Source organism: Miscanthus floridulus, chromosome 5 (genome assembly GCF_019320115.1).
Source record: "Miscanthus floridulus cultivar M001 chromosome 5, ASM1932011v1, whole genome shotgun sequence".
Lineage (NCBI taxonomy): Eukaryota > Viridiplantae > Streptophyta > Magnoliopsida > Poales > Poaceae > Miscanthus > Miscanthus floridulus.
In genome coordinates this window covers 127795720-127867808 of record NC_089584.1, presented here as the reverse complement: position 1 = coordinate 127867808, position 72089 = coordinate 127795720, and the positions used below count along the sequence as shown (strand labels likewise).

General features: G+C 43.3%; 2 protein-coding genes across 3 annotated transcripts; both read left to right on the top strand.

The window, feature by feature from the left end:
* Positions 1 to 27924: 27924 nt before the first annotated feature.
* LOC136450723 (uncharacterized) lies at positions 27925 to 33568 on the top strand. 2 transcript variants are annotated; one of them, XM_066451309.1, is made up of 3 exons: positions 27925 to 28389; positions 28501 to 28632; positions 32214 to 33568. In XM_066451309.1, exons 1-3 carry the CDS (start codon positions 28016 to 28018, stop codon positions 32779 to 32781), a joined length of 1074 nt encoding a protein of 357 aa, XP_066307406.1. In that variant the 5' UTR covers positions 27925 to 28015; the 3' UTR covers positions 32782 to 33568. The 2 variants fall into 2 exon arrangements, with proteins under 2 accessions (XP_066307406.1, XP_066307405.1); XM_066451308.1 differs by having other exon boundaries at positions 28495 to 28632.
* Positions 33569 to 36580: 3012 nt separating this feature from the next.
* LOC136450718 (ATP-dependent zinc metalloprotease FTSH 3, mitochondrial-like) lies at positions 36581 to 41666 on the top strand. The gene is made up of 8 exons (XM_066451301.1): positions 36581 to 36836; positions 36921 to 37143; positions 37234 to 37308; positions 37814 to 37944; positions 38804 to 39283; positions 39492 to 40259; positions 40724 to 40951; positions 41036 to 41666. The coding sequence occupies exons 1-8, from the start codon at positions 36771 to 36773 to the stop codon at positions 41486 to 41488; spliced, it is 2424 nt and encodes an 807-aa protein (XP_066307398.1). The 5' UTR covers positions 36581 to 36770; the 3' UTR covers positions 41489 to 41666.
* The last annotated feature ends 30423 nt before the right edge of the window (positions 41667 to 72089 follow it).

Below are 72089 nucleotides of genomic sequence, written 5' to 3'. Positions count from 1 at the left end.
AACAAAAGGGCACCGTCCATTAAGGCGAAGAACAGACTCAACAATATATGCATCAATCAAATCTAGCAAAAAAATCAACCACGCACACATCTAGTCCTAGAAATTTCAACATCATGTGGGTGACTGTTAATATCTACAGCCAAGCAGTGGCTGAGGAATAGAGCAATGCAAAGCACTCAAAAATCATAGGGGGAATGGAGAGGAGACAGGCACACGTACCTCACCTCTCCCTCGGTGGCGGGTTGCGATGGCCTCTCACTAGCGGCCATGAAGAGGAGGGCATGCACCGAGCGAGGATGAGATCCTCATCGTCTCTCCCTCGGCGGTGGTAGGTGCGGGTCATTCTCCTTCTCGGTGGACAAGTAGATATGGCGATGATCATCGATCTTGAAGGGGAACATGACGTCTAAGAGGGGGGAGGTGAATTAGGCAACTTAAAATTCCAATTATAAACTATGGCCTCTAATTCCAACCTTAGCAAAACCTATGCAAAAGATAAACTATCTAGATGTGCAACTATGGTTTTGCTAGTGTGTTGCTATCTCTACCGCAAAGGAAGTAAAGTAAACAATGTAAATGTGGAAGCTAAAGAGCAAGGTAGAGATATACAAACTCCTGTTGATGACTCCGGTATTTTTATCGAGGTATCAAGAAGCACGCAAGCTTCCCCGTAGTCCTCGTTGGAGCCCCTCATAAGAAATCCCTCACAATGGCCAAGCTCTCGGTCGGGTAACTCATGGATAGCCTCAGGCCTTCCCTACACGCAAGTGGGTCTCCAACGTGCCTTTTGGCAAGCCTCTCCTGAATGCTCCCTGCCGTCTTCGCTATCAAGCTTCTGGCTGAAACACCACGGGCCTTGTTCCCTCTAGTACATGGTGGTGGCCACACCACAAATGCGGTTGGTATGATCTTGCAAGACTACAAGCCCCTCTGATGTACAACAATGGTACGTGCAAGCACCGAGTGGTAAGAGGTATGCAAACCTCACTAAACACTAGGCCTAAACCTAGAGCAAGCGCATAAGCGGTGGTCTAATCAACCTAAGCACTTCGCAAAGCACCTACGCTAATCACCTAATGAATCACTAAGCACTATGCAAGTGAAGATCATTAAAATGGTGTATCAACACCCTTGGTATGTTTCCTCATCTCCACTCGTCTCAAATGGCCGATTGGGGTCTATTTATAAGCCCCATAGAGAAAGTAGCCATTGGGGATGAAATCATGCTTTTCTGCTACTGATCGGACATTGCTTTAGTACTAACTAGACATGTCTAATCGTCATGACTGTTAGAGCCATGATCAACTGATCAGACACTGCTGATGTCCGAACACATGTCACCGGACATGTTCGATCGCAATTTCGTCGCTCTAGAACCTCTCTGTACTCGATCGAACGCTATAGTCCTACGTCCGATCGATTAGCCGCCAACGTCCGATCAGCGCTGAGTGTATTGCTAGGATGATGAACAGTGTCATCGGTGCATTCGGTCACTTTACTATTCAGCGTCCGTTCGCTGCTACTGACACCTGCTGTTGTCGAGCCTCTTGATCGGAGCGTCCGATCACTATGCTGCCAGCATCCAGTCACTGCATCCGGTCACCTCTGTGAGCTCGTTTCTTTATGATCTTACATCTGGCTTGGTTCCTATCTTCGTGGTTGGACTATGCTTGATATCTTGGGTCTTCTCTTGTGCTTCTAGGGTCTTGCTTATGGTGTTGATCATCAGATCATCACGTTGCCTTCGTTCATGTCATGTCTTGCACCGTATTGGACTACAAAATAATCACTGCAAATTCATTAGTCCAATTTTGTTGTGTTGGTCATCAAACACCAAAATCCAAAGTAAATGGGCCTAGGGTCTATTTTCCTTACAATCTCCCCCTTTTTGGTGATTGATGATAACACGACCAAAGCAAGCAAATAATAATAATAATTTGGAATTTAAAAACTATCAACTTGCTAGGATGCAAGGCAAAGGGCAAGGTTATATGATGCTAAAAGATACCACTTGTAAGACTAAAAGATACTAATTGAAGATACCAATTGTAAAGCTAAAAGGTACCAATGTAAATATCTTTTGAAAACTTATCTTGCCCTTGCAAATATCTCCATGTGGCATTATGGATTTAAGCCTTGCTTTTCGGTCCTACAAATTCTCCCCATTGCATAGACTAATCCATAATCCATTATCCTCCCTTTCTTAGACCATTACCACTTATAGACCATTGCCACTTGTAAATTATTATGATCTTGCTTTTGGTCTTACAAATCAATGCTTGCTTTTGGTCCTCTAAATTCTTCTCCTTTGGAATCAAACACCGAAAAGGAAGACATTAGTAGCACAAGGGAGGGTCAAAGTTTGTGATCCTTTGTGTGTGGAGTGGAATAGGTCACAAAATTTGACTCTCACATTACATAGACTAAGCTCCCCCTAAATATATGCATACATATGATGGAGAATGAAGTTTATGCATAATTGGCAAATTAATGCTCAAGAGAGTTTAATATGTCTAATGCATGGAGAAAGCATATAAATACCTGTTTACACCAAAATTTGGGAGAAGAACGTGGGAACTCGAAGCTTCCAAGATTATGTCAATCAAGGAATCAATTGCATAAGGATTGATATCAGCTGATTCAGGTGCGACGCTGGAATTGGCTCTCTTCGAATGACATCAGCAGATAACAACAATGAGCTACGGTTGGCGTCAGGAAATACATATCGGACTCTACAAAAAGGGAAAGATTAGGGTTCAAGTTATCTTAAGTTAGGAATGTTTTCTTTTATACCAAAAATTGTAATGAGTCGTACTTGAATAGGATTCATGTTTATGCTCTGGGTATAAATATTGGACCCCGGCTATTGTAAAGGACATCCAATCAATCAAATACAATTTACTTTTTTTGGCTCCATGCCAACCCTTAGGAGTAGGAGTAGTGTAGATCTCGGTGAGTTCTTTAACAAGTAGGGCTGCATTGGTCCGGCCGCCCTCTGGCTTTTCCGTAAGTACCATCATGGCTTATACTTCTGTTTGTATGGCTACATCAGTTAAGTTCGACCTCCACTGCGAACTCTAGTATAAGCTAGTTATCGACTCTTGTCTAGTTCAAGTACGGCTGCATCGATCTGGTCGACCTTCACTGCACGAATTAGATTAATGTCAAGTTATCGACTCTACCTAAGGGTGGCGTCCTTCAGGTAGATTCATTAAGTTACTGATCTTACTGATGTTCTTATTGTTATTAGTTTGCAGCCACATCAATCTGCCTAGTCGAGATCGATTTAGATCAGCCTCATATCCTTTTAGTCCGTCGTTTGCTTTGTCACAACACAATGTTTCTTACTTTGAGTGATGGGTTATGTTTCATTGGCTGTTGTATTTTGATCTTGATCATGCATAGTACGTGGTTAAGGCATGCGTGATCTTGAAGAGGTTTGTTGGTTAGTTAAATATGGTCTATAGTTTGCTATTATGGCTATAATGATCTGATCGATCCCCATTGATGGCACTATAGATTGGAGGATGCTAGTTAGTAGGTTTGTTCTCAATTAGGCGTGACCTTAACTGTTTGCTATGCTTGCATCGGCTAAACAGCCGATCGCCTATGCTTTAACGCATATAGTGTGTCTCCATGATTCTATTAAATGTAAATAGATCTGTTTACTTTAAAGGTTTGATTTGTTGTCTTTATCACGGCTGCATCGATCCGATCAAACCCCACTGTTAGAGATAGTAGGTTACATCTGATGAGTTCATAGGTTTATCCACATGAAATAGTTGATGGTTCACACGTTGTAGTCCCTTTTCACCTGAATTGGCTATTTCAGCCGATCCGCTTTGAGCTTTCACATATATAGCGTGTCTTTTGGAAAGCTTGTCGATGTGTAGATGATTTTATGGATTCTAAGGTTTTAGTTTGTTATTATCATCATAGATGTCATCGATCCGGTCAAACCTTACTGTTGATGGTAATATTTTAGATTTAGAGCGTTTGTAGATCCATTTGTACTAGACAGTCAATTTGTTTGCATGTTATATCCTTTCTCGATTAGATTCATTGGCTCAATGATTCACACTGGTAATATCCACCTAGCTGATGATTTCACTTACATCTACGGGCATTGTACTTATCAACATAAAATCAATCACGATCCATAAGCTTTACTATCTGTAATAGCCAATTTCTATGCGTATTGGCTATTTAGATGATTTTCTTATCTGGCTGCTCCCGAAGCGGCACACTTGGAACTGTCTAGGCAAAGACCGGTATGTTCCTCCTTTAATTATTGATAAACTTTCTCTCCTTATCAATTGTGGGTTAAATTGACTAGCACGCCTCAGGAGGAATTCATAGGATTAGTTAACCCTGCGTTGAAGCCAAGCAGATCTCTAGGCTCATCCTAAGTAGATCCTTCCAGCTTGCTGTGTCGACATTTTTGGGCCCACACATGTTTTGGCATGCTCGGTGGGACCCCACAATCATCATGGTGACTTACAACAACAATGACATCCTTATGGTGTCTTATGAAGACCTACCTAATAAAGATAAAGATGTCATCAGCAAAGCTATAGAAGGATTTTAGAACAAGTGTTTGTTATCCTACACTAAGACACGTGACAATAAAATTGACCAGAAATATCCACTACCGAGAGTTCTGTTGCATGGGTAGACAGATATAGATGAAGCTGAAGACAGACGTTTCTTCATAGAGGCTGTAAATAAGTCTGTTCATGATGCCATGTTGAACCATAATAAAGTTTTCTTGAACACATTCTACAACACCATGAAAGAGGTGTTTCACGGATATCTAATTGATCAGGTTGGGCTAGCTTATTACAACATTCCACATTTGTCAACTCAGGGGACTAATCAAGCCAGTAATAGCTATCAAGAAGTAGCACCTGCTTGTAATGATGATGTCCAGGTAGTTTAGAGCTCATTTGAGCAGATTCAAGGTACCACCACCAATCAGATACAGTATAATCCTTGATCGTCAGTGTAGCATGTGCAACAGCCAACGGGATAAGGTCAGAACCAGATGGTTAATTTTGGCACATCAGGCCAAATACCATCGTCGGCTAAAAAATAGCACCATAAGTTCAAAAGATTCATAGGGATATAGATCCTAATATCTATAACCAGAGACTTCAAGCAGCAAACCAGCAAAGGAGCCAGCAGATAGAGATTCCACAAGGATATCATTATGGTATAGATTACAACACCCATAGATGGGTCAGCAATTCAAAGAAATTCAAATTCAAATGCTGATGAGTTGTTGCTTAGAGTGACCGAGATGATGAAGAATCAGTCCGGTTTGAAGCCAAAAGGGTAGACCTTTTCGTACAAATGCCCATATCTAAAGTGGTATAATTTGGTCGCTCTTCCTGTAAATTACTGCCTTACAGAGTTTGCTAAGTTCACTAGCCAAGATAGCACAAGCACAATAGAACATGTCAGTCGGTATCTTACACAGCTAGGCGAAGCATTCATTGAAGAGGCCCATCGAGTTTGTTTCTTCTCCTTGTCTCTGTTAGGACCAGCCTTTACTTGGTTTTCATCGCTGCCAGTTAACTCCATTGCTAATTGGCCTAACTTAGAAAAAAAGTTTCATACATATTTTTACACTAGGACAGGAGAGAAAAAAGATTACTGATTTGACAACTATAAGGCAGAGACATAATGAATCGGGCATCAAGTTCCTTCAAAGGTTCCGAGAGACCAGGAATTTGTGCTTCTCATTGAACTTAACTGATGATTAGTTTGCCGCTTTACCCATTCAAGGAATGTTGCCAACATGGAGAGAGAAGCTGCTAGGACAAGAGTTTGATAGTTTAGGTCAGTTGGCCCAATGAGTGGCAATGCTCAATAGCTAATTTTAGAACATGCACAGAGATACCTAATTCCAGAAGAATGCAATTGCTGAAACCTATAATCCATATTCGGTTGATGACGGCTATGAAGATGATGAAGAAGAAGAGGTTGCCGTGGCTGAATGGAATTGGGGTAAGAAGACAGTAATGGTGCCAAATCCTTGGGGAAGAGGAGTCAAAGAGAGCTATGACTTTGACATCACAAAATCGGATAAGCTCTTCGATTTCTTGATTGAGAAGGGACAGATCAAGTTGCCCGACAATCATGTTATGTTGCCTCCCGATCAGTTGAAGAATAAGAAGTTCTACAAATTTCACAATGCCACTTCTCATTCTACTAATGAGTGTAGAGTTTTCTGACAACATATACAGAGGGTTATTCAGCAAGGAAGGCTCAAATTTGATATGCCTCGAAAGCTAAAAGTTGATGATAATCCTTTCCCAAGAGATCAGAACATGGTTAATGCTAGGTTGCTCAAAGGAAAGACTAAAGTCCTAATGAAAGGATCAAGATGACCAAGAGGGGGGTGAATTGGGCTGATTCTAAAATTCTTTACAATAATAAAACCCTACGGTTAGCCCACTTCACCTCTTGCGCCTAGAAAGTGTTTCTATTGTTCTACCGCATAAAAGTTTAGCAATCTATGTTCCAATCCTACTCTAGAATGTCAATTCTATGAATATAAAGATAAGAATTGAATTGCTCAAAGTAAAGAGAGAAGGAGGAATGCGGCGATATTTTGCTAAGGTATCAGATAGTCGCTACTCCCCACTAGTCCTCGTTGGAGCACCCGTGCAAGGGTGTAGCTCCCCCTTGATCCATGTAAGGATCAAGTGCTCTCTACAGGTTGATTCTTCAACACTCCATCGCGGTGAATCACCCACAACTACTCACAACTTGAGTTGGGTCATCCACAAGCTCCGCCGGATGATCACCAAGCTCCCAATCACCACCAAGTCATCTAGGTGATGGCGATCACTAAGAGTAACAAGCATGAACTCTCACTTGACCACGACAAGCCTAATGAGAAGGGTGGATGCACACTTTGCTACTCTTGCTTTCACTAATGAGGCTTCTCTCTTGGATTCTTAAATCTCAATCACCTCACTAGGAACTTGCTCTTTTTGGCACTCTCAAAGGTGTTTCTCAGCTGTTGGAATGAACAAAAGTGATCCCTTGAGTGAATAGTGGAAGTATTTATAACCCTTCATTCAAAACGAACTGTTATGTACCACCGCGGGGTGACCGGACGCTCCGGTCAAGGTGACCGGATGCTCTGGTCAGTTCTCCCCACCTACAAGCAGTTAAGTTGTGATCAAACACTGAGCAGCATCCGGTCAGCACTGACCAGACACGTCTGGTCACAAAAATTGCCCTCTGGAACCTTATTAATGTTGACCGGACTCTGGCACCCAATGTTTGATCACATTGCTACTCAGCGTCCAGTCAGTAGCCGAAACATGACCATCGTGCAGTCAGCACTGACTGGACGCATCTGATCAGGATTCTCACTCTTTAGGACCTTACTAGAGTTGACCGAACTCTGGCACCTAGCGTTCGGTCACATTTCACTTAGCGTTCGGTCACATCCAGACGACTTCACCTTGATCAAATGAATTGACTGGACTCTATGCCAATGTCCGGTCACACCAGAACCAGCGTCCGGTCAATATTTGACCCTCTATTCACTTCTAACTCGCAATCATATGTGAATAAAGTTTGCTCCAATTGATCTAAGGGCTTTTTAGGAGCTACCTAGTGCTAGATTTAACAAGTGACCACACCTAATCCACTAGACTCACCTAGGTCAAGCTACCCATCCATTCCCCCTTTAATAGTACGGCAAAAGGAAAAATAAAGTCTTAAACTACTCTAAGTGTCTCTTCAACACCAAACGACACTTAGAACTAGTCCATCCTTAACCTTGTCTTCCATCCTTTGAAAATCAAAATGATTTACATCGTAGGGGCATGACCACCATGATTGCCCAATCAATTGTCATTACCATGACCTAACTTAATTGCATCTGTAAAACATATGTTAGTCATAGTAATCTCGTATTGTCATTAACCACCGAAATCCAACTAGGGGCCTAGATGCTTTCACCTAACATCAACTAGATCAAGAGAAACTAGAACAGTCGATCCCAAAATGCAAATATCGGCTGATGAATACAGAGAGATTAGAAGGCGTCGTGACCAACAAAAGAGCTGATATGAGCAGGGAGAGACTTCAAGGGATGGGGCGATAAGGCCGCATGTTACATCTCAAATATTGTTGAAAAAATGGCAGCGATAGAAGGAAAGGGATTATCAGCGTTGGTTAGAAGAGTAGGAATACCAGCATCAACAAGAAAAAGAGAGGTGTGAAAGAAAGCAAGCTGAATCACATTGGAATTTTCCTTTCTTTAGACATTGCTAGAACGAAGGTTTAAAATTATCTACCAAAAATAACTGCCCGGAGTGCAGCGAGCAATATTAGGAGTTTAGGCAATCTTAAGCCAACCACCAGTCTATCCATGCTAGAGATGAGTATCATAATAAAAATATGGACCGACACTGAAAAAATAAAAGTGTTCATGATCGGCTTGGAAAGCGAGTTATTGATCAAAATTGGGCTAATTATGATGAAGAAAGTAATGCAGAAGAGTATATTTGGCAGGAAGGTCAATGGTGGCCAGGAGGTTTGACAAGAAGCCAGAAAAGAAGGGTGCAACGCCTAAGAAACAAAGAGCTAGAACAGGCTCAGGCATCTGGTAGACCTCAGGTGTGGCTGCTAAACAAACAGCCGATAGGAGGCAATCATAGGCTAACATTCAAATGGCTTTTCTATTACCATTAGAATTTAGAGCTCCAGCGAATCAAGAAGTTTATTCAAATTTTGATAAATCAGAGTATGAAGAGATAGTTGCTAAATTGATAGTTATACAACAGGCTATATTTGATAAGCTAATCAAACATCAGTACTTAAAGGCTCTGTATGTAAAAGGTTTTGTTGATGGAAAGCCGATGAGCAAGATGTTGGTGGATGGAGGTGCTTCTATCAATCTTATGTCTTACACCATTTTTCATAAACTTGGCAAGGGGCTAGGAGATTTGATTGAGACCGACATGATGCTTAAGGATTTTGGGGGTAATGCATCTAAGACCAGGGGGCAATAAACGTCGAATTGGCATTTGAAAGTAAAACTTTGCTCACCACATTCTTCATCATTGATGGAAAAAGGTCATATAGTTTACTCCTTGGTCATGATTGGATTCATATAAACTGTTGTGTGCCATCAACCATGCATCAATGTTTGATTCAATGGCATGGAGATGATGTCGAGCTGGTTCGCGCTGATGAATCTATGCGTATCGCAACAACCGATCCAGTATATTGGGAGCTAGAAGACTTTGAGTGTTTTTCTAGCAAGCTATGGGAAGGAGGCTTCATTAAGATCAGTAATAAAAGCCTACAGCCAATCCAAGCAATCGGCTCTAAGAGTTTGTTTTAATGGATAATCATGGCTTTGCATCGGCCGGAGGATTAAGGGAGATAGACATTGGTCCTGGAGATAGGACTAGGCCGACGTATGTGAGTGCTAGGCCAAATCCTGAGTATAAGCCAGAGTTGATAGATTTATTAAAAGAAATATAAAGATTGTTCTGCTTAATGAGATGCTTGCCCTAGATTGGTCGATTGTTTAATATTTGGTCTAAAGAGTTAAGGTGCAGCTTGTCAATAAGCGATCGATAAAAAATATTTGAAGGAATATTATTCTAGCATTTGGATCAACACTTGACAACCGATTAGTTCAGTCATTGGCTCTAATAGCCGGTACCAGAAGGGTATCGCCTTTAGTTCAAAATTACCCCAAAAGGAAGAAAAGCCGATACGAGATGTATCGCCTATAGAGCAAAAACAAATGCAAGAAAAATCATGACACTGCAAGAAGTACATAGATACAATCATAGAAAGATGGAAGATTTCATTCATTGATCACTTTGCCCTAAATACAAATTAATCAAAGACATTATTTATTACATCCTGAGCGGATGTGATGTCCACGATAGCCTCTGCTGCATCGACGAACTCCACGATCAAGTCCTCATGCTCCTCAGGGCCATCGCCCATCAGGAAACTGGTCTCCATGGTATAGAGCTCATACCTAGTCTAGACCTACACCACGGCCAGCACCACCGATGCGCCATGATGAACGCCATGAAGGGCGATCTCCTAGACACGAGCCAAAACATCATGAAGGTGGGCATTGATGAGGGGTCCAGAGCATTGATGACATCTGTGGCCTCGTTCGCCGCTAGTTGGAGGGACTCCAACTGCACCATCAGGGGCTAGCGATCATAGAAATAGGAGAGTTATCAATATAAAGACAATGGAAATCAGAATAAAGGTATTCCTAGAATTTATCTTACCCGCCACCATGGCGTCGGACTCGGCCAGCCGCGCCTAAGCGGCGCTGGCCTCTTCTTTGGCGGTGTGAAGGGCGGCTTGAGAGACCCTAAGGCGGATCTCAAGCTGGCCATTTTCCCAAGTTGCCTCGAAATAATGCTCCTAGGCTACCCTCCACTCTCAAAGGAAACATCGAGCGTCGTCGCCATTGTAAGAGTCAGAGGAATCCGATGATGAGGCCGGTGCAGAAGATGCAGCATCAGAGGGCTCGCCAGCCCTAGGAAGAGGATGAATACTATCATTCAAGATGAACCTATAAATAAGTTAGAAAAGTTCATCGCCATGAACAGAAGATATTGATCTCACCTCATACGTCGAAGGCGCTAGTTCACCAGCATGTCCTCTAGAATCTCCTCCGCCGCATGTTTGCCTCGGTTGTCCTCGCTGGCCATGAAGTTGATTGGATCTACAAGAGGGGGAAGAAGGCTGCTACAGATATTGCGAGGGCAGAGAAGTGCAAAGGAACATGAGCGGTTGTGAATGTAGATGTGTTCGAGGCCAGAGCCCTCGGCTAGTATTTGAAGCCACAGAGCAAGGAGGTGGACGCCTCAAGACGTGCAAAAGGCAACCGCAATTAATAGAAGGTGAAGTGCCACCTCACTAATGCCAAAGAGAATATGGCATTTGGTGACTAAGGATAGAAGATCGAGGGGTCCTCTTAATAAAGGCCGTGTTTTTAGACTTAATCGGATTAAGGTTAGAAGTCTAGAATCAACTATTTTCAAATTGGCTCTTTAGCCGAAACAAGAAACACAATAAGGCGATAGAAAATATGGTTATCATTGATTCCACAAAAGTTACATATTGGTATACATATTACAAGTCTAGAGCATCCTGGATTGTTTTCAATACTTCTAGCCGGATAGCATTGACTTCTATGATTTGTTGCTTATCTTCTTTGGCTGATCCAAGAATATCCTCAAGGTTGCTATAGATAACCATGCCTTCTCTGACCTTGGTCAATAGTCCTTGTTTCTTGTGCTTAATGGCATCAGGTATTTGAGCCAGATTGGACTTGTGGCAATCAATGACAGCCTTCACATTCTACAGTTCCTTCTCAAGTTCTGCATGCCTGGCTTCTAGTTGGGTCAGCTCTAGATCGATTCTGAGAGAGGAGTTCTTTAAATTATCGATCAGATGTGTTAGCTCTTTGGCCTCTTGCATGTTGGAGTTCTTCTTGGCCAGTAAAGCTTCATGATTAGACAGACTCCTCTGAGCCTTTTTCACCTTTGGAGCTTGATCTTTGATGATAGACAAAGATGACAAGACCTTGGTAAGAACCGAGGATGAATTATCCTTAAAGGCCAAGGAAACTCTTTGCATTAAATCCGCATCTTGGACTAAATTGGCTATATTCTTCTTAAGCATTGGCAATATATCCCTTAGCCGATTTCTAGTCTCTTCTGATAGAGCTTCTTTAGAAGAGACGGCTGATGAGCTAATTTCATCTTCATCCAAATACTCTTCAAGGTTGAAAGAATAGCTTGGAGTTGGAAGATTAAGTGCCTATATATATAAGAAAATCTTGATTAAGAGGATTGAATCAGTCTATGATAAAATAAATGGTAAAGTGGATACAACACCTTTTCTATGGTGATCTCTATGTGGGGAAAAGGAGCAGCCGATGATGCACCAATGATATCTCGTTGAACCAGCTCTAAACTCTCAACATTGATATCTACAAACATCAAGGAAGATTTTTAGTTCATGTTTGTTGCAGAGAAATAAACTAAGCATATGACTTTCTTACCATCAGTTGTGTGCTGGATTGGGGAATCGACAGTTTGAGTGTCAACAATAGCAGGATCATTTTCAATAAGGAGACTATTAGATTCTTGCTCTTGCATACATGTTTCCTCAAGAAGTATTTGACATGATAAGAAGTCGGATGAAGGATGAAAAATTGAATGAAATTAAAAGTTTTGAGAAAAATAGTTTGGCAACATCAGGGGTAAAATGGGAGAACTCACTTCTTTTACTGTCTTGGAAGCATCGGTTGTTTCAACCAAAGTTAGCTCCTCTTGAGGATCGACTGATGAAGGTCTAGTTGATGCCAAATCAAATACCTAGGACAATAGTTCCACACCCAGAGTTGATTGGGATGCAATGGTTGATAGCTATGAAGAAAGAGGATTAGAAGTTGAATATCATTTTGAGGAAAAGATTAATTGTTTACCTAGGCAGTCGATGGTCTCGATCAGCGAAGTCTTTTCCCAGTAATAGTTTTCTGGGTTGTCCCTTGGGCTGTCTTGCATTTTGAGGATTGATACATTACGATTGTAGGGGCAGCTTGAGTTTTCATCAGCTTCTTCAGTGGAGGCGCAGCTGATCCTATTCTTAAAACTAGGCATGGTGACTGATAATCTATAGGATGCCCCTCCCTGTCCAAGCTTGGGGGATCGAATTTAGTGTCCTAAAAAGGTCTGTTGAAACAGTTGGCAGGGGAAACTCATCAAATAATTTTTTTTCTAAAAAAAGGAATGGTAAGTTACCTCACTATCAGAAGCAAACTCTCCATCCAGAGCCATGCATCTAGGATGGACCAGCCCACAGAAGTGGTGGGAGTACCATGCTTGCCACGAAGAGTCAAAAAGACTAGAAGAGAAGTTGACTCTTGTCCAATCATGCAAGTAAAGAGAAGGAAGATCTGATCCTAGTTGGAAAACTCCGGAGGCTTCTATTACTTCACTAATGCCCTCATGTGGCCTCCGTATATCCTTAAAGAATAGTTTAGGAGGCAGTTGACTAAGACTAAACTAACAAGCTACAAAAGAAGGGTTGTAAAACTTATAGGTTGGAAGGTTGCCTGGAAGGAAAGAACCTATAGACATTTTGCCACTGCCATGACGAAACTCGACTAGAAGAACATAGGGCTTGATGAAAGAATTGAAGATTGTGACCACTGTTTCGTCTGAACAGCCTGATTCAAATTGAAATTTGAATAGGAATATTAGTTCATTGTTCTCATCCTCATCATAGGATAGCCAAGTCAGGGTATCTGCATCAAACCCTCTATAAAACCTTTTGAAGAGATGGCCAACATTGACAGCAATTGTTATGGCTGATGCAGCTTCATCATAACTCATGCACTGATGAGTTTTTCCTTCTTTACCTCTATATTCCTCATCAAAGTTGGAGGAAGGAAAGCTCAGGTTTATGAGATCAGGCCTTACAAGCTTGTGCATATACAGGTTCAGCCATAACTATACCAACCACTAAGGGCCACTAATAGTATGCACTAGTTCGTTCTTCAGTAACTGGGCAGCTAGCTGGTGCATCACATGATAAGTAGCTCCTAATAGATATTTTCCAAGAGAGATATCCTTGCCTACTGCCAGATGCTTTGCCATAAGTTTATGATTGTAAGTTGGACCACAAGATGACCCACAGAAGATAAATCTCTCTAACCACATGTTCAGAAAGGCCACATACTCTCTTTCGCTGACAGTTGATTTGTCTCCAATATGGTTTAGAATGTAGCTTGCCTATCCTGTGCAGTATGATATTTTGGCTAATTTCTTAGATCTAGCACTTAAGAAGTCATAAGGCTACATCGATCCTATTATTCTAAGGCCGGTCAACATATAAACATCAGCCAAAGTGATGGTCATTGGGCCATGACAAAAAATAAAAGCATTTAGGGTGTTGGACCAAAAATAAGATGCAGAGATCAGGAGTGAATCATTCCTCTCCATCCCAGACAACGAAAGTGTCAAGCATTGATTTAGATCATAAAGCTCTCAATCTCTATCCTTTTTCTTAGACACCCTATGAAATCAGTCTCTCCATCCCTTAGGCATTTTGGGCCAATTTCTGAAAGGGGGTTTTGGTGCTCCAGGAAGACAAATCCACTACAAATTGTTTGAAGGGGATTTGGTTGGTTTCTTGTCAGATGAAATCAAATGGATCAGGGTCACCCATAGGCCCAAGAAAATAGACATTCGGGGCAATAGTCGATGGAATCAAGATTTCATTTCTCATTTCCTAGAAATCAGATGAAATAAATTTGAGAAGAAGGGAAATGAAGGGTAGCAGCCGATACTTGGAGAATGGGAACTTGAAAGCATACCCCTAGGACGTGGTCGCTGGTCACCATTGTAGCCAAAATAGATTTGAATCTGAGAAAGATTGCTTGAATGAAAGCTTGATAGGGCAGAGGATTTGCTAGGGTTTAGGCTTTGGCGATGGTGGCGTTGGTTGTTAAGATTTGCTTGAGAAAGAAGGGGAAAGCAATGGGCCGAGTGAGTTGAAAGAGATACTATTGAGATATTATATAAGACTCAGACTGGAAAGTCAGGAGTCACGCGTATATCTCAGAGTAAAATGGTTGCGACATGGTAAACAGATAAATAGGAATTTTGGAATAAAATCATTTTATCCCAAAATTGGGGGCATGTGTTTACACCAAAATTTGGGAGAAGAACACGGGAACTCGAAGCTTCCAAGATTGCGTCAATCAAGGGATCGATTGCATAAGGATTGATATCAGTTGATTCAGGTACGGTGCTGGAATTGGCTCTCTTCGAATGACGTCAGCAGATAACAACAATGAGCTACGGTTGGAGTCAGGAAATACATATCGGACTCTACAAAAAGGAAAAGATTAGGGTCCAAGTTATCTTAAGTTAGGAATGTTTTCTTTTATATCAAAGATTGTAATGAGTCGTATTTGAGTAGGATTCATGTTTAGGCTCCGGGTATAAATATTGGACCCCGGCTATTGTAAAGGACATCTAATCAATCAAATACAATTTCCTTTTTTTGGCTCCATGCCAACCCTTAGGAGTAGGAGTAGTGTAGATCTTAGTGAGTTCTTCAACAAGCAGGGCTGCATTGGTCTAGCCGACCTCCGGCTTGTCTGTAAGTACCATCATGGCTTATACTTCTGTTTGTACGGCTGCATCGGTTAAGCTCGACCTCCACTGCAAACTCTAGTATAAGCTAGTTATCGACTCTTGTCTAGTTCAAATACGGCTACATCGATCCGGTTGACCTCTACTGCTTGAATTAGATTAAGGTCAAGTTATCGGCTCTAACTAAGGGTGGCGTCCTTCGGGTAGATTCATTAAGTTACCGATCTTGCTGATGTCCTTATTGTTATTAGTTTGTAGCAACATCAATTTGCCCAGTCGAGATCAATTTAGATTGACCTCATATCCTTTTAGTCTAGCGTTTGCTTTGTCACAACATGATGTTTCTTACTTTGAGCGACGAGTTATGTTTCATCAGCTATTCTATTTTGATCTTGATCATGCATAGTACGCAGTTAAGGCTTGTGTGATCTTGAAGAGGTTTGCTGGTTAGTGAAATTTAGTCTATAGTTCACTATTATGGTTGTAACGATCTGGTTGATCTCCACTAATGGCACTGTAGATTAGAGGATGCTAGTTAGTAGGTTTGTTCTCGATTAGGCATGACCTTAACTGTTTGCTATTCCTGCATCAGCTAAACAGTCAATCGCCTATGCTTTAACGCCTACAGTGTGTCTCCATGATTCTGTTAAATCTGAATAGATTTGTTTACTTTAAATGTTTGATTTGTTATCTTTATCATGGTTGCATCGATCCGGTCGAACCCCACTGTTAGAGATAGCAGGTTAGGTCTAATGAGTTCATAGGTTTATCTGTGTGAAATAGTCGATTGTTCACATGTTGTAGTCCCTTTTCACCTGAATCAGCTATTTCAGCCGATCCGCTTTGAGCTTTCACATATATAGTGTGTCTTTTGGAAAGCTTGTCGATGTGTATATGGTTTTATGGATTCTAAGGTTTTAGTTTGTTATTATCATCATAGCTACCATCGATCTGGTCAAACCTCACTGTTGATGGTAACATATTAGATTCAGAGCGTTTGTTGATCCATTTGTACTAGACAGTTGATTTGTTTGCATGTTATATCCTTTCTCGATTAGATTCATTGGCTCAATGATTCACACTGGTAATATCCACCTAGCTGATGATTTCACTTACATCTGCGGGCATTGTACTTATCAACATAAAATCAATCGTGATCCATAAGCTTTACTGTCCGTAACAGTCGATTTCTGTGCGTATCGGCTATTTAGTCGATTTTCTCGTCTGGCTGCTCCCGAAGCGGCACACTTGGAACTGTCTAGGCAAAGACCAGCATGTTCCACCTTTAATTACTGATAAACTTTCTCTCCTTGTCAATTACAGGTCAAATTGATTGGCACACCTCGGGAGGAATTCGTAGGATCGGTTAACCCTACATTGAAGCCAAGCGGATCTCTGGGCTCATCCTAAGCAGATCCTTTCAGCTTGCTATGTGTCGACATTTTTGTGCTGACAATATCAAAGTGAAATCAATATGATGATATCGGTTTAGAAATACCACATGTGAAAACCAATTTAATTTCTACCACTTGCAATAGGTGGTGGATATTTGAAGTATGATGCTTAACTCTGAGGACTCTATTTTTCTTACAATGAGACTACTACACACATGATAAGATTAAAAAAGTGTTAGTCTCAAAGCATCCAACTTGTAGAGTAACCTCCTCCTAAATTTGTGCACACAAGTATGGAATACTTGTAGGAGACATGCACATTGATTTTAGAATCAACCATACCACTTGAAAGATGACATCACATGAATGTGAGAATCATTTTCTAATGTGATATTCAGGAGAAATTATTTATAATTTAGACTTTGGCACATATTAGATGAACAATTGTAAAACAAGCTATGTGACGTGCTCCTAAACAATTTAAACCATGTAGGTTTGCTCCAAGGGTTAAGAATAAAACCGAGCAAGCCTACCATAAGATATACCTAGTGTATGCATGACAAAAGATATAAGTATGCAAATACAAACCTAGGCATGAAAAGTAACTAGATGCTTAAAGATACCACTTGTAGGAAATTTAAATATAGTTACCTAACATGGGAAGGGAAATTTGGGTCCATAGTATTCACTAACCCACTTGGCAATGACTTTGTCCATAATGATACACCCCATAAAATGCACCCATAGTTTGCCAAGTCTCCAAATTCCCCGAAGTCCATCGGACTTCTCTCTTCCCTTTTGCAATCCAAACTTTCTTGGTGCTCTACATGTTGGAAATAATCTCCTTTAGCACCCAAAAGCATTTGACCTCATTGTTGGCTTGCTTGTTCACCTTGATGGCCACCACCTTGTTATTTTTCTTCTTCTTCAACGAGTATGGTGTGGAAGCCTTCTTGTCCACCTTGTTGGCGTAGGTGTTGGAGAGCTTGCTTGTTTGATTTTTATCTTTCTTCTTTGCACCTCCCTCATTCTTCACCTTGCACTTATAGGACTTATGGCCTTCCATGTGGCACACGTAGCAAACCATGGTTTATCCTACATGAAGCTTCTTCACTCCCTTGACGGTGTTATCTTGATAAAGTTGGGCTTGCTTCGTCTTACCTTTCACTTGAGTCAAGTCCTTGGTGAGACGAGCCACTTCTTGCTTGAGTTGCTCATTCTCCTTTGCAACCTCTTGTGTGCATGTATCTACAACTTTCTCAACACAAACTTGGTTGCACAAGGGTGAGTCTAAACATAAATCATTACAAGAAGTAGAGGCATCCTTTTTAGACATGTTAAAGATAGAACTTTTCTTTTTAGGTGCCTTAGTGAGGGTTGTACCGACGGCTTCAAGATTAGCAACTTTATTAGTTAGCTCATCACAATGTTTGCACATGGTTTCTATTTTAGCAAGCAAACTTTTATAAGCATCTTGTGAGCTAGCTAACTTTTCTTTTAATTTTTCATTTTTCTTTACAAGTTGCTCATCATTGATTGTGCATGCATTTGTTGTTGCACTAGCCTCAAGTTGCTCAATTTTAGTAGATAGTTCAATATTGAGATTAGCAAATGTCTCATATTGTTCAAGCAAAGTTTTATATGTTTCTTGTGAACTATCTAGCTTTTCTTTTAATTTTTCAAGCTTCTTTTATTGACTAGTGCAGACTTTAGCATAGTTAAGATTTTGTTGCACAATTTCATCATAGGAAGACATTTTATCATCACTATCACTCTCACTAGAGGATGAGCTTTCGTTACCTCATGCCATAACACACACACGAGAAGATCTTGATGATGAGTGCTTGCGCCCTCGCCTCTTGTGATAGTCTTCTTCTTCACTTGAAGAATCATCCCATGACCTTATTGATGTGAGGGCTTTGTCCTTGCATATCTTCTTCTTTGTCTTGGGTGTGGACTTATTTGGACAAACTTCCACAAAGTGCCCCAACTCGCCGCATCCATAGCATCCTCTCTTTCTTTGCTCATTTCTTTGATTGGTGAAGATGATATCTTGAATTTGGATGGGCACACCCTTGACATTGAGCCTTTGAATCATCTTCTCCACCTTGTTGATAAGTTTGATTGATTCTTCATCAAGGTCGGAGGTGGAGGAGGAAGATTGATCATCATCACTTGAATCTTCATCATCATCATCATCATCATCATCATCTTCTTCTTTGTTATCTTCACTAAGGAGCTTGAGCTTGAGCTTGTCTCAACTTGCTTACACTTCATCTTCTTTTTCTCACTACATGTGAGAGCTTTGCCTTTGCTTGATGAGGAGGCTTCTTCTTGACCCATCTTGCATGATATTTCAAATGCCACTAACTTGCCAATGACTATGGCGAGTGTCATAGTGCTCAAGTCCTCCATGTTGTGAAGGATGGTGATGATGCTTGCATATTTCTTTTATGGTAGCACATCGATGATCTTCCTCACGATGTCTGCATCATCTAGCTTTGTTAATCCTATTGAATAAAGCTCATTGATAATTTGATTCAAACAAGAATACATATCACGAATAAGCTCATCATCATTCATTTCAAAGAAATCATAATTTTATGTAGCTAGACAATATTTTTGCTCACGGACATTAGTTGTGCCGTTATAGAGCACTTGGAGTTTTAACCAAATTTTATATGCCGTATTTAAAGTGAACACTTGGTTAAACACATCCATGCTAAATGATTCAAACAAGTAATTTTTAGCTCTAACATTGAAATGAATTTCTTTTTCTTCACTCTTTGTGGGGTTTATCGGGATTCTTAATGGGTTTCATCCCGTCACAAGTGACTCTCCAAACAACCAAATCTACCACCTCAAGATGACAAACCATTCTAGCTCTATAGTAAGGGAAGTTAGTGCCGGCAAAGTGCGGAGGCCTAGAGCTATCTATCCCAACCACTCTAAATAGTGTCGGCTCAACGGCGGTTAAGCCAAAGGCCTAAATTGAGCCAACCTGGCTCTGATACCACTTGAAGGGGACCATGACGACTAAGAGGGGGGGTGAATTAGGCAACTTAAAATTCCAATTTTAAACCATGGCCTCTAATTTCAACCTTAGCAAAACCTATGCAAAAGATAAACTATCTAGATGCGCAACTACAGTTTTGCTAGTGTGTTGCTATCTCTACCACAAAAAAGAGCAATATAAACAATGTAAATGCGAAAGCTAAAGAGTAAGGTAGAGATATGCAAACTCTCATTGATGACTCTGGTATTTTTACTGAGGTATCGAGAAGCGTGCAAGCTTCCCCCTAGTCCTCGTTGGAGACCCTCATAAGGAATCCCTTGCAAGGGCCAAGCTCCTAGTCAGGTAGCTTCATGGATAGCCTCGAGCCTTCCCCATGCGCAAGTGGGTCTCCAACGTGCCTTTCGATAAGCCTCTCCCTGATGCTCCCTGCCGTCTTCACTATCAAGCTTTCGGCCGAAACACTACGGGCCTTGTTCTCTCCAGTACACGGTGGCAGCTACATCACAAACGCAGTTGGTGTGATCTCACAAGACTACAAGCCCCTTCGATGTACAACAATGGTGTGCGCAAGCACCAAGTGGTAAGAGGTATGTAAACCTCACTAAACACTAGGCCTAACCCTAGAGCAAGCGCATAAGCAGTGGTCTAATCAACCTAAGTACTTCGCAAAAGCACCTACGCTAATCACCTAATGAATCACTAAGCACTATATAAGTGGAGATCACTAAAATGGTGTATCAACACCCTTGGTATGTTTTCTCAACTCTACACGTCTCAAATGGCCGGTTGGGGGGTCTATTTATAAGCCCTACTGAGAAAGTAGCTGTTGGAGATGAAATCCCGCTTTTTTGCTACTGACCGAATGTTGCTTTCGTCCTAACCAGACACGTCCGGTCATCCCGACCGTTAGAGCCGCGATCAACGGATCGGACGTTGCAGGCGTCCGGTCACATGTCACTGGATGCGTCCGGTCGCAATTTCGTCGCTCTAGAACCTCTCTGTACTCGATCGGACGCTACAGTCCTATGTCCGATCGATTAGCCGCCAGCGTCCGGTCAGCGCTGAGTGTGTTGCTGGGATGATGAATAGTGCCATCGGTGCGCCCGACCACTTTACTGTTCATCGTCCGGTCGCTGCTACTGACACCTGCTGTTGCTAAGCCTCTTGATCGGAGCGTCTGGTCACTGGGCTGCCAGCGTCCGGTCACCTCTGTGAGCTCGTTTCTTTGTAATCTTGTGTCCGACTTGGTTCCTATCTTCGTGCTTGGACTATGCTTGATATATTGGGTCTTCTCTTGTGTTTTCAGGGTCTTGCTTATGGTGTTGATCATCGGATCATCACGTCGCCTTCGTCCAAGTCACGTCTTGCACCTTATTGGACTACAAAATAATTACTTGCAAATTTATTAGTCCAATTTGATTGTGTTGGTCATCAAACACCAAAATCCAAAGTAAATGGGCCTAGGGTCCATTTTCCTTCCAGATCTGTTTCGCGGACTACAGGGCGAGGGCGAGGGATGGTGGCGGCGGTCGCAGGCAATTCGCGATGGCGGTGACGGGGCTGAGGGATCCGGAAGGAAGGCCAAATCACCGCATGAGTGCAAGGGGGAAGGCAGACCGTCGGAGATTGCGGTGATTGTGGTGATTGCGGGGCAAGCGGCAGGGGATCACGGTCGCAGGGGAAGTCGTGGTGACTGCAAGGTAATCGTGGTCGTAGGGGGTGAAGCGGACCGACGGAGCGACGATTGTCGCACGAAACCATAGTCTTATTTTCTTTTTTTAGGAGGACATCAATTGTGTGACTTCCGCGAGTTTCCTACTGACATCGCATGCGGGGAGGACATCGATTGCGGAAGGTCCCACCTACCCTGACCAGTTGTATCAGCAGAGCGAGGAGATGATCGCACGGGGGAGGGCAAGAAGTTGAGGTGAAGTTTTTGTCGCATCAAAACGGTGTCTCCTCTTTAGTCTTTTTAGTCATGAGAGATACATGAACGCACCTGTCAACGGCGTAATGGCTCGCACAGGTGTCCGGTGAGACACCGACGTGACGGAGTGGAACGAGCTGCTCCCTCAGTCTCTGCCTGTCCATCTCGCGGCTCGGCGGTTGACCCCTTCGCGCGCTCAAGCTGATCTCTACCCGCTGGAGGGTGTCAGCTCTAGAGGAGCCTGAACGGCTCCGGCCACATGTGAGAACACTGAGAAGAAAACGAAGAGCTGACATCTAATGAACGTCTAGACTGAGACTGCGCTGCGTGTTGCGACGCTCGCTTTCGATCCTCTGATGACGGACGAAGCAAACCCCTGACCGGTGCTATAGATCCTGAGGATATGCACGACTAGGCCTAGGCGTTCGGTTAACCGATCGATTTCGGTTCGGTTTTTCGGTTTATGACACAAATTCAGTTCTCTACAAATAGGAATCAATCGGTTCTTCGCAAATCTTGGAACCGAGCAAAATCGGTTTCGGTTAGTTCGGTTCGGTTCCGGTTCCGACCGAACTAACCGAGGATTTACACAAGCAGCAAAAAAAAGAATATAAAAAATAAGAAAAAAGATTTTAAAAAAAGCACAATGCTGAGATTTTAAAAAATGTGAGGGTGTGAGGCTGTGAGGGGGTGTCATCCACTTTTTATATCTAGTGTTAAGTTGGTATTAGACCTAGGTTGTAAGGTTTATTGGGCTTGTTTGTGAATTTCGGTTCCTTCGATTATTTCGGTTAACCGAACCTAGGAACCGAAATTTGATCAGTTAATTCGGTTCCTAAGAACTGAGAACCGAACAGCTAACCGAAATTTTCGGTTCCGGTTCTTTCGGTTTCGATTCTGGTTCTTTCGGTTCGGTTCTTGGTTATTTTTGTCCAGCCTTATGCACGGCTCTGTCAAATCGGTATGGGCATCGGGCATGCAGGATGCGATGCACCCGTGCAGCACGGTCAAGAACCAGTCTCAGATGGCCGGTGGTCAGTGGTGGAAACAAAAACCGATCCATGGACCATGGGAGTAGTGATGGAACGAGACGGCCCTGTTGCCGGGCAAGGTTAATGCTCAAAATTCGAAAGTGAAATGGCTAGCATGGTCTCCTGTCTCTCCGTCGGTGTCCGCACCGGTAACTAGTACTGAGTGCTCCAGCGGTCCAGGGTTAGCCGTGCAAATTCGGAGCAAAGCACATTTACGCAGAGCTGCGTACTGTACTACCGTGGGAGACAGTTCATTAAGCTTTTTGTTTACGTCCACAAGACAGTGTTTGCAGAGCCTGTTCGGCTCGTATTAAAGTCACTGAAACTATTTTGTTAGGCCGACTAATAAATTCAAACGCAGACTGTTCGTGGTGACTGTTTCGAACACGTCCGAGGATATACTAGGTGTTGGGGGCTTCAGGGAGCCCTCTCTTGGCGCTGTATAAAAACGACACGGACTAAATGCGCGTACTTATCAGTTAAATTGTTCATGTGATGTGTACTTATGTATCCTTCCGGCGGTTGAGCCGATGATGGGTAGAGTTATTAGGGCACAAAGACCTCACGGTCGCCCTTTTTCTGACATTCTGTTCACGCTCCACTTGGTGCTCTCTTTCTCCATATCCTGCTGGGTGGACTGCAGGAAGACAGAAATGAAGTGGGATTTGAAGTGTGCATCTCCAATTGCAGCGCGAGCTGGTGACGCTCGAGTCTCGACGCCTGTCTCCTTACCGTCCGCGGCTGTCACCGTCGCCGAAGCTGTGTTGGCACTTAAGGTCTTGGGGGTGTTTGATCATGTTACTAAAATTTAGGAGATATATCGAGAGAATGTTGTATGAAGTGTTCGGACATTAATAAAAAAATAAATTACATAATCCGTCAGTATTTCACGAAACGAATTTTTTAAACATAATTAATCCATCATTAGCACATGGTTACGGTAGCAAAACATTATCAAATCATAGACTAATTAGGCTTAAAAGATTCGTCTCTCAAATTAGTCGTAAACTATGTAATTAGTTTTATAATTAGTCTATATTTAATACTTCATGTATGTGTATAAACATCCGATGTGACAATGACTAAAATTTAGGAGTAGCAACCAAACACCATCTTAGTTAAAGCACCCTAAAGTTTAATCCCTATTATATCGAATGTTTGACACATGCGTAGAGTATTAAATATAGATTAAAAAATAACTAATTACACAGATTGTGACTACTTTGCGAGACGAATTTAGCCCATGATTTAACAATGTGGTGCTACAGTAAACATATGCTAATGAAGAATTAATTAGGCTTAATAAATTCGTCTTGCGGATTCCTAGGACTTATGTAATTTGTTTTATTATTATTATCCAAACACTCATACATGATACCTCCATATGACACATGATATCACTGATACAGAGATGGGCTTTACTCCCGGTGGGGAACCCCCTCTAGTCCCGGTTCCCCACCCGAGAGCGAGCATCCGGGACTAAAAGGAGGTCCTCCCAGCTTTAAAAAAAATAATGTCTCCCACCGCTGCGTCCTGTGAAATTCGAACCCAAGACCTCATGCATTGCCTCGCGCGTAGCTTACCACCCCACTACACAACACATCTAACAATGGATGTGATGCTTCCCTTTTGAACTAACCCATCGGGGGACCTTTAGTCCGGGTTGGTGTTACCAACCAGGACTAAAGGTTGAAGGACTTTTAGTCCCGGTTAGTGGCTCCAACCGGGAGTAAAGGTCAACCTTTAGTCCCGGTTGGTGTCTCTAACCGGGACTAAAGGTCCCCTGCCACTGTGCCGAGGCAGTAGCCATTGAGCAGGACCTTTAGTCCCGGTTGGAGACACCAACCGGGACTAAAGGTCTCTCTAGTCCCGGACGCAAAAAATGCCGGGACTAGAGCCTATTTTAGCCTCGGATGAAAGATCTGTTCTCTACTAGTGTATGACATCTAATATGACACTCTTAAACTTTATCTCTTGGATTTAAACACCACATAGTTTGTTTGAGAGATGGTCCGCGCTTCCCCGGCGTTTTCCTGCAGGGTTGGTTGTCTGGTGAGATATGAGACGGGAACTTGGAAATGGTAGCTACGGCAGACGCGCTGACGCGCACGAGGCGGAGACTGAAACGTTTCAGGTTTCCGCGGTCCTGCTCCGAGTTCAGCACATCCACATTCTCTGGATCTCTTTCTAGATAGGAGTACTCAGAATTCAGATTACTGTGATACTGGTAATCTATTCTAGTGCCCTCTGCAGCCTGCAGGTACGGTTATCTTGTGTTGGGCTCCAATTTGTAAGATGGAGAGCACTGTAAAATCATCCTTCTGGCATAGTAGTTGAGTGTAACTTCCGTCGCCATTCATCATTAAATGACATTGTAGAGTACGTACGCACTAACCTGGCTTTTAAATGACAATTGTACAAATCATAGGTTGTCTGCAGAGAACATTGCATTTCTGCGGTGTGTGTGTCCCGCTCGTACGCATCCGTGCATTTAGTGGAGGACGACAGTGACAATTCCTTTTCGCCTAACTGTAAACTAATTAAATTATTATTAGTAAGCACTTGCCACATGTTCTCAGGAGTGAATGCACGGTGTAGCAGTGTACGGCGGCACTTATCATTTGTTAGCGATTGATTTGAGAATTTAGTAGCTTAACATAATCTATACAGTAACTGATTGATCCAGACATTACGGGGACAAAAAGGCTGGCGCACTGGTTATCCGACTTTTAAGACATGATAAATTTTAATCACCATTTACACCTCCGTCTGCACTCACATTTTTTTACACCTTCCATTGCTGTGGTGAACGAAAATTGGTCGCTTTTCAATTCTTGCATGTATATTGTATACCATGTATATATAGAAGTACAACTTTACTGAAGTCTTATTTTGTTTCTGATGCAATTATACTTCTGCAATGATCTTTCTAGCCTCGATGCTTAGTCTTTGCTGGTTGTGTTCCGGCTTAGAGATACGCTCCTCAGTTAGATGATGGTTTGTTTGCTAGTAGGCTTTATGCGGGTATTCCTAGTAGCCAGTCTCCTAGCTGTCCCTTCTTACTCTGATACTCCTGCTATCTTGTCTGGATGATGTATTTCTGTTATGTCTTCAATGGAAATGGGGGAATCCCTCGGTTCAAAAAAAAAGTACAACTTTGTCGAAGTCTCCCTTACCCGTTTTACTCTTATCCTACTTGCTCTCAAATATCATTTGGCTAAAAGTAGGATGGGCATTCTTACCGATTTCATGCACACTTCATCTTGCTTTATCACTTGATATAGGCAACGTCAATGGGACGAGAGACTAGATTGCATTGTTTGCCTTTTTATTGGGGCGGAGTTTGTATTTTTGTTTATTTGGGTTTGTTATTAATGTAGCAGGTGTGTTTTTTCTTTGAAATGGAAAGTCATTTCCATTACTCAACCAGATCCAGGTAAATCCCGGGATACAAGAATGCGGGGGCTACATACCAGCAGTGCATGCAGCATTGCTTACACACGCAAATCGGTCAGAATATAGAAGCCTATGTCGATGACGCTGTCATCAAATCGAAGAAAACCGAGGACCTAATTTGAGACCTCTTGGGAACATTCGAGAATTTTAGAAGATTCGACATGAAGCTAAATCCGACGAAGTGTACCTTTGGTGTTCCCTCAGGCAAGTTATTAGGGTACATCATCTCTACTCGAGGCACCGAGGCAAACCCGACAAACATAAAGGCCATACTCGACATGTGACCAATCCATGGCCTCAAGGACACACACAAAAGCTTACAGGATGCTTAGCCGCCTTAAGTCGCTTCATATCGAAAGTGGGCGAACGAGGGATCCCCTGTGTAATCTTCTCCGGAAATCCCCAAAGCTACAATAGACTCAGAAAGCTCAAGACGTTCTCGATAACCTCAAGAGATAGTTGTGATCCCCTACTCGCAACCAACCCCCGGCGCACGGTACATAAGTGATAAAACACCCATGATACACTAGACGTAGGGTACAGTACCTGAGTCAGTATAAATCTGTGTCACGTTTTCTACCCCTCTGATTTATTGTGTGTGATACATCTATTACTAGCCGGATGTAAAACAACAACAACATTGAGCATGGATAAAAATTTTCATGTGTATTGAAGCATCCTTTCTATTTGATGTAATTTAAACCATCTTGTGCCTTTAGGTTGAAATATATATGCCCATCATTCCTCTTAAATTTAAGTTTTTAAGTTGAACTGTTTGGTTCATGTAATTCAGGGACTGTTTATTTTAGCTTTTGCTAGTCAGGAGTCAAAGATTGAAACAAGCAACCCAGCTATTGGGATGCCTTTTGAAATAAACCTAAAAGTTGGCTTGAGAAAATGGATTAAAACTCGAAAAGCTAGTTGAGAGGTTTTTCTAGCTTTTTGTTTGCTAAGTAGCTATAGATTTATTACGAAAACTAATATCAAAAAGCCATCGGCAAGGAGTTGAAAGCTTTGAAAAACAACTATTCAGTCAAAAGTCTAAATAGATATCTTGAGTTTGAATTTGTCAGGATCAATAAAATATAATAATTATAGCCAACTTCTATCGTGTTTAAAGCCCGAGGGAGCCTACATGTGAGGGAGGATGTTGAACTATAAGTGAACCGTCCATCTCTTTTTCCATAACTTTAGATTTTGGCTTTATTGATCAGCAATGCAACTTAATACATTCTCCTTTTTTCACGGTCTCATCTTAGCATGTTATTATTTATTAACAGGAGATAAAATAATCAGGCTTAAGTAAGCATAGGTCTCCCCAGGTGAGAACCCGTTTACAATATGTTCAGTGTTACACACAGAACAGTGAGTGTCGACACTAATAAATATGATCAGAATATCAAACCATATACTCTCTTCGAATTAGGGCCTGTTTTGATCTATTAGCACAAAAAAATAGCAACTAAAATTAGTACTAGTGGATCCAAATAGACCTGCTAACAAACCCGCTAATCATTAGCTAGGGGTCTGCTAAGTATTAGTTCCATTACCAGATTTGTAATTGCTAATAGGTGCTACAGTAATAGTTATATGTACCTTCAACTTATGGTATTATCCAACCACCCATTATAAGCTATTGACATGTGGATCCAAACGTCCTCCCGCTAAAAGTTAGCTAGCTAAAAAATATTAGCTATTAGCTAGCTATTTTTAGTGCTAATAAATCCAAACATGTTCTTAGTAAGCTAAATAAAATAGTTGCAATTAAGTAAAAGAAAAGAAATTACAATTAACAAAGCAGGCTGTTCGAATTAATCGTACCTGTCCCCCGCACTGCACTCCACACCCCACCACCGCAGTGCCAATTTGAAGTTTGGGACGCACCTCGTATCAGACTCAGACAGAAGAACCTCGTCATTCCAACTGCGTACGTTTCTATAAAAAAAGGTCTTCCGTCGTCCCATTACTCCGTTACCTTAGATGGGTTGTTAGTTTCCAACCGGTACCTGATGGGAGATGGGGATGGGGACTATGCGCTGCACCCTCAGCCCGGCGCCGCCGACGTGGCCGTCTGGCCCGGCGAGCTCGACGAGCAGCTCATAACCGAGCTCCTCAGCGACGACAGCTTCCTCCTCGGCGAACTGCAGCAGGTCCCCGCCGGCGACGAGCAGCACTGCTCGCGTGACACAGGCGCGTCATCTGCTCCCGCCGCGCCGTGCATCAGCGGCGGCGGCACCGCGGCCGAGCACCAGGAGCTGCTTCCGCAGCCGGAGGCGGTGAGCAGGGCCCTGTGCTCGGTGTACACCGGCCCGACGATCCGGGACATCGAGAAAGCGCTGTCGACATCGAGGCCGTACCCCTGGAGCAGCCCAACAGTGCATCTGTAGGTGCATGCATCTGATCCGTGCATGGGTTGAACTCAACAAAATCTTTGATGGAAGCTAGAAGGCTGACGATGGCATGGGTTTTGGTTGAAAATTGATCGAAGTGGCAGGTTGGGAGCGGCGAGTCGAGCGCCGGAGAAGTACACGACGAAGGTGAGGAGCTGTGGCGGCAAGACGCCGGGCGACGGGTACAAGTGGAGGAAGTACGGGCAGAAGTCCATCAGGAACCACCCCCATCCCAGGTGCAGTACGATTCACGAGTCTAGCTCTACTTCTAATATACTACTATACGTTCTTGGTTAAATTTGGCCGTTAATCTTTTTTCCCCTTAAACTATAACAATTTTCAAAATTGCTCGTTGTTCTTGGCATATATCGATTGGATCGCAAATAGATCGATTCGGAGTCATGTATGCATGCGTGATCTCGCAGGAAGGGGGCTTCTATATGCGCGCTGGCTACTAGTTACAAAAGTCGCTTCGCTTGTAGTACTGCACATCTAGAGTTTGTCGACTTATGGCATGATCGTCGATGCAGTCATGCAATATGCATGCGAGTTTGAACAATGCCGCCGCAGGTGAAATATATACCCGGCACGGCCCCAGGGCCATGAGCGGCGGTCGAGCGCACACGCCCGCCGGCCGCCGGCCGCCGGAGCGGTGCGGCCATATGCATGCCATGAACTAGCAGTGTTTCGCTGCAGCTGGAGAGCAGAATCGCTGCAGCAGCACGTTTGTGTCGGTCGTGTAGTGTCGGCTTGTCGCGGTCGATGCATGTAGTACGTGTGTGCTAGATCTCCGATGGTAAACCAGAGATGGACACGTTTCTGGCTTCTACCGGTAGCTAGTGCCGGATGCAGACCCTCACAGCTAGCGGCTGTGCAAGTCATGCATGAGCTGAGCACATGACTGGAGATGGCAGATGAGGCCATGAAGGCCTTTGGCGGGGTCGCGGGGAACCGGGGAAGACCAAAGTAGTGACACGAGCAAGAAGATAGGGATTCTACTTGTATATGTCATGGAGTTAAAAGAGGTCGTTAAAAGGAGTAGAGAGACAGCATTTGTGGCCGACTCCGATACATAGTAACTTTTGCTTTTTCAAGACTCATTTTCTAGCTCTTGCTCGTTCATCAGTTAGCTAACTATACTACTCCCATGATTAATAGGCTGCTCCTCTAGTACGGTAGGTCCTCTAGCAGATTAGTGCTAATTAAACACACACTAGGTCATCGAATCGTGCACATACATGGATCGGTAACGTTATTAACATAAATAAGTGTTAGAAACCCATGCCTAAATTTAGGCTTCACAGAGCTAATAATAATCAAAATTTCCTATCTTCTGCGGGCGCGCTCTCTCGTTTGTTCATACTCCACAATACTCATATATAGGAACTTTCTTATCTTTAATTATCCGTTTATGATAAAATGCGGTTACCAATTATTCTATATATATTTCCTTTCAAATGTTAATTCACCGTTGCATGGCACCATCACGTATAGTATTTGACAAATTAATTTAGTTATTAAAACCTTACTTTTTTGTGTGTGACAAATCAGTGTGCTCGCCGCTCATGCATTCATATTGTTCTGCATGATAACAGTACATATACGACACGCAAGATAGAAATGGGTAATCAAGAAGCATATATAGGACCACTTTGAGGTAGTCTTTAGTCATAGATATAAATAATTTAGATGTATATTTAGAGATACTTTAGCTTATTTTTAGCAATGATACTTTAGCTTATTTTTAGCAACTATATATGAATGTGGGTAATTTATCGGATGTCTCCAAAGAGACAAAAGGTGGGTATGGCCAATTTGAGCGTACTCACTAATGTAAGGAAATAGTGTTTTGGGGAGAGTGCTAGCCTGCATAAGTAGATATTCAGGAAACCAAACAACTGGGCTTTGTAAATACGACGCCCTGGACAAGGAGATACGTAGCCAACCAATCAGACCCATGTGCTCCAGTCGATTTGAGAAGACCGTTGTGACTACATTGTCAATTCCTCTAGCTGCATGCCTGCATCTATGGATATCAGCAGTCGTGGAGGTGACCCTTATGGTCCTTTGAAGGATCTAAAAAAGAACCCCGGTTAGTTGTCAGCAAAAAAACTCTGCTTTTTAATATCACGAATCCTGGAGGTGACCCTTGGCCCTTTTAAGCATCTGAAACAACCCTAGCTAGTCTGACTTAAAAACACCATAGGAAAGTGGAAAGAACAATATATTGTGTCCATATTTAAGTCGACAAGCATCCTCGTAAACCTCACTTATTATTCCTATCTTTTGCATAATAAATCTCCGCCAAACTTCCAAGATTAGTCATCTTTACCTCTGCCTTCACTTACCTATGATTTGTTCTATATTTCTTATTCCATCCCAAACCACATAGTATGACAACTTTATACTATACTTATCTAACTCCTTAAATGCAGAAGCACCTATTGCATGGTCCTCCCTTAGCAGATCAACGATCCTATGCAAAACATAACGTAACTCACTACAAATTGGTTAACTTAGACCATATGTAAAGAGAACACATGTTACAGTCAAGCAATAGAGTATACATGGCCAAATCAAGGTGTGGCATGCTGAGCCCTCCACCACCATACCTTGCCATACTGAGCCCTCCGCCCTTGAACCCATGTCTCTTCATCATCACTAAGAGATTTTGGTTCTTTGAATGTCTTTGCATTCTTTGACTCCTTTGTCCCAACTTGTGCACTTGTCCTAGAAGATGTCCTAGGAGCATAGAATGGTCAACTCCAAGATCAACATATGCATTCTCATCAACATTGGTATATGAATCTTGTATTCGATCAGTAGATTGGCTAGTCTACTGTTGGCTAAGTTACTGCCACTAGTCACAGTCACATATATAGCCTTCTAATGCCCAATAGCAGTACATGTCAATTGCATTCCAGTAGGAGTACCCTTGTACGGCCAGTAATGGCAACCTAGCGTCTTATTAATTCAGACCAACCCATCTCGCGGATTATTCATTACACCAGTGCCTTTGCTAGCAGTAAAAAGAGTATGGAGTCACACATTCTGTGGTGCCACTGTGTAAAGAAAGTGCAAACTTACGTGACACAGTAGAACTAACATTAAGAAAGGTGCTACGCTTCCCTGGAACCTGCTGCCAAGACCTGAGCCTGGTCGCTTGGTCGTATTTGGTTTATAAGCCATGGCTTATCAGTAACAAACGGTATTTTTTTCTCATATCAAACCAGCCAACGGTACTTTCAGCCATGACTTATAAGCCAAACCAGCCCAAATGAATAGGGCGCTGGTCGTCGAATGTTTACTGTTTAGATTAGAGAAACAGGCCAGCTGATAGCGACATTCGCGTCGCTTACCGCCTAGAAGCAGAAATAAATAGTTCCAGCAGGAGTTCACAGTCCCTCCTTGTCACTCGACCATTATTCCACCCGTTGGACTGACGATCCCAGGATAGACATTTCGTTCATCCAACATATAATAAAGATGTGCACGGCACCGCAACCACTAACAACCATCTACGCCTCATTAACTGGCTCTAAATTAACTAAAAAGGGTTGGTTTCAGTCTTTCAGATGGCCTGTCTTTTCAGGTCCAGGAAACCTGAAGCTAGCAGCCACACAGCACAGGTTGCACGCCACTCATCGACCGCAGAGGCGTGAATGCGTGATGCCGATGCGTGATGCACTCTTTCTTAAATTTTGGTGTTTAGCGCGAATAGATTTTGTTTCGGTCACGTTGACGCCCGATACTTCCTCCGTTTTCAAAACAAACTCTGATTATTATAAATCTGCGTGCATGCCTTTGTGTGACGCAGGAGCTACTATAAGTGCACGAGCTTCCGGTGCGGCGCGAAGAAGCACGTGGAGAAATCCACGGACGACCCGGAGATGCTGATCGTCACGTACGAGGGCCCGCACCTGCACGGCCCGCAGCCGCTCTTCCCGCGCCGGCAGTGGCTGTCCATTGACCTGTCCGGCGCGGGGGCGGCGGCGGCCTCGAAGACGAAGCAGCAGCAGCAGCAGGCCAGGGCCTCCTCCTCCCCGGCTGCGTCAGCCGCGCTCGCAAGCGGCGAGGACGGGGGCGGCGGCTGGCCACCGAGCCAGAAAACAATGACGCGCGGGCGCGACGTCGACGCGCGAGGAGGGCCCACGGCTGCTGCAGGCGAGACGGCGACGCCTCAGATCGGACGCGCGGGTGACGCCGTGTCGACGCAGCCGCGCCTGGTGCTGACAGCGGACTCGTGCGACGACGGCTCCACCGCCTCCGTGCCGCCGCCGCGGGCTGCTGCGTCGTTTCCTCACTGTGACTCGCCGCCTACGACGACCTGGTCGTGCCCTGACTTCCCCTTCGCCTGGTCCCCTGAAGCTCCTCTGCTTCTGTAGAAGCCGGTAACCAAACCAGCTCATCTAGGACTAGGAATAGGAAACATACATGGCTATGCATACCTAGGTCTCAAAGGGATCAAAAGATCTGAGACGCCAGCGGTTGAGTATTATCCCGTACAAAAATAACTCAAGTGACTAAAGCCAGAACACTGACGTGAAGCTACCTAAGTTGGTGCAGCGACAGTGATAAAAAGGGCTTACCACTTTTCTAGTTAATAACCAGACGACGGCTACTACCTACTACCCGTACTATATTGTACAGAAAGCTGGGCATCACAAGCGCCAATGTGTGCCACTGTGCCCTATCACTAGAGAAAGGTTACTTTCCTCTTTTACTAAGTAAGACATTATAAAGCCTCACTCGTTATTCAGGTAAGAATTGATTGGCCTTGCCCATGCGCCGTGGTTCAACCATCTCCATCAGGCATGTCATCGTTGCTCTCACGGTTACATACTTCTCTATTTTCTTTTGAAAGAAGTTTCATTACTCAGCTTTTACGAAGGAACATAATTACGAGTATTAAAGCTGGGTGTTGATTATTCCCGACTAACAAGAGCACAACAAAAAGAGCAGAAGATCCCCGCTAAAGAAAGCTGTCCTATTATAAAAGGTCTAGAGCTTAGAGACATCCGGGAGCATGTTCCTTGTAGTCTGTAGGTTTCTTCACCTTGTTCACCACTTTTGCAACAATCTCGTGATCACTCTCCTTGAGTAGATGTATCTAACTTCTGCAGCGTTTAGTTGCAGCGGCGTTGCAACAATTGGCCTAATTAGTTACGTTGTTTTTCTCCTAGGCATATGGCCTTTTTTCGATTTTTAGTCTATGTGCTTTTGCAGAGATCGGAAGTGGTTCATAATTATTGTATTAACTCGATGTAATGATATATTATAATTTAATAAGGTCTTTCCTATATAAAAAAAATCTAATTTCTGCAACAAATCATCTCAGTTGGGCTATTAGGGAGTATCTTTTCGGTTGTAGTTTTATTTCTAGTCTCCAAATTGACCAAGTGGGACCTACAAAATTGGAATTCCTAAGCCTTGAGAGAGGTCCATAACTTGGGCAAACTCTCAAAATACTACGTCCATCCCCAAATAAATCAATTTCTTGAGTTGCCCTAAGTCAAACTTTTATAATTTTAACAGAGTTTATAGAGAATAACACAAATATTTATGACACAAAATCAGTATTATCACAGTCATTAGGAAATATATGTTTAACAGTGTACTTTTTGGTATTATAGATGTTAATATATTATTTCATAGTATAAAATTGGCCAAACTTACAACTCTAGATGTTGATTTATTTGGGATAGAGGAAGTAGTCATTAAACGAGATAGGAAAGCCTTTCTTGTTTAAAATCTCCCTTAGGCATGACCAACTAATAAATATTTGAAAGAGCATGATCAGGAAAAGTATATTGCTGCATATTGAGTAATCTTAATAGGTAGTCTTAGTATTTTTTGTGACATGCTGTAAAGAGAGGAGGTAAAAGAAAGACGTCGTTATTTTGCGTGATAACTAGCTCATGTAAGCTACATGAACCCGTCCATAAAACAACACCTGAAAATACGGATAACTGACGTAAAGGCAACATATGGTCCCTAGCTGTAATTACAATCACGTGCTAGTTTGTTGGAGGGCCAAGGGTTTTGGGCTTTGGTAATCTTAGGTTCATCGAGACTATTCGGTTGGCCTGAAAAAAAATCAAAATACTGTTCCGCCTGATTTGTTGCGAGAGAAAAGACCGAAAGATACTGTTTATGTAAACAGTGACCGCGTGAGTGGGCTGGCCAGCCCCAGTCAGCCAGCCGAACAAGGTGATCATAACTTTCACTGTTGTAACAAAACTTCTTACTGTTGCTTAATGAAAAACGTGGAAAAAAACATATGGTCCCTAGCCGCGCCACGAATGAATCAACATCCTCCGCAAAGGCAACATCTGGCCCCCCATACTGTCCCATTATAGCACTGGTACTTGTATTCCAACAGTGCCTCGTAATCCAGCTCACGGTCGCTAGCCGCGCCAACTGCTCGCTGCCAACTAACAATTGTACCGTACCAGGTATGAATCCGATAGCTTATGACTGGCAGACCAATATAGGCCCTGTTTGGTTTCCTTTTCTGTCACGTCCAATGTTTAGACTGAGTATTAGATATAAATTAATTATGAAATTAATTACACAACTTGCGACTAATTTATGAGATGAATCTTTTAAGCCTAATTAGTTCATGATTTGACAACTTAGTGCTACCGTAAATATATGCTAATGATGGATTAATTAGGCTTAAAAAATCATCTCGCAAATTAGCCTCCATCTATGTAATTGGTTTTATAATTAATCTATATTTAATGCTCTTTATTAGTATCTAAACATTAAACATTCGACGTGACATCAATTTAAGGAGCGACTAAATAACCAAATACCCTAATAATCCACTTACCAATAACCTGTCAAGTGTCAACTGCTGGACGCTCGTGATGAAATTAGAGGCGACGTATCCACGTGCTGGTCTTGTTGCTGCAGCCTGCAGGGATGATCCTTCTGCTCTCCTCATCAACATTACTTTCTCCGTTCCGTTCTAAATTATAAGATATTTTAATTTTTATAGATTTATTAATTTTGTTATGTATCTATATATATATATATATTATATCTAGATATATAATAAAACCTATGAATCTAAAAATGTCAAAACGTCTTATTATTTAAGATAGAAAAAGTTACTAATTTGTTGGCAGTATGCACGAGCACATTTCCTTTGCGTACAATAATAATTGTGTGTAGCCTAAAAGTTGAGAGCTGCCGTATCAATAAATTTTCTCCGGTGTTAATCAATCAACTGTGACTCTGTGAGTCTTTGTTGGCTTGCTGCCTCAGCGTCATGAGAAACAGTGAATCAAGGTTGGGGTTTGGGGCTATCCACAATCCCTCCAACCGCTTGTTCCAGGATGCTCCAGCTTCATGAGAGAAAATAAAAGTACTTATTAAAAAGCCAATGTGAGTTGCGTCAGAGAACGGTTCTGGATTTGTACCAGGCTTTGGGCCTCTGTTATCAATGTCTGATGCACGTGGACAATTGGAGGAGGAGGATTAGAGCCTGTTTGGTTTCTAGAGGAGCTTCTAAAATTGATAACAGACTAATTACGAGTTGTGCAATTAGTTTCTACAAGAGCTTCTAAAATTCTGGTCACATCCAATATTTGGACACATACACAAAGTATTAAATATAGACTAATTACGAAACTAATTGCATAACTTGTGACTAATTTGCGAAACGAATCTTTCAAGTCTAATTATTCCATGATTTGACAACATGGTGCTACAGTAAACATGCACTAATGATAGATTAATTAGACTTAAAAATTTTATCTCGCAAATTAGTCTCTATCCATATAATTGGTTTTATAATTAATCTATATTTAATACTCTTTATTAGTATCTAAATATTCGATATGACATAAATTTTAGAACGCACCCCCTGCGCGGAGAGGCCCAATTCTCTTGGAACCGGCGTAATCTCGTGCTTGGTCCACGTACGTTGAGTTACTGCCTCATGGGCTTCCACTTGGGCTTACGGGCCGAAAACCGAGTCTTTATAGGAGCCAGGTTCACACTCCACACAAGCTGAGCCTTTCTTGTACGGTTGTACCACCTGTTCTCTGTCTGGAGCTAATCGCAGCTTAACACGAGCTCAAATCCGATTTTAATTACTTTCAAAAAATTCGATTTTAATTTGACACGCATCCGTGAACTGTGATCCTTGTTAACACGCTCTAGATTGGCGTGAACCCTTCAAACGTGTCCGTTAAACGCGAACGAAACCAAGCGGGGAGCCGCGTCCTCCTCCGCCGCCACCATTCCGCCACCATTCCGCCGTCTCGTCGGCTCGTCGCTCTCCCACGCGATCGCCGGAGGATCAGGGGCCGAACCCTAGGACAAGCCCTGCCTCCCTTCCAATGCCCTGCGCGCCATCGCCGCCATGAGCCTCTCCTCCCTCTCCCGTACCCTCGCCCGGTCCGCGCGCTCCTCCCGGCCGCTGAGGCAGGTAGGTCACACGGTTCGAGCCCGCCCCCCTCTTCTCCGTACAGCCCTGTTTTCTTATGGCGTGTCATCTCTGGTGTTACCCTAGGGTTCTCTGCTCGAGGGGCATGCCGGGCTCCGCGCGGCGCCGACGCCGCGGCCGACGATCCCTGGTGGTGATGACCGCGGCTTGGGGTTTGCGCGCAGCTACTTGACATCAGCGCTAGGGAGCCGGCCCGCCGCGCCCACCGGGGCGGGAAAAGTCGGGGATTGGAGGTTCCTGCTCGCAAGCTCGCAGTTCCGGCGGTTATTCGCTGATGGGTCCAACAAGAGTGAGCTTTCTTTCTGGGTTTGGGTTGTCATTTGGTCGGCATATGTTCTGTATATATACACAATATATAACGCGTTCCTTTCTGCTTTAGATTATGAGAAGTACCATCCAAAGGAGAAGGAGCAGAAGCCAGAGGGGGACGGGAGTGACAAGTCTGAGTCCAAAAGTAAGTAGTGCCAGTTTAGTTCGTCCAATGCACGTTACTGTAGAGCAAGAAAAAATTGTTCTGTTTTTGTATTTATTCATTGGTAGCAATTGATCGGATTCTAAATCTACAATGAGGGTTCATAGACATATTACCTGTGGTTTGGCATATTATTTATCATGAAAATGCAGCAAACTTGTGGAGAGCTAGATAAAGCTGGAATTTCACAATGTTGTTCTACTATAATTACCTTACTGGAAATTGGATAGATATACAAACTCTACTGCAATCAGACAATTCTTATATTGAAAGGTAATGAAGGGTTATTGCTCGCTCATGGCGCGCCTCACTCTGGCACCTATGGATAAAAGAGGGGATAACAGTATAACAAGTAGGTATTTTGGTTTTCTTGGGAGGTGATGGTAGTTTGCATCCCTTTGGTCTAGACATGTTTATCCATTTTGCACCTTGTATATGGGCAGTGCAAGCCATGCACATAACTTGGTTGCATTTTTATTATGTTCAGAGAATTCAAATTCAAAAAATCAGTGGAATTTCCAGGAGGATGTCATGAAAAAATTCCAGGAATTCCTTGCTCCTCTACTTCTTCTTGGGCTAATGTTGGCAACCTTACCCAAGGGGTCGTCTGCGCAGGAGGTATGATGCTTACTGTCAGACTACTATTTTTCTCGAACACGTAAGCGAGTTGCGCATCATTTCATTCAGTGAGAGAGGAATAGTACAAAGGAGGGAGAAGAATCCCCTCCCCAAGGAAACACTAGACCAGAGCAACTGCGGCAGACCTACTATTAAACACGCTTATGAGTTGCAATTGTTTATAATTTGGTTATTTCGTATAACTCTGTAGTCTTGTGTACTAATTTACCTGGTCATGGTTAATACAAGATAATGAAGCTGCCATCTGTGGGTGCGTTCTTGTTTGTCCAAACCATTCTTTCCAGAAAATGTTAGACAAGAGTTGTTATCTCTTGATTTTTGTGTATACTGTATGTTCTATGATAACAGAGAATTAGTTTGAATTCAATTTGAGTGGTGACGGGCAGATGCCACTCCCACCTCAAGTTAAAACATTGAAACTATACCACCTTAGATTTCGTAGTTCACACACATGAACTGGATGGTGATTCATTCACAGTATGTAATGTTATAGACGACTAAAAAGGGTAACTGCATTATAAGCCTGTGGAGATGATCTCATCACATGCTATTGCTTAAAAGCATTATGTGCACAACAGCACAAGTACCTATAGGTAGAAGTAAAAAACTGATGACATTCCCATATTAATCATTATATGACCCAGGCAGCATATCCAGGTGCTTTATTTAGTCTCATATCAGTGTGGATTTAGTATGATGTTAATTTACTTTTTATTTCTTGTTAACCAATTTATCTGATACTGCAGGCTGCTTTTTCCTGCCCGTTTCAATTACTATGGCTCACAGTTCCCGTAGTTTATTGGACCATTATCAGGATAATTTCTTTTAACTTTTGCAGATAAGCTTCCAAGAATTCAAGAACAAGTTATTGGAACCTGGTTTAGTTGATCACATTGTTGTTGCAAACAAATCAGTTGCAAAAGTTTATGTCAGGAGGTCACCCTCAAGCAACCAAGGCCAGGATGGTAATATCCATATCACAACCAGTCATCTCCCTGGTACAGGCTCTCCTAGCAAATTCAAGTACTACTTCAATATTGGAAGTGTAGACTCCTTTGAAGAGAAGTTAGAAGAGGCCCAACAAGCATTGGGGAGAGATCCGCATGTCTATGTTCCAGTAACTTACACTTCTGAAGTCAATTGGTTCCAGGAATTGATGAGGTTTGCCCCAACAATTTTGCTTGTTGGATTAATTTATGTGGCGGGGAAAAAGATGAAAGGTGGAATTAGTATTGGGGGTCCTGGGGGAGGAGCTCGTGGTATTTTTAATATTGGAAAAGCCCAAGTGACAAAGATGGACAAAAATTCAAAAAACAAGGTAGTTTTTGTTTGCTGTTCATTCCATGTCTATTTCAAACTGGCACCTGATACTCCCCTTTTTTTTTGGTAAAGTTTGCACTTTTATAGTGCTATATATATCAGGTGTGCAGTTGTTCAGGAGTCATGGCTTGGCTCATCATCATCATCAACGATGCAGAATATCACGTACATGTGATGCTAATCCTTATATTTGTTGAATGTTGCAGGTGTTCTTTAAGGACGTAGCTGGCTGTGATGAAGCTAAACAAGAAATAATGGAATTTGTGCATTTCCTGAAAAATCCCAAGAAATATGAAGAACTGGGAGCTAAAATACCAAAGGGTGCTCTTCTTGTGGGCCCCCCTGGTACAGGGAAAACACTCCTTGCTAAAGCTACTGCAGGAGAGTCTGATGTGCCCTTCTTGTCTATTTCTGGCTCAGACTTCATGGAGATGTTTGTTGGTGTTGGACCATCCAGGGTGCGGAATTTATTTCAAGAAGCTCGACAATGTGCACCGAGCATTGTTTTTATTGATGAAATTGATGCAATTGGTCGTGCAAGGGGCCGTGGGGGATTTTCTGGGGGAAACGATGAGCGTGAAAGCACATTGAACCAGTTGCTTGTAGAGATGGATGGATTTGGAACAACATCTGGAGTTGTTGTTCTTGCTGGTACCAACAGACCTGACATTCTAGATAAGGCTTTGCTCAGACCTGGGAGATTTGACCGTCAAATAAGCATTGATAAACCAGACATAAATGGTCGTGATCAAATATTTCGCATTTACCTTAAAAAACTTAAACTGGACAAGGAACCATCATTTTATTCTCAAAGATTAGCAGCTTTGACACCTGGGTTTGCTGGGGCAGATATTGCTAATGTTTGTAATGAGGCGGCTTTAATTGCTGCAAGAAGTGAGGATGCCCAAATTACAATTCAGCATTTTGAAGCTGCAATTGACAGGGTCATCGGAGGACTGGAGAAGAAAAATAAGGTCACTTTTCTTATGCCAACATACATATGCAAACCTAAATCAATATCTGTGTCCCCTTATAGGCACATCAAAACATAGATAATTCTTATCTGCAATGCGACCAGAGTTGCTGTACAAGTATTTTGACTACCTTCCAAAAGAGTTACTGGATCCCTTACAATTTCGATTCTGCTGATTAGTTAGGAGCCTGCTTATTTGTTAGCCTGTAGGTTATATAATATTAGTGCTGGCTAAGGCACAGTTTGTGTAGTCTGGATAAATATTTTAACATTCATGCCATCCTAGGTGTAGATAGTAGGGCACACTTCAAACAGCTCTGAAGAGCATTGAGATATTAATGCCTGCTATCTTTTTTTTGGATACTTTTCTCGAAATGTTTAGGCGTGGCTAGTTGAGCTATGGAAATATGCTAATGATAGTCGCATTTAGTAGCAGTAATTGTAACCTTATTGGACTGTTTGCAGGTTACTAGCAAGCTGGAGCGCCGAACTGTTGCATATCATGAATCTGGCCATGCCGTTGCTGGATGGTTTTTGGAGCATGCAGAACCACTCCTTAAAGTTACAATTGTTCCTCGTGGAACAGCTGCTTTAGGATTTGCTCAGTATGTCCCAAATGATAGTCTTTTGATGACGAAAGAGCAGCTTTTTGACATGACATGTATGACACTAGGTGGCAGAGCTGCTGAGGAGGTACTCAACATTTATTGGATGCCATATATAAGCAAGTTTTTTTTTATCTTAATTGCAAGCGATATCAATTGTTCTATGTTTCAGGTTTTGATGGGGAAGATCTCTACTGGTGCTCAAAATGACCTGGAGAAAGTTACCCAGATGACTTATGCTCAAGTTGCGGTATACGGCTTTAGTGAAAAGGTTGGGCTTCTTTCCTTCCCACAAAAGGGTTTTGAAATGAGCAAGCCATATAGCAGTCATACTGCATCCATCATTGACACCGAGGTGAGAGAATGGGTGGCCAAGGCCTACCAAAGGACCGTGGACCTGATCAAGACACACAAGGAGCAGGTTGCACAGATTGCAGAATTGCTGCTTGAGAAGGAGGTTCTCCACCATGATGATCTAGTTCGGGTACTAGGGGAACGCCCATTTAAGACGGCTGAGCCAACAAACTACGATCGTTTCAGACAAGGTTTCCAGGATGAAGTGATTGACAAGAGTTCTGAAGTCGCAGATGCTAATCCGTCACCCCTGGGTATTGTGCCAACATAAATCTTGACAGCTCGTACGTGTTATTAACGTGTATATATATAGCATCGCCCCCTGCCCCCAACTTTTACGCTTATTTGGCATAGGTAGCCTGTGTTAAATTTTTCCGTCGAGATTTGGTTCCTGCGCCCGAATCAGAAATGCTGCTGACTTTCAATAGATGGGGCTCCTATTGGTTGCCTGTACGGTGTTCTGGACCTGGCTTTGCCCATGCAAAAAGCCCTCTTCAGAGCATCTCCGAGAGTCTTTCTAAATTCCACTTTCTAAATCATTATTTGAAGAGTTATTTCCATAAAAAATATTTTCTATATCTTTTTACTCTCTAATTTTTCTATATCTTTACTCTCTAATTTTTCTATATCTCATGCACACTCGTGAGCCATTCTCGTCTTCTATTTTGGCTAGCGAAAGATCTATAATAAAAGATGACTATATTTGGATGACCATTTGAAAAGTTATAATTTCTGATGGCATTGAGGGAATTGGCTCTTCTTTGTTTCATAACGTGTTGTTCTCATCTAAAAATATAATTACTCATTTTTATATCAGATATTTTGTTTATTTCTTCTCTGTGAAATGCTTCCTATATCAAGAATTACTTTAAACAATATTGGGTGTAATCCAGGCAAAGTAAACAACCAAACAGTGCCTGACTTTTCTACCAGCTGAGGCTGACTTTCATACCATCAACCAAACGACGCCTGAATTTCAACTTTGCTGGCCAGGCAGTATTGCAAGTGAATACAGGCAGGTGAATAGCCAGCCTATGGGCGCCACTGAGCCGACGATGAGCGCGCGCGCGTCCGTCCAGCCTTCCGGCGCGGCCCACCAGGTCCACCATGCAACCGTAGCGCTGCGCGTTGGGCGTGACCTGCATGCGGGCGAAGCACCCCAGCCTGTCCTCCTCGAGCAGCCTGGTGTGGCTACAGGCAGAGATGACAACGGGCCCGTTAATCCCTGCGGGAATTCACCCATTGGGGGACGGAGATGGTATGCAGGCCCCTGTCCCCGCTCCCCGCGGGGACCCGATTCCAAAGGCCCATATACTGGCAATGCCCAATACCTGTGATATATAAGCAATGTTGCACCCCTAGCTCCTGTCGAAACGATCAACGAACGGAAACGCGAAACGAAAGTTACATTTCATAGTCCCGTTATATCACTTAGGGTTTTAAACCAATTTTTATTAAGCGAAAATGCTATAGAACATATATGTGCTACTTAAATAAAGTTTGAAGTGCAAACTTTGTAGATGACGATGAAATATCTGCGGCCCATGGGGATCCCTACGGGGACTAATTCCCCGCGGGGATGGGGATGGGGAGAAAGTCTCCCCCGTGGCACTTGATGGGGATGGGGATGGGGAATTTTCTTCCCCACGGGGACGGGGATGGGGAGGCACTCCCCGACGGGGAATTCCCCATTGACATCTGGAGCTACAGGTCAGGGTGGGCATTCCGTTCTTCGGTTTCGGTTTGGTTCCTCGGTTGCAGATGAAATTCGATTTCTGAAAATGGGAATTGATCGGTTCTAAAATATTTTAGGAACTAAGCATTTTGGTTTTCGGTTATTTTAGTTCGGTTTAGGTTCTAACCGAACTAACCGAAATTTTTCAGCACATGTTAATACAACAAAAAAGAATATAGGTTTTAAAGCAAATTTATGTAACACTACCTCTATTTTAGATAATAATAATTGATAAGAGAACAATAGCAATATAATAACACAAATACATAGCAATTCAATATGAGAAATCTCTCACAACTAAAAAGACTAAAAGTGGACACCGTTTTGGTGCGACATTCCAATGTAGGTCCATCTTCTTGCCTACTGCGTTCCCGCATCCTCGCTCCGATGCGCGTGGGCGTCCCTTGCGCTATTCAAAAGGAAAGAGCTAAAAGGAAACCGCTCATGTGATTTAGCCTCGAACCTGGACGCGCGTTGGCGTCCCTTGCGATATTCAAAAGGAAAGAGCTACAAGGAAAACATTTGGAACGTTAACGTCCACCCGGCAAAACGACGTCTTGCCCCCGATTGAAGTCCGCCTGGCACAATAGATGGAAGATCGAAGTCCGCCCGACGCAATAGATGGATGGAGAACGAGGGTGGCGATTGCATGCATGACCAACAAGGAAATAACCAACGTTGATGGGTGGCGATTGCATGCTTGCCCAATAAGGAAATGACCAACGTTGATGGAAGGAGATTACATCCGTGCATGCAGGACCAATAAGGGCGTCATTTGTTGCCGGCGTGCCCATTCGTCTTCTCGCATGGTCGATCGAAACTCAGAAGACGCCGCGGCAGAAGGAGTTCGGAGATCCAAACCTACGCAGGCTCGCCGCGGCCGCCGTGCACGCCGTCGCCCAACGCAGGCTCGTTGCCACCGCGCACGCGCCGTCACCCAACGCAGGCTCATCGTGGCCGCCGCACACACCGACGCCCAACGCACGTCGCCGGCAGCAATGCATTCTTCCAGGTTTTTTCCCTCCCACTTACTGTTCATGATCCGACAACTTCAGCGTTGATCCTGCAATCTGAATCCTGCGTGGAATTCTGTGAACCATTCTTTGCCTCGTGAACCTGACATCCTGAACCTGACAAATACTTGCGTGCGGAGCATACAACTTGAACTGAGATATTGAGCTAATGTTGTGATAACTGACAGAAAATAGATAAGTGCCTAGGCATGAACATAGTAGTTCATATGGTCACACATGACATTCTGTTATCAGATTGAGGTTGTTGATTCAGGTGTTACATAGTATCATTTTGATCTATTTAGTTTGTGGCTGTGGTGCTCATGGGAAGCTCATTGATTTTTTTTCAAAAATCTAAAGCTTTCGATTGGTTGTATGCCCACCCTTTAGGCTTTCATGTTGTTAGTCAATTAACTATTGCATTGTTAAAGGATGGAATCCAGAGGTGAAGGATATGGATTTTGCTTTTACATTATGCAGCACCTCTTTGCATGGTAAAACTGTAGCAGTCTGACAATTGCAAAACTGAAAGCAGATGCTACTTGTTCTCAAGCAAAACTAAAAACATATGCTATTCCTGTCTCTATTTTTTTTTTCTATAGTACAATTTTCTTGCCAATCTGGGTTAGTTCTCTGCGTAGACAAAAATACTGCTTAGGAGTATGATATTGACATGCTAGAACCCTCCTTATTTGCCTTTCCTGTTAATCATATATTGACATGCTGTTGGACTCATAATATGATGCTTAGTTGTGATTCCTTTAGTTCACTTACATTGTGTGCCTATTACTGATCATACACATAGTGACGTTCATTCATTTTTTTTATGCGGAAATTTGCTAAGATTTTTGGTAAGGAGAAAAAGAAATAACTAGCCACAACAGATAGCTTCGCCAGTGAGAATTGAACCTTAACTATTGACACAATTGGTCCATTAAGCACAAATCACTATTCTCCAGATTGACGGATAACTTTCTGGTATGTATACGCCGTCCAATTTTCAAATTGTTCTCACTGAATATAAATACTGTGTATTGATTATTAAATAATGTATTTGGCAAAAAAATAATGATCAGATAATTAAATAATGACCAGTTCTCACAATTTGGGTTTTGAGATTTCACTCCTGCTGCACAAATGGTTACAATGAGATGATAAACATTCAAAACTTCTTATTACCGTTGTGACTTAAATCTGTAGGTCATTACTGCATACATATGCTTATTAAATGACCAAGATCATCTTAAGAAGAGGTCATTACTGCATACATATGCTTATTAAATCTGCATGTATTTTCATAACTTTTCTGAAATGAAGACTGAATTCAGTACGAATTCTTTAGAGGTGCCTAAGTCATCACATAGGTGGCTGAATGACATCTGACAATAGCTTCACATAGCTTCAGAGTTCAGAGGTGCCTAAGTCATCACATACTCTTAGTAGTGATCAGGCTGTGACACTATTATTTTTTTTGTCGCTAAAGATATTTTGAGAACAATCAGACTGAGAATTATATGCACTAAAAAATTAGATATGAGGATGTGGACTAATATATATAAATTACCATGTAGTAGAAACCAAATAACTCTTATATCTTTAGAGATACGATTCTTACATAATAAAGCTTGGCAAGTATTTGGCTGTTCAGAGTGGGAAAATAGTTAGCAGGCAAGGAAGAAAAATATTGTAAATAGCAAACATAGAAAAGTAGTAACATCTCCCACAACTAAAAAGACTAAAAGTAAGATACCATTTTGGTGCGATAAAAACTTCACCTCACCTTCGCTTCACCCCGTGCGTTCTCTTTTCCTCTCCCGTCGGCCTTCTGCTGCGTGCGATTTCTTTCCAAAACAAACTGCATCACGTGCTCCACTCCATCCTCCCCCCGCCGCCACATAACGTGGCCATCTCCCCCAATCACGCCCGTGAGATCCCACGCACGCCACACCATCGCGACCATCTCCCCCGCGCCCCTCGTAGATCGCGCCCTGTCCCTTCATTCATTGTAGGCGCGCTTCCCTATCCTCACCGCTACGTCGCCTCCTCGTCGAGCGGCATCACACTGCCTACACCCTCCATGACGCGGCCTCGCACCAGCTCCGCCCTACCCGCGGACGTCGTCGACCAACCATTGGCCGACGCGTCGGTGCGACCAGCAACCGGCGGTGGGCGCCCCCCGGCACGGGGTGCGGGCGGCGGTGCCCCCCTCCCCCCTCGGGTGGTGCGCAACGGCGCGGCGGCGCACCCACACAGGTGGGCCGAGCACGAGGCGCAGGTAGTGGTGCCCCCCTCCCCCGCGGGTGGCGTGCAACGCCGCGGCGGACCCTGATGTTGCCGGCCCCCGTCAAGGCGACGCAACAGCACGATCGCTGCGCCACATGCCATCGTCGCATGCTCCCCGCTCCCCACCTCGCGCCTACTACACGACAGCTCAGAGACGGCCAAGCACGAATACTCAAGCGCCGGCGCAATCAGGCCGCTTTACCTCGCCCGCGCCTAGCCCCTGCAGACCACCGCCCCAGCGTGTGGCCATCTCCCTTGCGCTGCCCTTGCGCCAACAATGTCGCCTCCAACTCAGGTATGCTCTGCCTTTTTCTCCTCTCTTTTTTTCTCAATTGTAAATACGGCTGTGAGTGTATATGCAAATGGATGTGAATGTGTGAATGTCGATTGTGTATGGCCTCCAAAATTTTGCACGATACTGCTGTGACTGTATTAGGAAGTTTGCCTACCTTGGTGAGTTCATGGAAAGTTGAAAACTGTGCTAAAGAGCTTCACTAGACCAAAATCAGGTGAGTGGCGCTATCAAAACGTGTCCATCTTCATGACAACCTGATAGAAGGACATGTACAGTATTGTTCTTGCACGGTGGTAGGCACAACATGTAGTCATTGTAATGAATCATTTATTCAACTACATACCTTTAGAATACGCATCTCTTTTGGTCATTGAATTTGGAATTTTATCATATGAAACTTTTCAGAATATTTATTAGGTATGTAACTACTAATCTTATATGCACAGGTGGGTGTTGGCTTCATGGTTTTTCAACTCGGAGGGATAAATGGTGTTGCCTTCTATGCAACCTATATTTTCAGTTCTGCTGGTAATCAAATGTCTCCAATATTGTGTTGGCCTTTTGTAACAGCTCTTTATGATTTTTTTGCTTTTATCATAACTTCAGGATTTCCTGAAAAACTTGGAACCATCTTCATTGGCATTATTCAGGTTTGAGATAAATTGCTTTCAGTGCTACAAGTTACTGATTAGAACACTCTGTTTATAACCATGATCATTTCAGATTCCAATTACATTGTCCGGGGCCAAACTCATGGATAGGAGTAAAAGACGGGTTCTCCTCATCGTATAAACGCTACAAAGCTGAGCTGGTGTATACAGATAAATAAATGTTGTTACGTACAATGTTTTGTGAGATCCTTTAGTTGGTTGGGTTCCTTTGCAATCTCTTCCTCATTTAGCTTCCTTATGGACTGGAGCTCTGCAGGTAATGCACCTGGAGTATTACTGTTCACCTATAATTTTAGACTTCATTTTTACCTCTTTGGTAAAAAACAATGTCTTATGAAACCAAAAGTAAACTTTTAGTTCGAACCGAAAAGGAATGAACGTGTTCCACCATTTGTGTTCTAAACTTGCAAACCTTATTGTGTTGCATCACTTCTAAACTTGCAAATCTTATTGAGGCCAAGTTCCTTTGCATGTTAAAAACTTCCCTGCTCAGGGAATCTTTGATGTTTTAAGTACCTCTATTATGTTGCCTAATTTTAATAATCTCTTGCTTCCATGTACAATCATATAATATGCTATATTTCTGCCCTATGCAACAGGCAATGCAAATTTATTTGTTCACTCTATCTGCTACTACTACAATTTAATTGGAATATAATATGATGCAATTTTTCAGATATCATGACCAAGATATAATGTTTCATCTATTTTCGGTCAAAAATATTTCATCAGCTGACTATTTTTATATTCTGACAACTTGGTTTGTATGAGGTTGAGCTTTGTTGCCTTCTTTTCGCTACTAATGAAAAAAAAATCTACTGCTGCATCAGCTATTAAATTAATATTTGGATAAGAGATTGAACAATAGGATGCATCAGATGCTCTGCCCCTGTGGAATACAATATATTTGTTTTCACTAGGTGTATCAAACCTTTAACTCATATTCTTCCTTCTAAAGGCTAACAAATTGGCGCAACCCAGAGAGAGGGATGGTCATTGCGTGAGACCTTTTTCATTGTGTGATTAGCTCCCTAGGCCCCAAACATATGCAGTTATGTACTCCCTTGAAGGTAATACTTTTTTCTTACCTTTTTGGGTTGGCATTTTCAGGTGTTGGCAATCAGTGAGTCATCAAGACTGCATTCTTCATAGGAAAGTGTTTGTAAGGTGTCTCATTGTGAACCAAGTTCTACCACCAAAACTCCATAAGAGGGTTCAAACCAACTTCACCAACGTCTCATCTATGGAATGGTAAGCAATTAATTTTCATTTAATTATCGGTAATCATGTCATGTTTAATTTGGTTTGAAATTTGGTACTTTATTGCTCATGTATCCTGGTCATTTCCTTTATCAGTAACTTAGGGTACCTTGTTCGGTTTATCAATATCAGATGTTGTATATACATACAACATCTAATCTAGGTAAGTCTATTTTCTCTGCAATATTGTTCTAGGGACCTTTGTTCCTTACGCACAGGGCTCATGAAAGTCATGAGCGCCACGCCTGCACCAAGCAGTGGCCTCCAAGCAGCCCTCTTATACCACGTGAACAATAGGTTTTTTGTTTAACTAGCTTTTGTTTCTTGATATTGCAATCAATTAGGTAATTACTTTTCTCTTGATTACTAGCAAGACAATTATCAAGCCAAAACATAACTCACTCCTTGGAAAATGACTAGCAAGCACCCCTACGTGAATTTTTTTTATTGCCAGAAGTTGGAAATTTGGCCAGATGCAGGAACCAAATGAGCATGGCCATCAACAATCTTCTTCACTATACACTGTAATTAGTATTAGTTAGTTATGAGGTTAGTAAGTCATATTAGCTTATGGCCCTTCCATCTTTGCGAAAGTGCTCCGTTTAATCCATCCTTGTTTTTAATCTTAGTTCTTTTCTGTAGGTAAGGAAGATCAAAGAGTAGAGCAGAGAGGGCTAGCTCTTAGATGTATCATGGAATCCTTGTGCATTGCAATGTACATCACTGAATTGAGTAACAAGATGCAGAGGTGAGAACCCCTCTTAGGAAATCATGTAATTCATCTTAATCATATGAGCATCGCAATAAAGTGTGGATGACTCTGTTAAAATGTCTGCACACCATGTAACATATAACCAATTCATATTCAATGAAAGACAACGAGTTCAATGTCTGTTGTTTCACATATCTTCATTTACCTCTTTGTTACACTTTATAGTTTGTTATATTGGGTGATCTATCTAGGCCTGGTATTTTCTTCAAGAACACCGTATGATATCATATCTGCTGTTATTGTTGCTCAAGACGAGACACGCCCCACAACTGTTTGGTTTGAACTTTGAAGCGCAACAGCTGTTTGGTTTCAGTCACACTGGTGGCAGAGATGGCGACTGGGGAGGCATGTCGAGAGTGCTGGTGTTGCCCCATCGATCGAAGCATGATAGAAAACTGGTTTTTGAGGCCTCCTCTTAGGGAAAGGCTCCAATGATTAGATCATTCTCAAAAGGCCTAGCGAATAGTCAGCTTAGGTGTTGAATCACAGAGCACTTTGTTATGTTTCAGTATTTTGTAATTGTAATCACGAAGCACCTTGCAATAAAAAATTAATTTGAAAAAGAAAATTTTGATTGTGTTAGTCTTGTTCAATCTTAAGAGTTCACTAAAAACATTGCATGGGAAACATATAGACATGAACCATCATCTTGATTGTGTTAGTTTTGTTCCTCCCGTTGCAACGCGCGGGCATGAAACCAAAACCAATCGTGCTCAATCACATGCACCGTCATCGTGTGAAAAAATCCCTCTGGTCATCGGTCTGCCGAACCCTGCCACCCTCCTCCCCACGATCGCTCGGATTTGAGTCTTGAATTGCTCGTAGTTTTCCTTCTGGTCTCGCGCCTCGCTGCGCTGCCCCTCTCTTTGATTTTTCGTTCCAAAAACAAATCTCTAAAAACAAAAAATAATCACATTACGTATTGGTTGTGGCGATTATCTCCTTTTCTATCCTGCGTGGTTCCTTCTTTCCCTGTAGCGAACAACTCTACAAAAGCGCGGTAGACGAGGAAGCATTCAGAAACCCGCAAAGATAGTATGGAGATGCGATAGAACTTATTTGTAGATTTATTGGTGCACGAAAGAAACAGATATATGAGATTTCTTTCTGCCGATATAAAACATTATCTTAGCCGCATCACGAAAAGGTTTATACAATAGAGTTTGTGAGCATGTGACGCCGCGCTCTACGTGACTGTGTTAATTTCATGAACTTTGTTTTTTTTGGATATTAAATATCACTTTAACGTCGGTATTTAATTTTATAGTATTGTTATCTTATTGTGCGATCCGTGTGTTTTTATTACAAAAGTTTAGTTGTCCCGTAGCAACGCACGGGCACGGTACCTAGTCACAAATAAATCGAACATAATCTTATAAAATACAAGTAAGTGAATTGCAATTCATGTATTTCGGTTCTTTTGGTTAATTTGGTTATCTGAGAATAGGAACTGAAATTTGCTTGGTTCTTTCGGTTCCTCGCAATCTGGAACCACGGAACCGATTTTTTTTTGTTTCGGTTACTTCGGCTTGGTTTTCGGTTCTCGGTACAAAATGCCCAGGCCTAGCGCAGGCGTTCAGCACGCCGACGTACGCGGTGTTCCTCAGCTAGGGAAGTAAGTGAATTACAATTTATGTATTTCGGTTCTTTCGGTTAATTTGGTTATCTGAGAGTAGAAACCGAAATTTGCTTAGTTCTTTCGGTTTCTCGCAATTTGAAAAATGGGTGGAGAGAATTTCAACATTCACAAAGTTAGGGAGGGCCGGACTAAAAAATAGGTGGAGAGAAATTTTGCCTCTTTGGGGCTTGTATTCGAAGCCCGAGTGTTGTTAAGATTTTCTTTTGGCCCACCACTCTGGGGCTTTTGCTTAATTGTTATTTGTATTCTATAAGGCACCAGCAGCAAGCAGAGGGAAGTCAGCTAAGTTTTATATTAGCGGAGCTAGCTAACCTGTTTGGATCCACCACTAATTGTTAGTAGTACTTAGTTTAGAGAAGCTAGTTAATAACTTTTTATTAGCTACTATGTAGTTTATTTTGATTGATGTATTAGGTGGACTATTAGCTAGGGTGTTTGGATCCACTAGTGCTAATTTTAGCTGCTAATAATTAATACTAATGGATCCAAACACGCCTTTATATATTATGATGTGAATATGGTGTCCAGTATGAATGTGATGATTTTTTTGGAACCTTACTCTACTTGTTCTAAATGGCATGTTCTAAATGGCATTTGGATTCTTTCACCGACTCCAGGATTGGGAAGATGCAGAATACCATGCACAAGCGAAGAGGCGAGGACATAGGATGCGTGAGTAATAAGAAGCAAAATGCTAGCATAACAATACCTGCTCAACGTGAGTCACTGATTCTATGTCCTTTTATTTCCCTGCAAGTATTTACACGGCCAAAATGTTGTAGCACTAACAATTGTTTACATGTACCATGTTTCTTGAATTAACTAGGACCCATCCATCCAGATATTACCTTTGAATATGGATCAGCTGGTAACTCGGTTAAATCCTGCGAATGTTCCCTGAGTGAACTCACCAAACAGATTGAGTCAAAATTATCAGAAAGTGTTGTCTCCCTTGCTTTATTCATTGGTAAGTATATTGTTATCTGCCCATTATTTTCCATATTTGTGTTCCAGCAATTAATGGTTCAAACTATTATCAGTTTATCATCTGTAGGAGACACAATGCTTTTTGAATGCACAGGAATACTTATTGAAAACTTATGTGCTGATGCCACTAGTGTTCTGACTGAAGCTAGTATAGTTGGTTCTTCAGATTTTCAGACCAATGATAACTTGACGGTTGATGCTGCTAACTTCTCTATTCTTCTTTTCCTTGCTTATTAATAATATATACTGTCATCCTGTTTACCTATTCTTGTTTTATTGTTGCAGATTAAAGTGCGCCTTCCCAGTGATCGAGTTGTCATTGGTTGGTTACATTACTGGGGTTTCAACTATGGTATTGCTGTTGTGAACATCAGGCGCGCCGTGGTTTTCAGGAAGCACATCTCAGTTCTAGCCATTGCGTGCAATTTGAATCCACTAGTAATGTAGTAGCTGTTGGACGTTGTTTCGACTCAGGCATGTTAAAGTCTATAAATGGGATGGTGATTGGCAGTGCAAGTGATGAACTCTATGAGCTTATGCTCTCCACATCTAAAATCAACACGGTGAGCTGTTGTTTTTTCTTAGCTCTCTGCATGGTGGAAGTAATTGGCCGTATTATATTGCTTCACGCATCGCATACACACTGAGTATGTTGAGGCATTATCAACCCATCTTTCCTATGCAACTTTCTTCATTATCGCTTCAACTCTATGCTAGGCTTGGATTGGATGTCCCCTTGTTAATTTTGATGGGCACTTTGTTGGAATGAGCCTGAGCCTCCAAAATGGTGAAAGGACTGCATTGGTACCAATGAACAAAATTCTTGAATGCCTGGGGTATTCTGGGACAGCTAGGTTGGTATTTCTATACTTGGCATTATTTACAAAGCTGTAGTTTCGGTTGGCTTTACCATGCTTGTCCTCCCATTATCCTGTCCTACATTCCTGTGTGATTTGATTGTGCTGTTTTTGACGCCAAATACTATTTCAGGTTTGCTCAGTAGAGTTCTATTTGTGGATGTTCAGGTTTGCCTTTACTGTCTGTTATGTTGCCATGCTTTTGAGACTAGACCGGGTAATATATATTCGCTAATCCAAAGTGTAGTCAAGCTTTGATTTAGAACTACAATATGGGGTCTAGAACTTACATTTATGACATCCCTGGAGATTTGCTGTGCTGTTTGTGTTTGCTCAATTATATTTTGTTGTGAATTATCTATAGCCTACTTCCTCCTTTCTGACCCCTATTTGATACGAGTTTGTGTATGATCTTTGACATCTCTTCTTTCAGGGAATTTATCATGATATGTTGTGTACATTATGTAGGGTTGGAATTAATCAAGGGGGTGATGCTACAAAAGAAACAAGCACAACTAAGACACAAAATGCTGTCGTGCCGAAAAGTTAGTTTTTTCTCTCTTGGTAGCACTTTATTATCTTATTAGCGATAAGATATAAGAAAAGGGCGTAGCCAGTGCTGAAGGCAATTTCTAGAGGCCTCACCCTTAATAATACTGCATGGAGGCTGGTTCAAACCCAAGACCTCGAGGCCACAAGTGGAGAGACTACCATTCATCTTAGTGATAAATACACTTGCTAATTGATTCACTTTGTTGTGTCAGGTATCATTCAAGAATATGTTGAATCTTTCAAACTTGATTGTTCTACTAGGTTTTATGGTGAGCTACTGCTGTTATTTTGTTTTGAGTACCCCTTTAATGTTGCAGCTACTTTATTTGAGGTACTTCCAGTTGACGATCATGTTCTCTTTATTTAGATGACGTGTCCCGGATGCATGTGATGTACTCCTTTGAAGAGGAATCTGAAGACAATATCTGGAGCACTCTCAGTAAAAATGTTGCTTCAACTTCGTCTGAATGTGTTGTCTCGCTTGCTTCATTCAATGGTGACTCTTGTGATATTCTCGTTATTATTTTTTTATTTTTTATTGAATCGATTATGAAAGACCAGATTATGATCTGTGCAGGAGAGACAAGGTGTTTTGTCTGCACAGGTATAATTATAAGTTGTTCTCCCATGAGAATTCTTACTTGAGCAAGTTTGGTTAGAATTTCCGGTGATGGAAACAAGATTGATGATAACTTGCGGGTTGGTACTTGGTACCGGTAGTGCTTATCATTGTTTGTGCCTTTTTTTTGTCCATTTATGACACTGATTAAAACAACCTCATTGCAGATTCGAGTGTACCTTAATAATAAACATGTCAGAGGGACGTTGAAACATTATGATCTATGTTATAACGTTGCTGTTATCGAGGTCATCGGTTCCTGCAGTCCTCGTGCAATGGGATTGGAAAAGCACATATCTTTTACTCGTGGTACTGAGGTTGTAGCTGTAGGGTGTCTCTTTGAATATCAGAAACTAATGGCCTCCAGAGGGGTGTTGGTTAACGGAAAAAGCAAACTTGATTGCGAAGACCTTAAGCTTTCCACTTGTAGTATCACTAAGGTATGTTGTGCCTACTTCCTTTGTACCTGTATAGTTTCCATGATGCAAAATTATTATTTGCATTAGAAATATGAACAGCTCATCACTGAATATGTAACTAATTATCTATACTTTTTTTTTAACTTGCATCCATTTTTATGGTGTCATTTATGTTTATTTGTTCTTTTGTCATAGGCTGGGATTGGAGGGCCTCTTATTGATATTTGTGGGAATTTTGTTGGCATGAATTTCTTCCATACTGAAGAAACACCATACCTTCCTAGGAAAAAAATTTCAGGAACCCTTGGGATATTCTGATGAACAATGGTATGTCTAATTTGTTTACGTATTTTTGTTATGGTATGAAAGTATTGTCATAGTGTAATGTCAGGTTTGTTGAAGCTCTTTTTGATGCTTTAGAATTCCATTTTAGGACAGTGTTATCCTAAAAGTTAAATGGTAAACAATCGGTCCTCCCTTGTTTAGTGTTTAGACAGCGTTTAAATGGTCTAAACGGTTTTGTACTGTTCCCACTATCACGAGGAACGGATATGCAGGACGTGGATCGGCAATTTCAAGTTCCCCGGTTCTGAGGGGTATACCTCTTTGGGACGATTGGTTTGTGGAGAGGAACATGATTCCTATATAATTGGGACGATGTACCTTGAATGTAACTATGAAAGGAGGATCGTGATCCCAAGATATGTAGGTTGGTATACTTTTTAACACGCCATAAAACAATTCATAAATCAATCCTAGGCACAAGATAGAAATGTTTATATTGCACGGAGAACATTAAGTTGTATAGATCTGATAGAAAAACATAAATCCACCAAAGCCTGCACCGTCTGGGCTGGAGGCCTATTTGACTGACAGTCGCCAACAGTCCGACTCTCCATCCGGTGGACACACCAGAAGCACAGATACTCAGTAGGATCCTATTAAAAAAAGATAGGCACAGTCGCATCGTAGAGGATAAAACCCGCCGCCGCACCGCAACTAGCACCTAGCCCCAGCGCCGCACCGCAACTAGCACCTAGCCAGCCGGCCCCAACGCCGCGCCGCAGCCAGCGCCCGCCCCTAGCGCCGCGCACCGTGCTGCCGCTCTCCACAGCTCCGCTGGATCGCCGTTTGAAGCATTATCTCTGACTACTTGGATGACATTTTCTGCACCAACTCACTCAATACAGCCATCCACATACTAAAAAGAGTTAAATGCACCAGAAATCCATTAACTTGTGAGAGAGTTTCAGTTAGGTCCATCAACTTTTAAAGTGACTTTTTGAATTCATAAACTTAGTATGTGTATCACTTAGGTCCATATCACTTCACATAAGCTTCTCATGCTGACGTGGCTGGCTGATCTGTCCTTCTAAAGCAACTGTTGACGCTTCGTTTCGTCAAACATTTTGTGGCCGCGCGAGCAGGTGCCGCCGCCACCGCTGCGGGCACGCGAACAAGCCCGACGCGGCCACGCGGGCACGCGGGCGAGGTACGGAGTGCTCGAGGCTTGGTTGACGCCGGCGGCCGCGACACGCGGCATTGAACCAGCAACACGCACGGGCACCGCCATCCTTCTCCTGGGCATCCCCGCGCGCTCGAGTCTGGCTCCGGCGCGGCGTCCGTCGAGCACGCATGCGTGCGACGGGGTGGCCATGCTCCTGGCCGCATTTGTCGGCGGCACCCCGGTGGCGCAGGCTGCGGCCAGACTGCACCACGTCCAAGCCTCGGCTGCCGGTGCTCCACGTCCGGTCCGAGGACTCGAGCGAGGTGGGCTCCCAGGAGGGCGTCCACGGGTGGCCGGAGACGTTGTTGCTCCCAGCCGACTCCTGAGGCTCGGTTTCCGCGCGGACGTCCCGCACCGGCAGCAAGTGCTTGCGCGTGGCGCTCGGCTCGACGAAGTCGTCGCTGCCGACCGACGCGTTGACGGAGCTTTTGTCGTCGGCCATGGCCTTGACGATGGAGCAAGCCTAGGGCGAGCGAGAGCGCTGGGAGAGCGAGGGAGGCCAGAGGAAGCGAGCGTGAGTGAGGAGGGTGCCGATCTCTGTATTCATGCACATGGGGCGAGGTGACAAGCGAGGGCAGCACAGAGGAGCCACGCGGCGTCGCTCTCCTGCCTGTGGTCTGCGACGACGCCATTCGTTTCTCAATCCTGAAGGAAGTAACCAATACCACCGCAAAAATACACGGAAACATCAATCTTTGTCCCCTCTTAACTCCAAATTCGTTTAGTTTTGGCACAAGCGGTAGTAACAAATGTTGTAGAGTTACGCGAGATCTCCAACTTTGCTTAAAGTGCCAAAGTCTAATTCGGCCTGGTTGGAGAGATACAAGGTTTCAAAGTAGGCCTCGCTCTCGACCGCTAGCTGGCTTGGCCATCGCGTCGCGCGGCCATGTCGTCGTCGAAGCGGTGGATGTCCGCCTTCGGCACGGAGCTGCCGAACCAGCCACAACAACATCCCCCGTTGCCGTCTCAATCGCTCGCATGCTCCGGCCATCACGACGCTCGCATGCATGTCGTGGCAGTCGCTGGGGAGCCAGGTGGCGTTCCAGGCAATGGTGTCCATCACGACGCTGGGCATGTACATCGTCTACGCCCTGCCCATCTTCTTTCGCGTGACGACGGCGCGGAACTCGTTTGTCCCAGGGCCAGTTCATCTCAGACGCTACAGCCTTGTCGTCGGCTGGGTCGCCGTCCTCTGGGTGGCCCTTGTCACCGTGCTGTTCTGCTTGCCAGTGGCATACCCCGTCGCCGGGGTAAACTTCAACTACACGCCGCTGGCCGTCGGAGGCGGGCTGCTGCTCAGCCTCGGTGCGTGGGTGCTCCACGCCCGGTTTTGGTTTCGAGGGCCCGTCACCACCATTGACGCGACCGTGGGGTTCTCGTTCCTGTGCCTGTGTGACCTCCGCGCCCTGCACGATGGCGCTGCCCAGCACCAGCTTCATGGCCGACATGTGCACCGGTTCGTCCGGGTGCCTCGGGTCACGGAGCTCCTGGGCGATCGCGGTGGCTTGGCGGACGCTCTCGGTGTGCGCGGCCACGGCCATGGCCACGGCGAAGAGCGCAAGGCCGGCGCCCATCCGCTGCCGCAGGCTGAGGCCGCGCGTGTGGCCGGTGAGCTAGGATAGTGGCCGCACCTGCACGCGGTCGTACACGGCTACCCAGACGGTGAGCGTCAGGATGGCGAAGACGCCGAAGGAGGCCGCGGGGATCTCCATCTTGCCCACCATAGCTCCCTCCGTGGCCACGCCGGCGACATGATGAATGCCACGGAGATGGAGAGCCAGTCGACGTTGAAGGGCACCTCCTGCTTGTTGACACGGTACTAGAGCCATGACAGCGGCATCGCGCCATCCCTGGAGAAGGCGTACCCCATCCTCGAGTTGCTGGTCACGGACGCCGTGCCTCAGAGGAATATGGCGACGGCCATGGCCGCCAGGCACAGGACGCCGCCGCCGCCGCCGCCGAACCTCTGTCGGAAGGTGGTGTATAGGGCTTGCGCGATGGCGTTCCCGCCGGTGTCGTTGGTAGGGTCCAGGAGTGACGGGATGTCGGTCACCATGGATGTCAAGGCCACCAGGTAAATCCATCCGAAGACGCTCGACGGGATGTCCCATGCGTGCTCGACGGATGCCGCGCCGGAGCCGGACTCGAGCGCGCGGGGATGCCCAAGAGGAGGATGTGCCCGTGCGTGATGCCGGTTCAGTGCCGCGCGTCGGTCGCCAGCGCCAGCCAAGCCTCGAGCACTCCGTACCTCGTCCGCGTGCCCGCGTGGCCGTGGCGGGTTTGTTCGCACGCCCGCAGCGATGGCGGCGGCACCTGCTCGCGCGGCCACAGGATGTTTGATGAAATGAAGCGTCAACAGTTGCTTTAGAAGAACAGGTCAGCAGGCCACGTCAGCATGAGAAACCTATGTGGAGCGATATGGACCTAAGTGATACACATGCTAAGTTTATGGACCCAAAAAACTACTTTAAAAGTTGATGGACCTAACTAAAATCTCCTTGTTGACACCGTTTTTTGCACGTGTTAAAATGTTCGGAGTGGACTAATCGGCAAGGGGAAAGTTACTGTATAACTTTGATAGCCGATGAAAGCCAGCTTGTAAAGATGGTTGCCGATAACTGCTGATGCCGATGAAGGGAGGCTTGAAGACTACTGCCGATAAAACAGGAAGTATACCGATGAAGGGAGATTTGAGGATTACTGCCGATGAAACAAGGAGTATGCTGATAAGGGAAGACTTGAAGACTATTGCCGATGGAACAGGGGGTATGCCGATGGGAAGAAGGACAGTGAGGTTTCCATCATAATTAAGGCGGATAGGGAAATAGATAGGAGTTGATTTCCTTTTCTATATTTGTTAGAGTATGATTCATGTAAGAGTCACGTGTTTCCCTAGATATGGGCTTGGTGTCCTAGTTGTGTTTGGTTGTGTCTCTTTAGATCAGGGTATAAATATGGAGTGAGGGGCAATGTAAATACATATATCAATCAATATCAAAACCAATTTTTACTCCTATTTGCATCTACTTACTTTTCGGCGACTTTGTCAATTTGCTTTATTTTCTCTTTACGAGTTCTCATTGATTCGGCGAGCTGCATCGCTTCAGTGCGACCTTCGGCGATCCTCGAGTTCCGCGTGAGTACCTCTTGGTCGTGACTTCTGGGCGTATCGCTGTTGTCAGGACCAAAGTGCTTGTATCTTCATCCTTGTCGATTAACAGGTCAAATTGACTGGCACGCCTTGGATACCGATTCGGGTATTAGCCCTTTGTGTTTGCAGATTCACTTTTGTATCAACACATCTTTTGGCACGCCCAGTGGGACCAATCAATCCGATCAATATGTTCAATTCCGAGATCGATGCGGGGAACATTATCGCGGTATCAGAAGAAGATCTTAAGGAAGAACAGAGGCAGGCTATGAAAAAGGCCATAGAAGAATACAGGCAGCTTTGTCTGAAATCGTTTAGCCTGAACAAGAGTGGACAAGTTATCCAGAAGCAAGATTTGCCGTTGCCTTGGCAGGTTACCTTTGACTCTAACCCTGGTAAACTTCAAGAGATGGTTAATTCTGCAATAAATCATGCTTTGATTAATCATTCCAATGTGTTGTCCAATACTGTTCATAATGCTGTGGTTCGAACTCTCAAAGAAGGACAAGCGTCACCGCATTATGTTGGGCCTACCTATCACCAACCAGAGCCGGCATCTGTCAATACTCCATCGGCTCCCTCGGCCGTTGTGGGTACAGAAGTTACTTCTTCTCTAGTATCGGCAGGCTTACCTAATATTCAATCTACACCGATACGATCAGATCCGGTACTACCAGGACGAATTCAGCTTAGTACAGATCTATCGGCATCAGCTATGTCAGGCCCTGTGTCTCAGAATAGCTAGATTCCTACTAATTGGTGGGGATATGGTATGCCTCCGGGGTCATCTGCTTTCAATCCTGGATTACCTCAAGTGTTTGACGTAGTAGGAAAAGCTCCTGTACCATTGGCTGTTTCGCCGATGGCCCAAGTGCCTCAATATGCCACAACAACTACTGTGCAACCAACTCCAGGGGGTTTCCAGATGCCTTCGGTTCAAACGCCCAGTTCAAATCTATCGGCAAGCTTACTGCCGATACAGCAGAAAGCCCCTGTTATGAGTCAAACTGGGGTTCAGTTTATGCCTCAAGCTGGTTATAATTATCCAACAATGTCAGCAAATTACCAGCCATCGGTGAGTTTTGTACCGATGGGTTCTAATAATGGTTGGTCAGGACAGTTACCTGTTCAACACACAGTTCAGCAAAATCAACAGATTGCAGGGATTCAACAAGGTTATATGCAAGCTGGTGTTCAGAATCAAGCATCGGCAGCTCAGCCGATGAATCCTTTCCAACAGGTTAATGGACCACAAGTAACGGCAAATATGCCGATTGCTGGAGATCGTGGGCCACAAAGATATGTGGAAGGATGTCAGCAGGTACCTCCTGTAGAAATTCAGCCAGTTCGTCAGCAGGAAGCTGATGCTTTTTGGGCCGATAGGATAGCAGAAATTATGAAGGATCAGTTTGGGATAAAGCCCAAGGTCAATACTTATTCTTATCGGACTCCATATCCTCCTGCATATGATTTAATTCCTCTCCCAAATCGGTACAAGGTACCAGATTTCACTAAATTCTCCGGGCAGGATGATACATCAACAATGGAACACGTCAATCGCTTCATTATTCAATGTGGAGAAGCAGCTAGCAGAGATGAATTAAGAGTTCGATTATTTTCATCATCTTTGTCTGGATCGGCATTTACGTGGTTCATTTCATTACCACCAAATTCTATTATTACCTGGGCTGATCTAGAAAAACAATTTCATAAGTATTTCTTTGCTGGAATCCATGAAAAGAAGCTTACCGATTTAGTAAAATTGAGACAGCGCAATGATGAATCGGTAGAGAGCTTTGTGCAAAGACTACGAGATGTAAAAAATAAGTGCTACAGTCTGGTGCTGGATGATCGGCAGCTTGCCGATCTGGCTTTCCAAGGGTTATTGCCACATCTTAAAGACAGATATGCTTCTCAGGAATTTGAAAGCCTTAGTCATCTTGTGCAAAGGATCTCCGATCAAGATACTAGGGTTTTTGAACCTAAAAAGAATTGGAGTAAAAAGATATCATTTGTTGAAGAAGTAGAAGATTCTGATTCTGATGAAGAACCAGTTATCGGCTTAGCTGAGTGGGTTAAGAATAAAAAGCCGATATCTTGTCCCTTTGGTCAAAAAAAGCCAAAAAAGTTTACCTTTGATATCACCAAGGCTGACAAAATATTTGATCTTCTGCTTCAAGAGGGCCAAATTAAGCTGTCACCTAATCATGTGATCCCATCAGCAGAAGAGTTGAAGAAGATCTTGTATTGCAAATAGCACAATGCAACTTCACACAGTACAAATGAGTGCAAAGTGTTCAGGCAACAGTTACAATCGGCTATTGAATCTGGGAGAATTAAATTTGGTACTTCTAATGCCCAAAGGCCGATAAAAATTGATCAACACCCCTTTCTAGCAAATACGTTGGAGGCCAAAGGGAAGACCAAGGTATTGACGTCCGAGGCTGCTGAGAAAAACGCATCAGTGGATCCCCAACATCGGATAACTACCGATGATGCAAGAAGTAAGGGGTTGCTGGGAGAAAGCAGTAGTTCCAAAAAACCTCCTCGACCTGGCATTGTGATTACTCATCGAAGGCAGCAGGAGGGTTGGCGTCAGCGTAATGATCGATATCGACAACAGCAAGAAGAAAGACGTCGGGAAGAGTGGCATCGGCATAAAGATCATTGGAGGTGCCCGTTTTTTATCCATTGCTGGGAGGAAGGTATTAAATTGCCAACTGTTGAAAATTGCCCTGAGTGCAATGGTTATTATGGGGTCAATCGGTCAGAAAGAAGATTTCAACCTGGCAATCGGGGTTTATTTATCAATGAGCCGATTAGAAGCAGAGCATCAGTATATGATCGGCTGGGGGGGCAGACTTAGTGTACATGAAAGGCTTGGTAAACGCGCTGGATATTTTCCAAGGAATCAAGAGGAGCTCAAGGAAATGGCAAATGCAAGAGTTCCCGATGAGGAAATATTCTACAAGGACCCTAATATATACCGTGTAGAATCAACTAGGACCTGTTATCAGCCGGTTTGGAAAACCAAGTTTCCTCGATGGTGCCCGGAGGGTCTAACAAAGAGATAGAGGAGGAGGATGCAACGTGAGCGTGAGGAGGATTTATACCAAGAGGAAAATTCCTCCAATGAGAAGTCCAGTTATCAGCAGTGGCAGGTAAAACACAAAAATAAGGGTCCATCGGTAGATGTCAATATGGTATTCATGTTGCCGATGGAATTTTTGGCACTATCTGATAATGAGGAAGAAGTTGTTCTCTCTGATCAAATAGCTCAGTTGACACTAGATCCAATGATGGCTGTTTTTGAGAAACCTACCGATAATGAGAGACAGCATCTTAAGGCTTTGTTTGTAAAGGGCAGAGTTGATGGGCAGCCTGTGTCTAAGGTACTTATTGATGGAGGGGCTGCGATTAATATTATGCCTTATGTGATGTATCGGAAACTTGGTAAGGGAGATCAAGACTTGACCAAAACCGATATGATGCTGAAAGATTTTGAAGGCAATGTGTCGCCGGCTAAAGGGGCAGTATGCGTTGAATTGACCATCGACAGCAAAACCTTATCAACGACGTTCTTTGTTATTAACGGCAAGGGTGCATATAATCTGCTTCTAGGGAGGGATTGGATTCATGCTAATTGTTGTGTTCCTTCTATAATGCATCAATGCCTCGTACAGTGGATTGGGGATAAGATTGAGGTTGTCCCTGGTGATTCTTCTTATATCATCGCATCGGCAGAATCAGATACTTATGAGCGAACTAAATGCATATCATGAGAAGTTTGGGAAAAAGAGTTCCTTAGAGTTGCTGAGTATGAAATTCCACCGATCCAAGCAGTCGGTTCTGAAGAAGAATTTTAATGGATAGGTTTGCCGATGATGAAAAATTAGGTCAAGGGTTCACATCGGCAGATGATCTAGTAGAAGTAGATATCGGTAATGGCGATAGGCCAAGACCTACTTTTATTAGTGCTAAGTTAGATTCCAAGTGTAAGCAGCAAATAATTGATGTGTTAAAGGAGTATAAAGATTATTTTGCTTGGGATTATACTGAGATGCCTGGATTAGACCGATCGGTAGTTGAACATCGGTTACCTATCAAATCTGGATTTCGGCCACATCAGCAGCCAGCGCGCCGATGCAACCCTAATATACTTCCTGATATTAAGGCCGAAATAACTAAATTAATTGAGGCAAAGTTTATTCGGCAGTGTCGATATGCAGAGTGGATCTCTAATGTGGTTCCTGTTTATAAGAAAAATGGAAAACTTCGTGTTTGTATTGATTTCAGGAATCTCAACAAAGCCACACCGATGGATGGCTATCCAATGCCAACTGCTGATTTATTGATTGATGCTGCAGCCGGACATCAGATTATCAGCTTTATGGATGGTAATGCAGGCTACAATCAAATATTCATGGCTAAAGAAGATATTCCCAAGACTGCTTTCAGATGTCCAGGTCATGTAGGGTTGTTTGAGTGGGTAGTCATGACGTTTGGCTTGAAAAATGCCGGTGCTACTTATCAGAGAGCTATGAATTTTATTTTTCATGAATACATCGGCACATTAGTGGAGATCTACATTGATGATGTGGTGATTAAGTCTGGAGATATCACAAAACATCTAGCCGATCTGCGAAAGATACTAGAGTGTACAAGGAAGCATGAATTGAAGATGAATCCTAATAAATGTGCATTTGGCGTATCGGCAGGTCAATTCTTGGGTTTTATGGTGCATCAGCGGGGCATCGAAATCAGTAGGAAGTCTATTGATGCAATTAACAAGGTGGTTGCTCCTGCCAATAAGACTGAATTGCAATCTTTGATCGGTAAGATTAATTTCATTAGAAGATTCATATCTAATCTGTCGGGTAAGATCAAGGCTTTCAGTCCATTACTTAAATTGAAAGCCGATCAGGAATTTGTATGGGGAGCTGAGCAGCAGTTAGCCCTCGGTGAAATTAAAAAATATTTAACAAATCCTCCAGTACTAGTTCCACCTCAACACGGGAAGCCTTTTAGGTTGTATTTGTCAGCTGATGATACTGTTATTGGTTCAGCTCTTATTCAAGAATTCGAAGGGAAAGAACGTGTTATTTATTATCTGAGCAGAAGGTTAGTGGACGCTGAGACAAGGTATTCGGCCGTCGAAAAATTAGGTCTATGTTTATACTTTTCTTGTGTCAAATTGAGACATTATTTATTATCTGCCGAATGTACGGTTATATGCAAAGATGACGTAGTCAAGTACATGCTGTCAATGCCAATATTAAGTGGTAGAATTGGCAAGTGGATTTTAGCATTATCAGAATTTGAACTACGTTACGAATCAACTAAGGCAGTTAAGGGGCAAGTTATGGCTGATTTCGTTACTCAGCATTGTAATATAGTGGACTCTCTGGAGATTGCCCCTTGGACACTTTTCTTCGATGGTTCCACATGCGGTGAAGGAGCAGGTATCAGCATTGTGTTGATTTCACCTCAAGCAAGGAAATATGAGTTTTCATTGCCGATTGTTGCTACATCGACAAACAATCAGGCTGAATACCAAGCCTTGATCAAAGGGTTAGAATTACTGAGGGAGATACGTGCCGATGCTGTTGAAATCTTTGGTGATTCTATGCTAGTTATAAATCAATTGGCTAGAATTTATGAATGCCGAAGTGAAGCTTTGATTTCGTATTATGAAAGATGTTTGCAGTTGTTGAAAGGATTTAGAGATTTTTGTCTTGAACATATCCCTCGATTGCATAATGAGGAAGCTAATCGACTAGCTCAGCATGCTTCAGGGTATCAACTTATTCAGGAAGTGCTAACATCGGCAGTTAATACCGATGACTGGAGAAAGGAGATTGTCGATTATTTAAAGGATCCATATAAAAAGGTTGAAAGACGTATAAGGTTCCAAGCTACCAAGTATGTGCTCCTCGATGATGAATTATATTATCGAACTATAGATGGAGTTTTACTCAGATGTGTTGGTAGTGATGAATCGAAAACTTTGATGGGTGAAATTCATGAAGGAGTATGTGGTGCGCATCAATCGGCTTTCAAGATGAAGTGGATGATCAGAAGGAATGGATACTATTGGCCGACTATTCTTGAAGATTGTTTTAAATATTTTAAAGGATGTCAGGGATGTCAAAAGTTTGGTAATATTCAAAGAGCGCCTGCATCGGCTATGAACCCTATAATCAAACCGTGGCCGTTCTGGGGATGGGCTATTGATCTCATTGGTCAGATTTATCCGCCATTGAGTAAGGGACATAAATTTATTCTGGTTGCTACCGATTATTTCACAAAATGGGTTGAGGCAATTCCTTTGAAAAAGGTGACATCGGTTAATATGATTGATTTTGTGAAAGAGCATATTGTTTACCGATTTGGTATTCCTCAGACTATCACTACCGATCAGGGCACTATGTTTACATCAGGAGAATTTGATGAGTTTGCTGTAGGTATGGGAATTAAAGTTTTAAATTCTTCTCCATATTATGCTCAAGCTAATGGTCAAGCTGAGGCTTCTAACAAAGGGATTATCAAACTCATTAAGCGCAAAATTGAAGAAAATCCTAGGAAGTGGCATACAGTATTAAATGAAGCCTTGTGGTCATATCGGATGTCATATCATGGTGCAACCAAAGTAACGCCTTATCAGTTAGTATATGGACACGATGCAGTATTGCCTTGGGAAATTAAAGTTGGCTCTAGGCGAATACATTCTCAAGATCAGCTGACAGCCGATGATTATAATACTCTTATGAAGGATGAGTTGGAAGATGTGGTGGGTCATCGGTTAAGGGCTTTAGTTAGCATCGAAGAAAATAAGAAAAGAGTAGCTAGATGGTATGACAAGAAGGTGAAGATAAAGGAGTTTGCCGATGGAGATCTGGTCTGGAAACTAGTTTTACCAATTGGGACTAAAAGTTCAAAGTTTGGAAAATGGTCTCCTAATTGGGAAGGTCCATATCGGATAAATCAGTTTGTTCCTGGTAACGCATATATTCTAGAAACCCTCGAAGGGGTTATGTTTCCTAGAGCATTAAATGGAAAATATTTAAAGAAATATTACCCTAGTATCTGGATGGATGCATAAAAGTATAAGTGCCGATAACAGTCCTATTGGCTAGAATTATGCAAGGATGTCAATGTCTCATAAAGTGCCGATACAATAAACAAGATTACAAGTTCAACAAGGATTGGATAGCTAATATCGCACGCAGGCGAATCTGCTCGGCTTCCTCCATTTCTTTGATATCGTCATCGGCAGTACCCTCCACGGGCTTGAGTTTTTTCTTCATGGCCAAAGCTTTGCGAGCCTGGATATCTCTTTCTTGTTGAAGGGTTTTGATGGCATTGGGTAGCTGGCTTTCCTCTTGTTGAGCATGAGTTAAAACTGCCTCGATTTCTTTCAATTCAGCCAATAGAGCCATCTTCCTTGCTGATAAATCCAAGATTTTCTGCTTGAGTTCAGCACCCGAAGTCTACAAGTTGCCGATGCCCTTGTGCTTCTCATCGGCAATTTGTTTCAGTTGTAGCATCTCTTCCTTGAGTTGAGCCTGAGCTGCTCTATCGGCAATACGTTGGGCAGCCCGTTGATATTGTAGTTGGCGACTCTCTAAATGGGCTGCTGGGAAGAGTACTTCTTCAACATCGGTAGGGACCTGGCCACGGATTGTTTTGAAAATTGCCTTTGCGGGGTCCGAGTCATCTACAAGTTGGGTGGTATCCTGCTGTAGCAAGTTCAGGAGAGCTTCCAACCTGGACTTAGTTTCTGCCGATATTGTTCCCAGTACAAGGGAAGAACTTGTTTCCTCTCCATCATCGTCAGAGATGTCAATAGCGAAGGAGAATAGGCTGTTTGGGGAGTCTTGTTCCTGAGAAAAGAAAAGGAGGTCGGTTAAGGATAAGTATGAATATTGTAAATCAGCTAGGTTAATCGGTTTACCTATTTCAAGGCAATTTCCTGTGCTTGACTGGAAGAAACAACCTGGAGTGTGTCGTGTGAGGGATCGGCTGAGCTTGCCGATGGGATGTCCTCTGTGACTTCATCAGTGGTTGGCTCTTGAGGTATGATGATCGATGACATTGGGGCAGATGTAGGGATCGGTATGGACCTTTGTCGTTTTGGCTGTGCCTCGGCATCTGTTAAAGCTTTGCGCTTTACTTGGGCATCGGCAACGATTGGCTAGGGGGCATCGGCACTTGTTGGTTGTGAAGCTTGGACGTCTGGTACGCTTGCCGATGTACCCAATTATTGCTGCAAAACAAGTGTAAGGTATGATATTTAACGGATAAAATGAGAAGTCAGGAGAATACCTCTGAAGGTTTGTCAAAAGAAGTGGTGCTTGATATCGGAGGAATTGCCGATGACAATCTAGTGGTAGCTCTTACCCCCTGGTGATTAATGTTAATACAGTTTGTAATCGGTATAAGTAGAAAGAAACAAGGTTGTTACCTTGAATGCCTTGACCAAGGTTGTAGCAGCAGCCAATGGAGTGGCCCTAGCTGTAGCCAATCTAGACTTAGAGGTGATGGTCTTGGTACAGATCTTCTGGTGGGTCAAAGCAGTTAAGGTGGGGGCGTTGTAACCGATCGGTGATATCGAGGAAATAGGCTGAAGATCGAAGGGTTTCCCACTTTTGCTCACCGATGGTGCTGGGTTGTTAACCTGTCATGAGAGAGTCAGTTACTGATATATGTAGGGAAAAAGCAAAAAGGAGTTAAAAGAAACTTACTGCGTCGTCAGGGATGACATATTCAGGGTCAATCATGTGCCGATATGTGTGAGCAGAAGTTGCAAATAGTTGTTCCTTCCACTCTCGCCACCATTGCTTGTATGACTCGGTGATGAAGGATACTGGCGTCTAGGTGGATATATCGACATCTGTGATATCGGCATCGGGGGAGAGTTGTACCACCTTGTTCCAATCTGTTCCACAGGTGATTGTTTCCCTGGGTTTGATCACATCGGCAAAGCAAAATTTGATTGGCAGTTGCCCAAAAGCCAATTGACGGGATACTGCCGATGGGTTGTAAAATTCATATGAAATGTTGGTGTTTTTCCCGCTACCAAATGTATTCACTGGAATTGCCCTGGGAGTAATGATGGCCATCATGAGTTCCTTATCCTGATTCAGGGTGTCATTGGCAAAGTTGAAAAGAAGGGGAAATCTGTTGTCCTCGTCAATATAAGGTACCCAGGCCCTATGATCACGAGAAAGACCATTGTAGAAGTTTTGGAAGAATCTACCGATCTGGTCTTCATTGGCCTCTATTCCGGGAAGGACAATTATGGCTTCACCAAAATTAAGGGGTGAGCGTGTTGCCGATTCATCATCCCCAAGCACATGGTCTTCAAGTTGGGCAAAAAAGTCCCATTGCAAGCGTTTGTGCATATGGGCATTCAGCCACATATTGATAAACCACCACGGGCCTCCTAGGTTGCCGATGGGTTCGCCAAGCAGAAGTTTCTGAGACACTTGATGAAGAAGATGATAAGTGGAGCTCAGAAGGTATCGGCCAAGAGGAAACCTTACGCCATTAGCCAAAAGTTCAGCTGCGGGGAGGAAGGCGTTGGTTGGTCCTACTGATCGACCACAGAAAATAATTTTTTCTAACCACATATTCAAGAATGTGGCATGTTCCCTCTGGTTAAGTGTCCCAGTCTTCTGGTATTCTTGAATGTATCCCGTCCAACCACCGATGTTGCGGGTATTCACCCTATATTCAGATTTTCTACCATAAATGGAGCCTTCATCGGCAGTTGAAATATCCAAGCCAGTGAGCATGTGGACATCGGCAAGTGTAGGAGTAGCTGGGCCATGTCCAAACATAAAAGTGTTTGTTGTGTCTGACCAGAAGTAAGCAGCTGCAATCATCATCGATTCATTCTTCTGCATATCGGCAATAGATAACCTAATGCATTGGTCTAATTTCTGTTCTGCCCAGTATACTTGCATCGATCTATTAACCCTCAAGTACCAATCTTTCCACCCTTTGGTGGTTTTGGGCCAAGATCGGAATGTATCTTTCCATAAATTCAGAGAGAAATTTTGGGTTCTAAAGGGGATTCTGTTAACTTCTGCATTAATCAGATCGGTTGGATCTGGGTTGCCCATTGGTCCTAGGCATTAGACATGCGGCTGGTCGGTTGGAATAACTAATTTGTTGCGCAGTTCCTAAGTTTGAAGGATCCGAAGAACAAAAGAAAGGAAAAATCACCAACTGTATGGATTTGCAAAAACTAGGGGAATCAAAGTAAAGGTAATGGAAGAGGAGCGAACCACGGGGACGTCGAAGTTGATTGCCATTATCTTGAAGAAGATGAAGGCACGAGCAGGAGACTTGAGGTAACACTGGAGAAGGGTTCTTGTTGGTTGAGGTCGTGCAGCGGTTCGTCGGAGTCGCCGCCGGAAAGAGAAAATGTCAAAGATTGGAGTCTAAGGGTAGAAGACAAGTGTTCTGAAGGAATCTATTTATAAGCCGCTTGGAGTAGGGGTATTTTGGACTTATCTCTATGCCGCGCGCATGTAGGTCGAAGTGGTTCAGATGGATATGGTAACTGTTTGCACGATGATCAGGGGATTGTACAGATGGGTTGATGGCAAGTAATCATGACTTGGAAGAGATATCGGTACAGGATATTTTAATTCTGAAAATGGCAGTATTATCATGTTAAGATCTTGCCGATGGGTTATTGTTTCGGTATCTTAACCATAATCAAGGCAAGAGTGGTTGGCGATTGTGCGATATTTACTGAAGTGCGTGAATCAGGATTAGATTTGATTGGATTTGATAATAGATCAGGTTTTGGCTTGGAGAATGAGTTACGGTAATCTGGAGTAAATTTCGGAGCATTAATGGTTTTATACTCCGAAATTGGGGGGCATGTGTTGACACCGTTTTTTGCACGTGTTAAAATGTTCGGAGTGGACTAATCGGCAAGGGGAAAGTTACTGTATAACTTTGATAGCCGATGAAAGCCAGCTTGTAAAGATGGTTGCCGATAACTGCTGATGCCGATGAAGGGAGGCTTGAAGACTACTGCCGATAAAACAGGAAGTATACCGATGAAGGGAGATTTGAGGATTACTGCCGATGAAACAAGGAGTATGCTGATGAGGGAAGACTTGAAGACTATTGCCGATGGAACAGGGGGTATGCCGATGGGAAGAAGGACAGTGAGGTTTCCATCATAATTAAGGCGGACAGGGAAATAGATAGGAGTTGATTTCCTTTTCTATATTTGTTAGAGTATGATTCATGTAAGAGTCACGTGTTTCCCTAGATATGGGCTTGATGTCCTAGTTGTGTTTGGTTGTGTCTCTTTAGATCAGGGTATAAATATGGAGTGAGGGGCAATGTAAATACATATATCAATCAATATCAAAACCAATTTTTACTCCTATTTGCATCTACTTACTTTTCGGCGACTTCGTCAATTTGCATTATTTTCTCTTTACGAGTTCTCATTGATTCGGCGAGCTGCATCGCTTCAGTGCGACCTTCGGCGATCCTCGAGTTCCGTGTGAGTACCTCTTGGCCGTGACTTCTGGGCGTATCACTGTTGTCAGGACCAAAGTGCTCGTATCTTCATCCTTGTCGATTAACAGGTCAAATTGACTGGCACGCCTTGGATACCGATTCGGGTATTAGCCCTTTGTGTTTGCAGATTCACTTTTGTATCAACACTCCTCATAAATTAATGGATCTCTGGTGCATTTAACTCTACTAAAAAAATAAGCTGTCCAGTGTGTGACTCTTCTGAGGTTTCTCTTGATTCAAGAAAAGTTGAGCCAATGCTGCAATGCAACCAAAGGTTCATGATGCTTCTCTTTTGGTCAGACCATGCATCTGTCATAATGGAGCAACCATTCTTAGTCTATTGCTCTTCATGTACCTTCTATATCTTCTTTGTTTCCTCCATTTCGTTAACTAATAGCTTCTCCCGCAACTGCTGCTGGTTCAGTTTCTTTCTGCCAGGGGCAAAGCGACCAGCCGCTTCGATCACTTATCAAACTCTACATTGCTGATGTCGTTGAACAACAATAACAAAAACAACAACCCATAGCCTTTCAGTCCAAGCAAGTTAGGGTAGCTAGAGTTATGTCGTTGAAAGCTATCCTAATAAAAAAATATTACACCTCGTTTGGATGTTTGTATTGAGCTGGGAATCAGGGAATTTGGATGTTTTGGAATTCAATCTTAGAATTTGACTCCAATTCTACATGGTATTGCCATAAGAATAAACTAACCACTCCGAATACTGAGCTGAGAATCTCTGTATTGGTTGTAAGCTGATGGCTCCTGGGCGACCTCCGTTGAGGACTCCCGCCGCTTCTCCCGCTGGTGGCCACCAACAAGCTCTGAAGACCTTGCCGCCGCGCACTGGGCTGTGTAGCACCGTCCGCCACTCCACATAGCGGAGCCCTAGCCGGAAGATGGGTACAACCAGCGCTGGCTTTGTCTCCATGGATGCCATGTGCGCTGTGGCCAGCTGGGGCGATGGCTGCTATGCGCGTTGCTGCCTGCGCCGTTGGCTTGCACTGCGATGCTGTGACTGGCCTGCTCTTGGGGCATTGAGTACAGCACTGGCACACCCTACTGCACCACCACGACCCATGGGGTGGCCTCCCCAACTCTAGATAGCCCGCTTCCTTCTAATCCGTGCTTGCTCATCAACCAAGCAGCAGCGAAGAGAATTGGTTCAGAAGTGGATGGGATATTTCTCAATTTCATAGGAGTGGCAACCAAACAGTTTTGAGAAGATTCCTTATTTGGCCCTGGTTGAAAACTTGCTTCTTTCTTGACCTTCAATTTTTCCCCCTTACCTATCTGACCACGATTCAGTTTACCATTCCTTATTAGGTCCTGCCATGAGATCCGTCCAACTTTGGCATGACAAAGTTGTCAAGTTTTTAGTGAATGGACGAAAATGCTCTCTATACATTTGAGAGGTCCGAACGATTAATGATGGTCTTAGTGCTGTGTTCCAGGTGTTTGATGCAATGTCTCAGATGAATAAACGATTCATATAAAATCCTCTTGTGCTAGAGCTGTTTTTTTTTAATTTCTTAGGAACAAAAATAATGGGAACGGTTGAG

Bases quoted from the DNA above. Each gene is read 5' to 3' on its own strand.
- LOC136450723 (XM_066451308.1), top strand. From the start codon at position 28,016: ATGGGAGATGGGGATGGGGACTATGCGCTGCACCCTCAGCCCGGCGCC. The intron at 28,390-28,494 runs GTAGGTGCATGC...AATTGATCGAAG, and splicing joins AGCAGCCCAACAGTGCATCT to TGGCAGGTTGGGAGCGGCGA. The intron at 28,633-32,213 runs GTGCAGTACGAT...TGTGTGACGCAG, and splicing joins AGGAACCACCCCCATCCCAG to GAGCTACTATAAGTGCACGA.
- LOC136450718 (XM_066451301.1), top strand. From the start codon at position 36,771: ATGAGCCTCTCCTCCCTCTCCCGTACCCTCGCCCGGTCCGCGCGCTCC. The intron at 36,837-36,920 runs GTAGGTCACACG...GTGTTACCCTAG, and splicing joins CCTCCCGGCCGCTGAGGCAG to GGTTCTCTGCTCGAGGGGCA. The intron at 40,952-41,035 runs GTACTCAACATT...TCTATGTTTCAG, and splicing joins GTGGCAGAGCTGCTGAGGAG to GTTTTGATGGGGAAGATCTC.